At 31.8% G+C, this 72,089-nt stretch overlaps 1 protein-coding gene and 1 long non-coding RNA gene across 4 annotated transcripts in view; both read right to left on the reverse strand.

Moving 5' to 3' along the window:
• Positions 1 to 991: 991 nt before the first annotated feature.
• Positions 992 to 17,355, reverse strand: LOC111696111 (uncharacterized). Its single transcript, XR_002764006.1, has 3 exons — positions 17,288 to 17,355; positions 16,896 to 17,026; positions 992 to 1,109 (listed from the first exon to the last, which is right to left on the reverse strand). It is a non-coding gene; the product is annotated as an uncharacterized LOC111696111 (long non-coding RNA).
• A 28,222-nt stretch (positions 17,356 to 45,577) lies between these two features.
• LOC111696122 (band 7 protein AGAP004871) overlaps positions 45,578 to 72,089 on the reverse strand; it is a 43,091-nt gene continuing 16,579 nt past the window's right edge. Inside the window, exons 3-12 of one of the 3 annotated variants that reach the window (XM_023465669.1) lie at positions 67,189 to 67,291; positions 60,022 to 60,131; positions 57,574 to 57,720; positions 56,228 to 56,266; positions 52,320 to 52,373; positions 51,874 to 51,929; positions 50,869 to 50,962; positions 47,565 to 47,786; positions 46,064 to 46,165; positions 45,578 to 45,849 (exon numbers count right to left, since the gene is read on the reverse strand). In XM_023465669.1, the coding sequence (XP_023321437.1) occupies positions 45,775 to 45,849; positions 46,064 to 46,165; positions 47,565 to 47,786; positions 50,869 to 50,962; positions 51,874 to 51,929; positions 52,320 to 52,373; positions 56,228 to 56,266; positions 57,574 to 57,720; positions 60,022 to 60,131; positions 67,189 to 67,291 (1,002 nt within the window). In that variant the 3' untranslated portion in view covers positions 45,578 to 45,774. Of the gene's footprint in view, positions 45,850 to 46,063; positions 46,166 to 46,210; positions 46,326 to 47,564; positions 47,787 to 50,868; positions 50,963 to 51,873; positions 51,930 to 52,319; positions 52,374 to 56,227; positions 56,267 to 57,573; positions 57,721 to 60,021; positions 60,132 to 67,188; positions 67,292 to 72,089 lie in introns of those variants that run through there. The other 2 variants (XM_023465670.1, XM_023465671.1) reach the window with 2 other exon arrangements.

The following is a 72,089-nucleotide window of genomic DNA, read 5'->3' on the forward strand; positions in this document are numbered from 1 at the left end:
AATACATATTAGGTTTGTTTATATGGACGTTAAAAAATTATATTAAAAGTTGATACTCCGCCAATAAAGTCTACAATTTAGTTGAATTTATTTTAACATTTTTGGCAAGTTTTGAGATTTTGAGTTGAAAAGAATAAAAACTGTCACCATAAACTGCTGCAGGCTCCAATGCGGATATTATTTAAGTTCTGAAATCATGAACTCTTGCAAAAGTTTAATTGTTTTTATTCTAGTAAAGATAACCAGACAGATTGGAATTTTTTCAAGGAGTATCCTCGCTTAATCATGAATCTTGATCTCAATATTCAATATGTCAACTTTTGAAACTTAGACCAAAATGTTTCTCATTAATTTTAGTTGCGGTTCAAATATGGTTGGTTCCACTTTAAATTGTATTTAATGTTTCGAAATTTCGGTGCTTAATTGAAACCGGTTTTTGGCGGATTTGACACTCGGCTCAAAATCATTAATTTCGGACTCTGGTTAGTGCATATTCAAGTATTGTAGTTTTTGTATAGAGTTGTTTTCTCTCAGGTTTTCTAGAATTGAATTATACAAGAATTTCATTTAATTTAAAGAGAGAGAAGAGATTTATAGAACAGGTTTGATTTTATTTACCAAACATTTACAACATTTTTACAGCTAGACCTTTCGTTTTTATTGAAATTCCTCTACACCCCCCCCCCACCCCCCCTACATTGGTTGGAGTAAAAAGATTGTCAAAACAGGAATACAACCACCAAATGACATTAAATATACTCTATGTTATTTAAGTTGTCTTTCTATTTTTATAGTTCTTGGGATAGCTAAAAGTGTTTACGTGTTCCTACAAAGACGATATTCATCTAAGCTGAATCTTGGAAATCATATCAACTTTATAGTTTGACAATATGTCGTTTTTCTTTTTACATTTGACTCTTGTGACATAGTGCATAAAACTGGTTGATTTATCTGTTGCCATCTATTGTACTTGATTGGAGTAAAACTTTTCCTCTGTCATTTTTGATTGACTGTACAGTACGTTTAGTAAACTGTACAGTTCTCCTGTGAGACATGTTCACTCTATAGTAGTTTCATCTCACCAGGAGCCTTCAATTCATCATACCATCCTATATATCAAGGTTATAATGCAAGGAAAGTTAATTGCAGTTGAGTATACTCTGCGTATATATCGAATACAGTTCTCTCCGGGCGGAATTTGTAAACAAGAATAGATAGGTGCGTGTCCAAGGAGGTTAAAAGCATTAAATTTTGATAATTTTGATAATTCACCTAATAGCTTCCTATCACCAGATTATTTCATTGATTTTTTTATGTGAAAGATGGATCCCATATCAGGTTTTGACCTCCGACTTGTGTTTAAATTACCGCCCAGAGATAGTACACTGCAGTACAAAAGATGCGTACACCTCTAAAATAACTTTCCTTGCATTTTATAACCTTGCTATAATATTATATAATATATAAATAGTGGTGTTAATCGTATTGGATCGTAAATTCTAAACTGTATTACATTATTTTTTCCCAGAACGAAAACGATCGTTACATCACCTTCATTTTTGCTTCGTTTTTTATTCGTTTTGGATCTTTTCTGGCACGTTTTTTGCATATATAGTTTGTCGGGGTCAAATGTTCTTATACTGTGCCAAATTTTGAGTGTGGCAGAATATATTGGGAAAAAATTACCCCAAAATAAAGCAAGTAAAGGCACATAACAATATATATATATATATGTAAATATATAATAATATAATGTATCCTCAACTGTGCATTGTTATTTCTAGCCATGTTACAAGGAATTAGGAAAGTATAGAGCTAGAGAGAGTCAACTTTTCTAAAGTTAAAGGGAGTGTTCGCGAAAAATAAAAGGGGGTATAGGTTTAATGCGATAAAAAAGCGCTTTTGATCGCTACTAATCTTACTTCTATCTGTTGCGTCTATAAGGAGAAAATTGATAAAGACGTCTCATACCGAAGAGCGTAGCGCCCATACAAATTGAGGAAGTTTGAACATACGACTTAGACCGTAACAAAATCAAATTAATATCAAACAAATCATACAGATATTACAACCTATAGTCATCGATTATCTTTCGCCACATTTGTATATATTTAATATTTTATGCTAGTTTTGATTTTGTTTTTTAAAATAATATTTAGCTTACAACTTGTTTTCGAACATTCCTGGAAAATATGAAAATGTCGTCTTCATTACCAAAAATCCTCGAAACAGGAATAAACGTTTTTATAAGTAACTCTCAGATCATAACAATTAAAAACATATTATGAAAAATCAACTATATATAAATGTGGCGAAAGATAATCGATGACTATAGGTTGTAATATCTGAATGATTTGTTTGAAATTAAATTGATTTTTTTACGGTCTAAGTCGTATGTTGAAATTTTCTCAATTTGTATGGACGCCATGTTATTCGGTATGAGAAGTCTTTAACAATTTTCTCCTTATAGACGCAACAGATAGAAGTAAGATTAGTGGCGATCAAAAGCGCTTTTTTATCGCATTTAGCCTATACCCCCTTTCATTTTTCGCGAACACTCCCTTTAAGTAAAAAAAACCACTTCATTTAGCTCACAATATTTTACCCATAAATCTGATGGACTCCTGAAAATTTAAAAACAAATCTATCTTCAAAGCCTGTAAATATGACGCCCTTTTAATCTTTGTATGATTGACATTTTTTAGAAAACAACTAAGGCTTCGTGTTGTAGGCTGCTCTATATGGGTCATATTTTATATTGGTAAGAAGGTACAAAAGAAACAAAAATGTGAAAGTTCTTAAGTTTCATTGAACTAAAATGAAAGGAAATTCAAAATAAATTGTTTTACAGAAAGTCAGACACAGGAGAAGAATTCTTTTCAGAAAATAAAAGTCTTGGAATTCGAAAGAAGAATATTTTATAAACTATGTTTCTACCATAAAGATATATTTAGTGGATAAAACAACTAATACAATAGACATATGCATGTTGGGGCCTCAAAATGTGGAATAAGAAGACGACTGTTAAGCACGGGATACAATTTATGTATTATCAAACGAATTATGCGTGGGAATAGGAATTAGAGTGTAATATTATGTGGGGGAAATGGAGTAGGGAGTAGTATATATGTGTGGGAGTGGAAAGTAGGTAGTTTTGTATATATATGGGTGGAGTAGTGAGTAGGGTGTAGTATATATGTGTGGGAGTAGGAAGTGGTATTATGTATATGTGTGATAGTGGGGAGTAGCATATTTGCATGGGAGTAGGGAGTATGGAGAGTCCAAGTTGCAGTTTATTCTCCTTTTATTAATGCACCATTTTGTGTCAGAGGTGATACATCTACATTCAAAACCAATCTCTGGATTTGATTAAGTATTCGCAGCTTATACCATTCATTTTAATACCTGCAGCTCAAGTACTTTCTTAACACAAATATTAGTTTATTCAAAACAATTAACATTAAAAGCTGTGTCTGATCGAGCATGCATGTTTTTATGTTTCAAAGTGACTTGCGCAATTTTTGCTTAAGAAACAATGGAGGAATTGTCAAGTCAGAAAATTACGTTCACTTTCACATTTTCGTTCAGAGTCAGATTTTAAGGGTACCGTTGTGAATCGGACATGGCACTCTTCATGTGGTTTTTTACCACGACATTCTCTTTATATAGATTTTTAAAATTGCTCGTTTTTTTGGCGTATTTTTTCAAACTGAATACGAATACCTCCATTGTGCAAAACTGAATACGAATACCTCCATTGTACAAAACTAAATACGAATACCTCCATTGTACAAAACTGAATACGAATACCTCTATTGTATAAAACTAAATACGAATACCTCTATTATATAAAATTAAATACGAATACCTCCATTGTATAAAACGGAATACAAATACCTCCATTGTATAAAACTGAATACGAATACTTCCATTGTACAAAACTGAATACGAATACCTCTATTGTATAAAACTGAATACGAATACCTCAATTGTATAAAACTAAATACGAATACCTACATTGTATAAAACTAAATACGAATATCTCCGAATACGAATACCTCCATTGTATAAAACTGAACACTAATACCTCCATTGTACAGAACTGAATACGAATACCTCCATTGTACAAAACTGAATACGAATACCTCCATTGTATAAAACTCAACACGAATGCCTCCATTGTACAAAACGGAATACGAATACCTCCACTGTATAAAACTGAATACGAATACCTCCATTGTACAAAACTGAATACGAATACCTCCATTGTACAAAACGGAATACTAACACCTCCATTGTATGAAACTGAATACGAATACCTCTATTTTACAAAACGGAATACGAATACCTCCATTGTACAAAACGGAATATGAACACCTCCAGTGTACAAAACTGAATACGAATACCTCCATTGTATAGAACTGAATACGAATACCTCCATTGTATAAAACTGAATACGAATACCTCCATTGTATAAACTTTCTAACTTTAGTAACCAACATTTTAGAAATGTTTCTCAGTGTCAGGAGAAAAATAAAATCTCTAAAGTTAGATCTGTAGTTGTAGACTGCAGGATCTAGAATGGGATAAATCTTTATAAAATAGTAATGAGAACGTGAGAACATGTTGGATACTGGTTGCAATGCTAAAAATCTGGAGAAAGGAGATTTAATACCTTTCACCGCGAAGTTAAAGGTTCATTAAAGGGACTGTACGCGTAATTTTTAGAGAAATTCATTAAAACAGTAACATCCTCGATTGACAACGGTACCCTTTAAACCTTTGTCTCTTTAAAAATAAGACTATTTATTATTTCCAGTAATTGTTGAACAATTTGTTTTCAAGATGTTTTATATTTAGGGAAAATTAATATCGATGTTAACCAAAGGGCAACTTCCCCAGGGTATTTTCCCAAATGGATACTTCCCAACTGTGTAATTTCCCAAGCATAACTTACCAAGTATGTCCTAGCCGCAGCATTCGGCACCCTAGCCTGTTCCAGCATAGTTGTTTAGAGTAGGTAACAATTTATTCAGTTCTAGAGTAGGTTACATTTTATCTAGTATTCTTGTCTAACACCCCCCCCTCCCCCCTCCCACATTTAAAATTTCTTGAACTGTTCGTAATATAGAACTTATCTAAAATAAAGAACTTTGAATTGTTAACTATTAATAGTTAATCTTTCCTAATTTTGTCTTCTAAAGCAAAATATGAATTGTATTGTAAATGTTAATAAATAGTAATTGTAAGAAGAACACATTATTTTGTATTTATGTTTATATTACCTTGATCATATTTTCAAATTATTAAAGTTTTTATCTCTTATCATTCTTTAATCATCTTCTGAAAAAAAAACTATTTGCTTTTGGATACATCATCTGAGAAAAATTGAATAAATGTAGTTTTGTATGTAATGCCAAATAGCCTGGGTTAGTTACAATTACATGATCCACAGAAGTCTTTTTAAGAATAGTTTCTATACATAAATGTTGTTTTGGATTTTTTAAATAGATTTTATCTTTAAATTTGGTTTGGAATATATGTCGCAGAATATCGAAGAATGTCGAAGAATGTCGTAGAATGTTGAAGAATGTTGAAAAATGTGGAAGAATGTGGACGAATGTCGAAGAATGTCGAAGAATGTCGAAGAATGTCAAAGAATGTCAAATAATGTCAAAGAATGTCAAAGAATGTAGAAGAATGTAGAAGAATGTCGAAGAATGTCAAAGAATGTCGAAGAATGTAGAAGAATGTCGAAGACAGATTTATGTAGCATAAAATAAAAGAAGTGTATTTAAAGTTTGCTAACATGGGTGTGTACAAAGATCTTGTTATTGCAGAGGTTTTTATAAAAATAAAACAAGACTTGAATCTATAATAAGGAAGATTTATACTTCTCACGATACATGTACCTCGGCTAGTGCATATATTATACCGTATAAGTATAGTCCAGAATTGTCGCCTTCCCAGCTTATTAATGTACAGGTTATTGCCGAGGACATTTCGTATTTTAAGGAATCAAGAGAACTTATGAACAAATCAGTTCCAAGTGATGAAGCTGTTTGATGAGCGGGGGAAGGCAGGCGGCCATAAGCCACAACATTTTCCCCTTCCATGCATGCAACACATTATCTTATTTGTCTTCCGGCAGCCATGAGCCACAACCGTACGGTCTTCCACGCCACAGTATTTGAGTCTTAAGGCAGTTTTTAAATGATAAATTTAGGGCATTGAAATTGCAAATTTAAAAATCCAACTGCATTACGAGAGAAAGATCAGAGCTCTACGAAATTTTAGAAGTTTATTAGAGATCAATGAAATGTGTATTCAGTTTATAATCTTCTTTACATTATACAAAGAAAATTTTACATCATTTTACGCATTGTGGGCATCGAGACAAATTGTTTGGGAAAGTCTAAAGAATAAGAAAAGATGAGAAAAATCACAATATTAAAAGTTATCTATTACCTATGCGTTACAGATTTCCTTAAAAAAAATTCTATTTTGCATTTTTTTCGTTAAACAGTGCAAATTTTCGGTTATGTGCGTCCTTTGAACTTTGAGAGTATGAATTATGGTGCATTATTTTTATTGTTCATAATGTTTTCATAAATAAGCCATTTTAGAGGAAAGATTAAATTCAATTTTGGGTATAAATAAGTTTAGCAGTTTACATTAAAAAGGGATCGTCATTATTTCAATTTTAAACTTAAATATAAAGTCCTTTATTTATATCTTTTGCATGACGTCGCTGGATTTTTTAAAAATCAAAATTTCAATGCACTAAATTTGTTATTTAAAAACGTTATAAGTGCCGGAAGACTAAATTGCTGTGACATGGAAGACCGTACGGTTGTGGCTTATGGCTGCTAGAAGACAAAAAAGATGATATATGGCATGGAAGGGAAAAATGCTGAGTCTTATGACCGCCTGCCTTCCCGCGCTCGTTTGATTATGTTTAATTGTGTTTGATTATATTTGATTATGTATGACCGTGTTTGATTATATTTGATTATGTTTGATAGTGTTTGATTACGTTTGATTATGTTTGATTATGTTTGATTATATTTGATTATGTTTGACCGTTTTTGATTACGTTTGATTATGTTTTATTATGTTTGATTATGTTTGATTATGTTTGATTATGTTTGATTATGTTTGATTATGTTTGATTTTATTTGATTATGTTTGATAATGTTGGCTATGTTGGATTATGTTTGATTATGTTTGATTATGTTTGATTATTTGTAACAGTTTTGAATCGACGACCAATGGCGACAGTTCCTTGTTTTGATTAATTCACTACAATTGAACAGGAAATAAATACGTAAAATGCATTCTTCGAAGTGTAGATGAATATCATATCATTAAATATATTTCTTACTGAAGCCTAAAAATGTTGAAAAGATTTTGTAAGCTGTGATTATTCAAAAAAGTTTTAGAAAAGTTTATTAAGTTATTCATCTGGTGCTCTAAAATCGGAGTATATTCCTCTAGAGTAAAGAATAGAGATGGGAATTTAAGTTTTTGGTTCGTTTTATTCAACTTTAGTACTAAGCAATTTTAATCTACAGGGTTTCGTAAAAAACACTTTTTTCCAAATTGTCAGAAGGGAGAGTAAACAAAAGGAAATTATGGAGAATGAAGAAGGAAAAATAAATGACAAGAACGATCTGTACCCGATAATTTTTTTAAATTAAAATTTAAAAAGAAATAAAAGTCATTTAATCCTTTAAAGGTCTGGGGGGCCTGAATCTATGCATAGACAGCGAAGTTAAGTTGGGTCTGGTTCTAGGGAGATTTTGAAAAATAATAAATTAAATGTTTTTAACAAACAAAAAGATGTGACTAATGTTTTTACATTCATTTTAAAAGGGCTATATAAAAAAATATGGGTTAGAGGTTTGTAGCTTTAATAACAAATATTCTATTTGTGGACCGGCAGATATTTTTCAATAAAAAAGTGATAATATCAAAAATAAGAAGTCAAAAAAAAATAGAGGTAGGGCAAAAAAAGCCCCCCCTCCCAGCCAGTTTGTGGTTACGAGGCTCCACAAGAGTCTGACATGTTCATTGGATTTCAAAATTGTATAATCTTCAAGTTGTCTTTCATCACATTGTTGTGCAAAATCTTTTTAAATAATTATAAAATAGATTGTTTTGGTTTGATGTTAAACATGTATGAAAGCAAATTTATTGAGAAGTTAATTCTAAAATATTATAAACATCTCGGATACTTTAATCTTGAAAAGTCTCTTAAAAATAAAAACCTTAATTTAAAAATACATCATCCCTCCTCTCTAGCTGAGAGAAGATGAAAGGGTAAAGTTTCCCTCGTGGAAATCTTGATTTTACTTCTCATAAATATATATTTATTTACATAAACCACTGCAACCAATATACTACAACCAGTACACTACAACCAGTACACTGCAACCAGTATACTGCAAACAGTACACTACAACCAGTACACTACAACCAGTACACTGCAACCAGTACACTGCAACCAGTACACTACAACCAGTACAGTGCAATCAGTACACTACAACCAGTATACTGCAACTAGTATACTGCAACCAGTACACTACAACCAGTATACTACACCCAGTACACTGCAACCAGTACACTGCAACCAGTACACTGCAACCAGTATACTGCAACCAGTATATTACAACCAGTACACTGCAACCAGTACACTACAACTAGTTCACTACAACCAGTTTACTGTAACCAGTATACTGCAACCACTAAACTACAACCAGTACACTGCAACCAGTACACTACAACAAGTATACTACAACCAGTACACTGCAAATAGTACACTACAACCAGTATACTACAACCAGTACACTGAAAACAGTACACTGCAGCCAGTACACTGCAACCAGTACACTACAACCAGTTCACTAAAACCAGTACACTGCAACTAGTACACTACAACCAGTACACTGCAAACAGTACACTGCAACCATACACTGCAACCAGTATACTGCAACCAGTATACTACAACCAGTACACTGCAACCAGTACACTACAACCAGTACACTGCAGCCAGTATACTGCAACCAGTATACTACCAGTACACTACAACCAGTACACTGCAACCAGTACACTGACACTGTAACCATACTGCAACCAGTATACTACAACCAGTACACTGCAACCAGTACACTACAACCAGTACACTGCAGCCAGTATACTGCAACCAGTATACTACAACCAGTACACTGCAACCAGTACACTACAACCAGTACACTGCAACCAGTAAACTACAACCAGTTCACTAAAACCAGTACACTGCAACTAGTACCCTACAACCAGTACACTGCAAACAGTACACTGCAACCAGTACACTGCAACCAGTATACTGCAACCAGTATACTACAACCAGTACACTGCAACCAGTACACTGCAACCAGTACACTGCAACCAGTACACTAAAACCAGTACACTGCAACTAGTACACTACAACCAGTATACTACAATCAGTACACTACAACCAGTACACTGTAACCAGTACACTGCAACCAGTACACTGCAACCAGTACACTACGACCAGTATACTACAAACAGTACACTACAACCAGTATACTGCAACCAGGCAACCAGTATACTGCAACCAGTACACCACAACCAGTACACTACAACCAGTACACTGCAACCAGTATTCTACAACCAGTATACTGCAACCAGTACACTGCAACCTGTACAATACAACCAGTATACTACAACCAGTACACTAGAACCAGTATACTACAACCAGTATACTGCAACCAGTACACGGCAACCTGTACACCACAGCCAGTATACTACAACCAGTACACTAGAACCAGCACACTACAACCAGTATACTACAACCAGTACACTAGAACCAGTACACTGCAACCAGTACACTGCAACCAGTATAATACAATCAGTACACTACAACCAGTACACTGCAACCAGTATACTGCAACCGGTATACTACAACCAGTACACTACAACCAGTACACTGCAACCAGTATACTGTAACCAGTATACTACAACCAGTAAACTACAACCATTACACTGTAACCAGTACACTACAACCAGTACACTACAACCATTACACTGCAAACAGTATATTGCAACCAGTATACTACAACCAGTACACTGTAACCAGTACACTACAACCAGTACACTGCAACCAGTAAACTGCAAGCAGTATACTACAACCAGTACACTATAACTAGTACACTACAACCAGTACACTGCAACCAATACACTACAACCAGTATACTACAAACAGTACACTACAACCAGTATACTACAACCAGTATACTGCAACCAGTACACTACAACCAGTAAACTGCAACCAGTACACTGCAACCTGTACACTACAACCAGTATACTACAACCAGTACACTAGAACCAGTATAATACAACCAGTACACTAGAACCAGCACACTAGAACCAGTATACTACAATCAGTATCTTACAACCAGTACATTGCAACCAGTACACTGCAACCAGTACATTACAATCAGTGCACTGCAATCAGAACACCGCAACCATTACACTGCAACCAGTACACGGCAACCAGTACACTGCAACCAGTACATTACAATCAGTACACTGAAACCAAAACACTGCAACCATTACACTATAACCAGTACACTACAACCAGTACACTGCAACCATTACATTACAACAGTAAAATACAACCAGTACACTGCAACCATTTTACTGCAGCCAGTAAAATACAACCAGTACCTTGAAACTTTAACAAGCTTAAATTGAAACACTCTGAATTAATTAAAGACAATTAATCGCCTAACATTGAGAACATCTTTAAAGGTTTAAAGTACTTCGAGCTTTAATTAGACTTGTCAAATAGATCTAACCATGCTGTAATATAGGGAGGTGTTTCTTTATAAGTGCATTGTGCAGTATATGAGTAAAAGAAGAACTACTAATCTATCAAAACAAAGTTGTGATTAAATCGATTGCTATTTTTCAGTTTTCCAACTTTGTAAGGTCAAATTCACTTCTAGGAAAACAGATCTAAAAGTATATTCAGAGGTTGATAAAGTTTGAATTATACTTGAACAGTGCTTACCAGAAAACAGTGGAATATTTTCCTCAACCTTTTTTCAATGCCCTGATGGATTTTGTGCTTTGCTTGTCTTGTAAAAACGGCTGATCCAATTGAGCCCCACAAATTTTGAGGCAACGCACATGACCTCAGGTAAGCTTTATTTGACTAAAATGGCGATTTACAAAGATTAAAGCTAAACCTGGGCGCAAACAGGAGCGCAAAGAGCCCTATAGCCTTGTTTGTAAATATTTTATGTTATTTTTATAAAAACGTTGAAGATATATTTTGAGATGTGAATAAATGTGTACATAATCCTTTAGCAACATTTCATTGTAAACGAAAGAAAAAGAGTACAATTGCATTTTTATTTACATTTTTTCAGCAAAAGAAGAATTTGTAAAGTTATAAAACCCTACTTCTCTTTCAGCTCCGTTCAGTTAGACTAAAACTGTCAACTTTGTTTAATGATTAGATGGAAAAATATGACAAGCATGGATGATCATTATTCTGATCAACTTGAATCACAAAAAATGTTAATTTCCAATGTTAAGCTGACACTACTATGCATGATATATGCATAAATAAAGTATTCCTTTGCTCAGAAAACTATCTGCAGTGAGCTGGATGGGTGAAACTTTATTATATTTAGATTTTTAGATTCTTTTGTCTAGCATCAATTTTTGTTTTTTAATGTTAATTTTAAAGCTGACATATTTTCTTTGTTGATTGTTAGAAAAAAAATCTCATGGATTTTTTGTTAAGTCGCATGGATTCCACAAAATATTTAATTTCACATTTTTCTAGGTTCAATTTTTCTTGTTTTTGGCGCAATTGGTAAAGCCTTTTCGATGTTTATTATATAAAAAACCATCAAAGACAAACCAATTTTAAAAATATTAATATAGTTATAAAATTTTACAGTGAGCCAAGTTCAATTTACTTTTACTGTACTAACTCGCTGAGAACTATGATAGAGAAAATTAATATGTTTGCTGTTTATCTCTGAACATATATTGTAATGTTTTAAATAAAATTAACATGTTTCATGTTTATCTACTGTACTAACTCGCTGAGAACTATGATAGAGAAAATTAATATGTTTGCTGTTTATCTCTGAACATATATTGTAATGTTTTAAATAAAATTAACATGTTTCATGTTTATCTCTGAACATATATGGTAATGTTTTAAATAAAATTAATATGTTTGCTGTTTATCTCTGAACATATATGGTAATGTTTTAAATAAAATTAACATGTTTCATGTTTATCTCTGAACATATATGGTAATGTTTTAAATAAAATTAACATGTTTCCTGTTTATCTCTGAACATATATTGTAATGTTTTAAATAAAATTAACATGTTTCATGTTTATCTCTGAACATATATGGTAATGTTTTAAATAAAATTAACATGTTTCATGTTTATCTCTGAACATATATGGTAATGTTTTAAATAAAATTAACATGTTTCATGTTTATCTCTGAACATATATTGTAATGTTTTAAATAAAATGAGAAATGCTGACTTTAACCGTATTGTTATTTTCCGCTAAAATATAAAATGGATTAAAGGAACAATAAAATAGAAAATGCGCCAACTGAATCTTTAAAAAGTGTCCAATAGAACTAGAATACAATAAAACCCTGTATAAGATCTGATGAGACTGTGCGTGTGTGTATATGGAGAGTTGTGTTTCAACTGAAAGTATCGGAAGAAAATGGTGAGGGAGAGGATGGGGAGGATAGAGAGGATGAGAGGATGTGAGGATGTGAGGATGTGAGGATGAAAAGAAGAGGCTGTATGACACACAACACCGGCTTTACACCAATATACATCGTAAACAAATTTAATTTCAAACCCCTCAGGATAAAACGCCAAGTTCGATCCAAGGTGAGTGCAACATACAACTTTAATAATACAAAAAACTTTGTCATTTTATGACAACAGAAACTATGCAATATTATTTATATATTTAATTTCAGAAATTGAGATAAAAAATGTCAATATATGGGGGGGGGGGAAGGCTGATTTTCCCCCCTCCCTTCCTAGGATTTTGAGTTATAAGATAGAGGGAGGGATACATTCCGACTATTGAATAATTTACTTTTTACCCAATGCGATTAAATAAAAATTTTCGCAGTTCTTAATTACTCTAGTTTTGCAAAGTGAAAGTTGAGTGCTTTGTTCAAGCTGTTGTATGCTTTGGGGAAACACCCCCCCCCCCACCCCACCCCAGAATAGGATTAAAAAAAAAGAACTACATTTGATTTAATCTTCTTGAAATAAAATAATAATCACTTTTTTGAGTTGTAGATAATTCTTAAATTATGGATTTTTACAAAGGTTGGTGGATGTTTTTCATAAGTTTTGAATTTAGAAAAATAATTAAAATTGCTTCTCGTCATCTTGGAAATATTTTTAAAAAAATAATTTGCCCTGGAACAGACAGATTTTCCAAATCATTGATTATAACATGCACCATTTGTTCCGAAACCTGACACTCATTGTCAGGTTTGGGACATAAGCACGGTTTGGAACTTGAGTTCCCTGTATTTAATCCTTCCCTTTTAACGAAGCAAAGTTATAAATATATCATCGTACATCATTGAACTTATCAGATTACTCCAAATATAATTTATGCACTGCAGTTGGAGAAGATCAAAACAAGGAAACCCGGGTTAAAGTCACAGAACAGAGAATATGAATAGAAGGGAATTGAAACAGATTTCTCGGTATGAATTTTGTCTGTTCCTTTGAGTCTGAAAGGGATGTAAAAGTGTTGATTTCATGTAAATGTTCACAAATTATATTTTAAAGCTGTTAAATAAAATTTATGAAGTGAATTATAACGAAAAATCATCGTTTGTAAAGTGGAAGGAATATGTGATATAAGGACAATGAAAAGAAAGTAAAATATAGTGAACAAAATATGAAACCAGCATATTTATAATTTGGTTTTTAACTAACATCAATTAAAATTCTATTTTCAAAACAGTTAGAAAATGGCAATTTTTGAATTGAAGATTCTGATTTCCAAAAACTTTTCCTTTTTCAAAATTTGTCATTTTCAAACATTCAGCTTGGTGAAAAAAATTTCAGAAAAATGGTACGATATTGTTCGGTAATCATGGTTGTAAATCAAACAACAGTTTCAAAAACCTAACATTTCATAGGTAAAAATTAATTGCATTATAATATATAACCCTTAAATTAGGACTAGGCTAAAAAGGAGACATATAATTTACATATTCATCTATAACATTTAAAAAAATCTAAGTACTTAAGTTTGAAATCTGCCGTAACTATTATGCTTTTTAAATATTACAAAACTTGAATAAAAATTCCCAAAACACACTATTAATATACAGTTGTAGGCGATTATATCAATACAATGAAGACGGGCTTTTTATTAAAGAGTTTATTGTTAAATTGATATATTCTACGACGACGGTGATATTTATGATAATTTAAAATGTTTCTTATCAAAATTGGTAAATAAATAAATTTGATAAAAACATGTCATTTTCTATATACAAGAAGTGGGATTAATGAGCATCCTCGAGTTTGGTGTATTCTAATATCTTGAGTATTCCTAAAATATTGGCTTACCCTCTTTGATTATTTACAATTATGGAACATGTTTTAAATGAAAAAAAAACACGTATTAGATTGATTTTTATCGACGTTTCCGTGAAAGGTTGTCAGAGAAAAGGATTTAGAAAAAATAAATAATTCTTTCTTCTTTGAAAATAAGTTCCAGGGCTCAAGAGCACAAATATGTAAAATACACCTGCAGTATGGAAACGGTGCAACAAAATGGCCGTTTTACACCTTTTTTGAGTTAATTCCTCTCTACACTAATGTATTCTCTATGGTTCAAGTGCAAATATAGAATGTTAAATGATGTATCAAAATCCTAGAAGATTGGTAGAGTAAGGACCGGAGTCAAAATTTGGAAAACAGGTTTTATGATTTTTGTAAACTATAATTATCAAAAAGCTCTTTTTTCCTTTTAAAATAAATCTACAAAAACGTTGAGATCCCAAAAAACTGTGGGGTTCTGTTAAACAATTCTGTTTAAAATCTCTTTAAAGTCTTATGTTTTGTAAATAACCCTGAATATGAAGAGTAACCAGTATTTAATGACCACTACACTGATTAGACAATATATATTTACCTATAGTTTACCCAGCACACTAAATACACACTAACATCAATGGATACACAAAACCCTACATCCCCTACACTAGTACACAGTTTAAACACAGCTATACGGACTAATATACTTATATTCATTGCTCCTGTATCAGAAACACCCTATTATACTTATATTCCTTGCTCCTGTATCAGATACACCCTAATATACTTACATTCCTTGCTCCTGTATCAGATACGCCCTATTATACTTATATTCCTTGCTCCTGGATCATATACACCCTATTATCCTTGTATTCCTTGCCCTGTATCATATACACCCTAATATCATACTCCTTGCTCCTGTATCAGATACACCCTATTATACTTATATTCCTTGCCCTGTATCAGATACACCCTAATATACTTATATTCCTTGCTCCTGTATCATATACACCCTAATCTATATATAAATTTGGCGTGTCTGTTTGTCTGTCTGTCTGTTTGTTTGTTTGTTTGTTTGTTTGTATCCAATAAACGTCAAAACGGCTGAACCGATCGGGCCCAATTTTTTGTGGGACATCTAGGGACTCCAGGGAAGGTTTATGAATCATCAAAATTTCAAATATTTGTCTCCATCAAAATTCGATCGTCATCAAATTTTTTAAAATTTTGAAAATCCGCGAAATTTTTTGTGAAAATCCGCGAATTATTTTTGTTTTGTTTTACGATGTACACAAAGAGAACATGTTCACAATAAATTTAGGAGATGGGCGCGAAGCGCCCTCTAAGGCTAGAAAGAAGGGCGCGAAGCGCCTTGAATTTCTAGTATACTTATATTCCTTGCCCTGTATCATATCCACCCTATTTTACTTATATTCTTTGCTCCTGTATCATATACACCCTAATCTACTTATATTCCTTGCCCCTGTATCATATACACCCTATTATACTTATATTCCTTGCTCCTGTATCAGATACACCCTAATATACTTTTATTCTTTGCTTTTGTATCAGATACACAATATTATACTTATATTCCTTGCTCCTGTATCATATACACCCTTATATTCCTTGCTCCTGTATCAGATACACCCTAATATACTTACATTCCTTGCTCCTGTATCAGATACACCCTATTATACTTATATACCATGCCCCTGTATCAGATACACTCTGATCTACTTATATTCATTGCCCCTGTATCAGATACACTCTGATCTACTTATATTCCTTGCCCCTGTATCAGATACACTCTAATCTACTTATATTCCTTGCCCCTGTATTATACACAGCCTATTATACTTGAGAGGAAGCTGAATAGACAAGCCTTGAAGGGTTCTTCAGAGTTTCTATTTTCTATGATTCTAAAATCAGAAGGATTATACTTTTAGTTCTTTTATCTTGAACGTTTGTGATTATGTTTCTTTTACAATGTTGGTTGTTGGACAACAATCCAAATATTAATTAATTAGTAGCACTTTCTAGGATTTTTGACCCAATCTGATCCAGTTCTTTTTAAACACCTTTACCCAAAGTTTTAACAGAAAAACTGTTGATAGGAATCCAGACTTCAATCTAATGGCAAATTGCAGGAAACAAGAAAAGGAAAAAAAGGCAAATACCTCCATAAAATCCGAAAAAATTGCCCTGTTTCGCGAGCTAATCTACTCGCTCAAAACTATCCTATGTGTATCGAACCTTGTCATGATCTGCTATTGGGTGATCGCAACCATCATTAAGCCTCAGACTCTCTTGGATACAACTCTACTTCTTTTAGAATCTCTCCTCGATAGTAACAGTGCTCTTGATAATGAAGATACAGGTTCAATCTGTAAAAGATTGCCCAAGTTAGTTTTATTTATAAACAAAAGTAATATAATGATATACAAGATCGAATAAATGGAAGAATATACAAAATAGTTAATACGAGGATAAAAACCTTTTAAAGCTCATGATATAAAAAGAGATGCGATAATCTTCAATAACTCAAAACTCAGTTTAATTTGAATAATTCAATGATACAATGTGTAGATAACTAATACAAGCTCATTTATCAGGAAAAATATTTATATATATAGCCTAATTAGTACCTTAATGTGTCGTAAGCAATTCACAACAGTCTATATCAAAATATCTAATCTAACTGACTAGAAACAGAGAATATTGTGTAAATCTAACACATAGTTTACAAATCAAAACTGGTTTTGCTTCTGCACTACAGACTCGTACGTCCCTCCCTTCGACTTCAGGGGCTTCACATCTTTCGCGTGAAGAACTCAGGGCTGAGGGAATTCAGAATGTGACGAAACACAGTTTGTGCCCAAACTATGTAAAAAAATTGTTTAAAAAAACGAAACCAAGGCAAAAAAAATCTAGATCTTTTTCTGGTTTTTCCATTTTGAAAAAAAAATCCTCTAGAGTTAATTGCTGGGCTTGGCCTTTATGCACAACCTCAAGAATAGCTCCAAAAATGAAGGCGTGACCGAAAATGAAATTTCGTAAAACTGTTTGGCATTTCTCAATTTCTATCATTTAATAAGAAAAGTTAAAACTTTTTTTTAATTATTCGTTTTCATAAAGATGGTTTGGTTAGTTTGAATGGTGCTAATTTTTTTCTAACTGATTTGTTTACTCACATTTTTAACCTATTAAATTGATATCATGCCATAATATGACTTCTTTATAAATTTTTTTAATTTAACCTTAGAATTGGAAAATTTTAAAATTTTGAGAACGATCACGGGCAGCCGTAGTACATTTGAATTTCCGATCCAGGTCAACCTTTCCAGTCCCAGTTTGTACTGTACCGCACGGACATTCGGTAAGAAAACAATCAACAGGACTAGCCTGATGTGCAACCTTGTTGACCCGTTCAGACTTTATGCTTCATATAGGTTGAATTTACTTTCACTAAAGGGGCAGAGGTGCTCAGCTAGGTGCGTACGGTTATCAAAAAGATATTTCTTTCTTTAAATACAAAAATATTTATTATTTATTTCTCTGTCAGAACTTTCCACTTCAGTTTAGAGTTTTGTGGCATTTAATATCAAACCTAAATTTGGTTTGATCTGAAGAAACTTTAAATTTGACTAGTCACGTCATGTTGATCTTCAATTCAAACTTTTACAATTTTTCCAAAGTAGAAACATATTCACTAGATTTCGTACTTTTACGATTTTTGCAAAGTAGAAACATATTTACTAGATTTTTTACTTTTACAATTATTGCAAAGTATAAACATATTCACTAGGTTTTGTACTTTTACAATTTTTACAAAGTAGAAACATATTCACTAGATTTTGTACTTTTACAATTTTGCAAAGTAGAAACATATTTACTAGATTTCGTACTTTTACAATTTTTGCAATGTAGAAACATATTTATTAGAATTTAAATTATGTGGCAAAAGATGATGTCATGAGTTTGATTTTGTTAAACTTATTAAAATGTAATTTTTTTGAAAAGCATACCCTGCTTATCAAACATAAGATCATTAATTGCCTTTTTTTTAATAAATTCAGTCAAAAAATTATTTTAATAAGTTAGTTTAATTGTAAATATTTTTATTTCTGACATTCTTTTTTGGCAGCCGTAGAGTCTTTCGTCCAATGTTCACGAAAACTTTTGGTCGTTCTCAAAAATATATTTAGTTCACACGATGCCCATATCCGTTGGTAGGAGCCACAAAAATCCTTATAGCATTTAGGTAAAATACGGAAGTTTGCAGCATTTATTGCAAAGTTTAATCTTTTCAAAGTTTTAGAGTTTTCATGTCAGTTCATCTTCTTCTTCGGCTCAAACTTTAAGAATAAATATTAAACATTTGCAAAATAAAGAATTCTTTTTTGTATAATCCTATTTTCTTGCTTTCTGCCATAAGCAAAATAAGATTTAAGGAACAACAGAAACGTTTTATTTTGAATTTTGGTTATAATTAATTATAAAATATGTAATGAAGGAACTGCTTGGAGCACATCTATATTTATAAAGTTCCAATCTCTGTCTGTCTGTTTGTTTTTCCGATCATAACTCAGTTATATCCCTGGACCGAATTGCCTCAAATTATTTTGAAACAGTTTCTAGGCGCTTAAGTTTTATGTGGAAATAAAGTTAAAATTGCAATTTACGACAAAGCGTGGGTGAACGGCGGAAGTAACTATGAGTAAACTAACCAACGCTGGTTTACCAAGCTAATCATGAATAAGATAAAAACTCAGGAAAGGAAAGTTCTTAGAAGATTCTCAGAAGTCTCATTTAGTAGCACTACTTAACTCTTGCACACTCTATTAGAAGTAATTGAAATATACTTTTGTTTATTAAACTATTATAAATATGTCAAATTTTCATGTAACAAAAATACAAATTTCTTAGAGTGTTATTTTTTTTCATTAGTTTTATGTTACTATAACAGCTGAAGAACCAGACGTAGCCCAGGTTTATATTTTTAATCATTACCTATACTTACTCAACCGCTGCTTTTCATTAGTTTTATGTTACTACAGCTGAAGAATCAGACGTAGCCCAGGTTTATATTATTATTCATGAGCTATACTTACTCAACCGCAGCTTTTGGTATTAAAACATGGTTTTAGCTAAAGTGTCCTGTGTTGCCCGTAGAAAACTTGAAAATTTCAAAAGGCATTGTCAATATCACTCTCATCTATATATGGGTTCCCTAAAAAAAGTCAGCCTATTTGGCCCAGCCGTTTAGCAAGGTATTAATTCTGTCTTAAGTAAAAACAGAATTTTAAAAAAAATTCTAAATGAACAGAAAGATTCGTCAAGTTAATCGTTAAAAAGGAAAAAATTAAAAATTCAATAAAGCTATTACAATTAATTTAATATTTTTAAAAATACTTTATCTGTTTAATTTATTTACCATTTTTTAACACAAACTAAAAACTGGAATAAAAAAAATATTAAAAATAAATGTTGTAAACCCTGGGTATAGAAAATAAATAAAAAAGTATTGTTTGTATTTGAGCCTGAAAGGTCCATTGATCTAGGCATACAATATGAATACTAATATATATATATATATACACTGTATACCAGGATACAATAGGATGTATATTGGAACAATAAATATAAAGAGAATAATAGATAGAGACAAGGATATATTGATTGATTGATGGATTTTTGGCATTTAGGGGAATGCCTTCACATATAGACAGCTTTGACGAGCAATGCTAGTCAAAAATATCCTACAAAATACATACATATTTGAGATTTATTGTTACGGAGACTGTACATATTTGGGATTTAGCGTTAAAGAGACTGTACTATTTATGTTAAAGAGACTGTACATATTTGTACTTTAGCGTTAAAGAGACTGTACATATTTGTGCTTTAGTATTAAAGATACTCTACATATTTGTACTTCAGCGTTAAAGAGACTGTACATATTTGTGCTTTAGCGTTAAAGGGACTGTACATATTTGTACTTTAGTGTTAAAGAGACTGTACATATGTGTGCTTTAGTATTAAAGATACTCTACATATTTATACTTCAGCGTTAAAGAGACTGTACATATTTGTACTTCGGCGTTAAAGGGACTGTACATATTTGTGCTTAAGCGTTACAGAGACTGTACATATTTGTGCTTTAGCGTTAAAGAGACTGCACATATATGTGCTTTAGCGTTAAAGGGACTGTACATATTTGTGCTTTAGCGTTAAAGGGACTGTACATATTTGTGTTTTAGCGTTAAAGAGACTGTACATATTTGTGCTTTAGCATTAAAGAGACTGTACATATTTGTACTTTAGCGTTAAAGAGACTGTACATATTTGTACTTTAGCGTTAAAGAGACTGTACATATTTTTACTTTAGCGTTAAAGAGACTGTACATATTTGGGCTTAGCGTTAAAGAGACTGTACATATTTGTACTTTAGCGTTAAAAAGACTGTACATATTTGTACTTCAGCGTTAAAGGGACTGTACATATTTGTGCTTTAGCGTTAAAGAGACTGTACATATATGTGCTTTAGCATTAAAGGGACTGTACATATTTGTGCTTTAGCGTTAAAGAGACTGTACATATTTATGCTTTAGCGTTACAGAGACTGTACATATTTGTGCTTTAGCATTAAGGGGACTGTACATATTTGTGCTTTAGCGTTTAAGGGACTGTACATATTTGTCCTTTAGCATTAAAGAGACTGTACATATTTGTGCATTAGCATTAACAGGATTGTAAACGAAATTTCAAGTGAACCTGCATTCTTAAAATATTTTTTTCTGATTTATAACAGTATATATACTTTAAACCTTTGTCTGATATCTTTTGCTAACTAAACATTGATTGTTTTTTAATTGTGGCTTCCTTACGAAAGGAACTTGCTGAAATATGTATTAAGTATGCAAATACACTATGGGAAATCATATAATTCATCTTTTCAATTGTTACATAGATAAAGGCTTCAAGAGTACTGTTGTGAATAGGATCGATATACCAGTCCATAAATAACTTTAAACTTGAATTCAACTTGAGGGGAAAAAAATAAAGATTAATTTGGTACACACGAGCTTCGTTCAGAATGAAAATAAAAAATATTGTTGAATCCAAAAACAATAAATAATTAAACCATGATTTCATAACTTAAAAGAAAATAGGTGGAAGAATTTTATTCATCTGCTGCAGAACCATTCTTAATTTTAGAATTCTGAAAATTTTGTGAATTTTAAGAAAAATTATTCAACGGATTTTTGTATTTTTTTTTTGACGCCAAACTTATATATAAGTTTGTTAAATGATCGTACTGTTGATTATAATTCCTAAATATATTTTGGGTCTAAAGAAATGTTTAGAAACTTTAGAACAGATTATTTAGTTAGTTTGACAGTTGGAGAATAGATGGACTGGGAGAACTACGAACTCACCATGATTTATATTTTTGACGCTCAAAAATAAGATTTATTTCGATATAAATGGTTTTTTTTGAAAAAATGTCGTATTTAGATGGTTGGTCCAATATCTCTCATTCTAACAAACTTTTCGTTTTACCTTATTTAGGTCTCAGCTCTCTGGCAACTAATGTTAAACTTTGATCCCCACACCCTGTACCCTTCACCTAAACATACAAAGAAACGCCCCTGTGTTACAGGGACTGTTAACCCTATCCCTGCTGGGGTACTTGAAAACCAGGAAAACCAGGGGGGGGGTCAATTTGACCCCCCCCCCTCTAAATCCCATGTTTTATGTCCAAATATGACAAATGATACATCATTAGAAAGCTCTTGTGCTCTACTTTTAGAATCTGCAAAAAAATTTGCAAATTTGCAAAAATTGAATTTTTTATCGCAAAATCCAGTTTTATAGTAAAAATGTTTGCAAAAAAAAATTTGTCCAAAAAATGAAAAATTATACATTTTTGAAAAGCCCTTGACCATGCCATTTCAAATATGCAAAAATTTTTGCAAAATTTTAAATAACCTGATTTTTTATCAAGAAAAACTAAAAATGTGCAAATTTCCTTTGACAGGTTGTTTGCAAACAATTTGCAATTTTTTTTTCGCAAAACTTGTCCAAACCGTTTCCTTATGTCATAGGCTTTCCAAAAAGCTAAATTTTATCAAAATCTGACAAGTGAAAGTGGGTCAAAACAAAGATTTAGTTTGTTACAGGCAAAAGCAATCATTCAGGCAGTATGCCTGAGGACTCAGGCAGTTAGTATTAAAGCCCGGTTTTAGGCCTAGAGGGAGGGCTTTGGGTATGTAAGAAAAGTCAGAAAATTTCAACAGCCTCAGACCAATACTTTTTGAGTTATGTAAAAAAAACTACAGGGGGGGGGGCAAATTGACCCCCCCCCCCAGCAGGAATAGGGTTAAGGTTGAATGAAAAGGATATAGGCTGAAGCCTAAACCTTTTGGGAGTTGATCAAGAACAATATTATTTCTGTCTGATGTCCCGAGCTCCAGTAATTGATATAAAACTGTGTCAAAGTTATACAAAAACTTATATAAACGTACATGGCCAATAGAGCCACGTGACCAGATACTAAACAGCCACTGGTGGAAATTTTGGTCATGTGATGCATTTGGTGTCACGTGACCAGATACTGCACTAACATATTGGTGATACAGACTAAGTGGAACCAACAAAATTTGAGTCGCGGCTTAAGTTTAAACTTTGGCTCAACAAATTCTTAAAATTCGACCTAGAATCATATAATTTGAGTTTTGGTATAACTTCGACACAGTTTTATATCAAGTTCTTAAAAACAGAGATATGAGATAGAACTAATATTGGTGGCCATCAACTCCTAAAATGTTTAGGCTTCAGTCTATACTCCCTTTCATTTTACCTTTCAATTTAGCTTTCATTTTAGCTTTCGTTTTAGCTTTCATTTTAGCTTTCATTTTAGCTTTCATTTTAGCTTTCATTTTAGCTTTTATTTTACCTTTCATTTTACCTTTCATTTTAGCTTTCATTTTAGCTTTCATTTTACCTTTCATTTTAGCTTTCATTTTAGCTTTCATTTTAGCTTTCATTTTAGCTTTCATTTTACCTTTCATTTTAGCTTTCATTTTAGCTTTAATTTTTTTTGTCAACTAAAATCAATGATTTAGTTTTCCTGGTAAATGTTAAATTCGAACCTAGTAGAGTAGTTTGCAGGGCTTATATTTACAGTAAGAACCAGAAAACCTGGTAATAAGAAGTCGATATTAAAGCAATAGTTAAATGTATTTGATCGTTTTAACAATTAAAGTTAGTTTAACTATAGTAACTATTATTTGTCTGTTAACACTGCATAATTGCTGTGTCCCATTCTTTTAAAATGTCGTTATTTTGCGATAACTCAAAAAGTATTGGTTTGAGGAGTTTTTTGACTATTCTAACTAATATAGCTTTGATACCTACTGCCTGAGTCCTCAGACATACTGCCTGATCGCCTAAATTTACCTTTACCAGACTAAATCTAAATTTAGACCTACTTTTAGTCATTGGATTTCAACATTTTATAGCCCATTTGAAAGCCTATAACTTTAGGTTGTAGATTAAACAATTTCTGCAAAGAAAATTTGCTTTGATTTTTGGGCAGACGCCTTAAAAGGGAATTTACACAATTTTAGTCATTCTTGAATACACATTTAGGTTAAAAAGTAAAAATAAATTGGCATATTTGAAATCGCTGGGTCAAGGCTTTTCAAAAATGTATAATTTATCATAATTCGCGCACTTCCTTTTCACATTTTTTGCTGAAAAACTTGATTCTGTAATAAATATTTGAAATTTGCAATTTTTTTATATGTTATTAAAAATGAGCCCAAATACTTTCCAAACATGTATCATAATGTTATAGATTATTATCCCCCCCCTCTCGTCTATTTTGGGTATTCCAGACGTGAGTCGGATATAGGGTTAAAACAAGAACTGGACTAGTATAACAGGCATACTTTGTATTGGATTCATTTCGGGGCTGTCAATGGCGGATATACAGTGAGAGCCAGAAAACTCTGGAATAGGAAAACTAATTAAATCCCATATTTATACGTATATGTCATGTTGAAACAAAGCAAATAGTTTTACTATTAACTTTTAAATCACTCATTAAGTGAAATGGGTTGTATGCACTGAGCAATTTCCGTGTCTCAGATTGGATGGACTTTTTAAAGTGATAACTTGAGTTTAACAATCGCCTTCATATTCCATAGTTTTCTGGTTGTCACTGTAAGAGAATCCCCGGTCGATTAAACCTATTCCTGCTGGGGGGGGGGGGGGGGTGATCAACTTGCCAGCCCCCCCTGTAGATTTTTTTTGAAATTTTCTAACTTTTCCTAAATACCCATAGGTCTAAAACCAGGCTTTTATACTAACTGCTTGAAGTCTCAGGAACACTGCCTGAATGACATTCGATCGAAATTGTGTGGAGGATTTTAAATTTTTTTTGATTGCAATGTTTTTTTAGGTCTAAATGAACTGGTTGGCTCAGCTCCAATATTGATGATGCCTACTCGACAACTGACAATGAATTAGATAAACCATTAACTAATTAAAGAATTAGTTAATCAATTAATCCTCAGCTATTCAATTATTCTTGTAAACTCAGCCCTATCTACTGTAATTAATTAATCATGTGTAAGGGAATTTAGACATATCTACAGATACTTTATATTTATACAGTAGGATTCTCAATAGTCTAGTAGAATGAGTATTATACAGTTCAATTCTCAATAGTCTAGTAGAATGAGTATTATACAGTTCAATTCTCAATAGTCTAGTAGAATGAGTATTATATCTATACAGTAGGATTCTTAATAGTCTAGTAGAATGAGTATTTTACAGTCGGATTCTCAATAGTCTAGTAGAATGAGTATTATACAGTCGAATCTCAATAGTCTAGTGGAATGAGTATTATACAGTCGGATTCTCAATAGTCTAGTAGAATGAGTATTATATCTATACAGTCGGATTCTCAATAGTCTAGTAGAATGAGTATTATATCTATACAGTAGGATTCTCAATAGTATAGTAGAACGTTTATTATATCTATTCAGTAGGATTCTCAATAGTCTAGTATATTGAGTATTATATCTATACAGTAGGATTCTCAATAGTCTAGTAGAATGAGTATTATATCTATACAGTAGGATTTTCAATAGTCTAGTAGAATGAGTATTATACAGTCGGAATCTTAATAGTCTGGTAGATTTGGTATTATACAGTCGAATCTCAATAGCCTAGTAGAATGAGTATTATACAGTCGGATTCTCAATAGTCTAGTAGATTAAGTATTATACAGTCGGATCCTCAATAGTCTAGTAGAAAGAGTATTATGCAGTCGGATTCTCAATAGTCTAGTAGAATGAGTATTATACAGTCCAATTCTCAATAGTCCAGTAGAATGAGTATTATACATTCGGAATCTCAATAGTCTAGTAGAATGAGTATTATACAGTCGAATTCTCAATAGTCTACAAGAAAGAGTATTATACAGTCGGATTTTCAATAGTCTAGTAGAATGAGTATTTTACAGTCGAATTTCCAATAGTCTGGTAGAATTGGTATTATACAGTCGGATTCTCAATAGTCTAGTAGAATGAGTATTATAAGGTCGAATTCTCAATAGTCTAGTAGAATGAGTATTATACAGTCGGAATCTCAATAGTCTGGTAGAATTGGTATTATACAGTCCAATTCTCAATAGTCTAGTAGAATGAGTATTATACAGTCGGATTCTCAATAGTCTAGCAGAATGAGTATTATACAGTCGGATTCTCAATAGTCTAGCAGAATGAGTATTATACAGTCGGATTCTCAATAGTCTAGCAGAATGAGTATTATACAGTCGGATTCTCAATAGTCTAGCAGAATGAGTATTATACAGTCGGATTCTCAATAGTCTAGCAGAATGAGTATTATACAGTCGGATTCTCAATAGTCTAGTAGAATGAGTATTATACAGTCGGATTCTCAATAGTCTAGTAGAATGAGTATTATACAGTCAGATTCTCAAAAGTCTAGTAGAACGACCCCGATGGGACCGGAGAGCGTTCTTTTCTTCTTGGAGATCCAAAGACAATGTACAACACAATTTATATAGATATGTTCAAACTGCATTTATTACATGAATAATATGTAATCTAAATTATGATGAAAATCCTAAAGTTCATTATGTTCAATTTAGATTATCATATTCAATTTAACTTTAAATCTTAAGTTCTATGTTCATCTTAAAAAATATTTTACTTTAATAGTTTGTTTTTAATCTTTGTGAAGAAACAATCTCAAGAACTGACGAGGGTCAACCCAGACCGAAATATATTTTCAATAAATGTGGAACTAACATCTACTTTTTTACTCTACAGAGGTTTGGTCCATCACCATCACCGAATTTTAAATTTAATATGAAAATATTTCTATTTGGGAAAAAATATTGAAAATAATTTGAATGTCGTCTTAGAAATTATTAATTTTCTATCCCACAAAAGAAAAGAAAAATAATATTAATAATAATAATGATAATAATAATGTATATTTAGTTTTTAAAATTATAAACAATTATCTAATAAATTCATACTTGATCAGACAAAGCTTTTGTAAGTATCGTTGTGAATTTTTGTATTTCGCTTTAAATTAATCTTAATATGACAAATATAGGAAATAATAGGTTGAATGGATTGACTGCAAATAGGGTAAGTATATCGTTCCCAAGCTTTTTATGTATTTTCGATATTGCTTTAAAAGTATCTTTAAACGTCGTAGCTATCATTTTCATGTGCATCTCATCTTAATTTTTAATTTCTTTGTGTTTTTCTTATCAATATTTTTAATAGGCATATCAGAGTTTAGTTGAAAAGGTTTTAGATATTATTAGAGATATGGGCATCACGAATTCGTTTTTTCTTCATAATATTGGATGTAACCGACGACATTAGAAATAGTTTTAACTTGAAACTAACAATGTTCCTTTGCCATTGTAAATTGTTATTTAAAGTAAATTGTATATTACTGATTGTAAATGTAGATGTAAATGAATTAAAAATATACATGTCTATATATGATTTAAGTAAATTCTAGATTGGAAGTTGTAAATATAGACGTATAAATTGTATATTATATATAATTAATTGTAAGGGTAGACATATATGAATTAAAAATATAAATGGAAAGATTTTTAAATTGCAAATTGTAAATTTCAATGTTTAAGTGTAAAATGGCAATATTTTTATATTGACTAAACTAATTTGTAAATTGTAAATTTTAAATGCAAAACTGCATTTATGTAACTGTACAAAAGAAGGAAAGATATAACCCGAGTATTGCAAGAAAGTACAATTGGGAAACCAGGTTGGATGAAAGGGGAAAAATGGGAGATAATGGATGGAGGAATCAAGAAAATAAAAGTGAAGGATAAAGAAGTAGACAGAAAGAAAGAAAGGAAAGTTGAGAATTAAAAAGAAGAAAGAAAGGAAGAAAAGTGAAGGATACAGAAGTAGTTTAAAAAAAGAAAGAAAGGAAAGTGGAGGATTAAGAAAAAGAAAGAAAGGAAGAAAAGTGAAAAATCAAGAAGTAGATAGAAAGAAAGGAAGGAAAGTGAAGAATCAAGAAGTAGAAAGAAAGAAAGGAAAAAATATGGAGAATTAAGAAATAGAAAGAAAGAAAGGAAGAAATGTAAAGGATCAAGAAGAAGAAAGAAAGAAAGGCAGAAAAGTGAATGATCAAGAAGCAGAAAGAAAGAAAGGAAGGAAAGTTGAGAATTAAGAAATAGAAAGAAAGAAAGGAAGTAAAGTGAAGTATCAAGAAGTAGAAAGAAAGAAAGGAAGGAAATTTAAGGATTTAGAAGCTGAAAGAAAGAAAGGAAAGAGAGTGGGGGATCAAGAAGTAGAAAGGAAGGAAAGTGGAAGATCAAGAAGTAGAAAAAAAGAAAGGAAGAAAATGGATTATTAAGAAGAAGAAAGAATGAAAGGGAGTAAAGTGGAGGATCAAGAGGTAGAAAGAAAGAAAGGAATGAAAGTGGAAGATCAAGAAGTAGAAAGTTAGAAAGGAAAGTGGAGGATCAAGAAGTAGAAAGTTAGAAAGGAAAGTGGAGGATCAAGAAGTAGAAAGTTAGAAAGGAAAGTGGAGGATCAAGAGGTAGAAAGTTAGAAAGGAAAGTGGAGGATCAAGAAGTAGAAAGTTAGAAAGGAAAGTGGAGGATCATGAAGTAGAAAGTTAGAAAGGAAAGTGGAGGATCATGAAGTAGAAAGCTAGAAAGGAAAGTGAAGGATCAAGAAGTAAATCGGGTAGTATTCTCTTTGAAAGAAATGTCATTTACAAGTTACAACTACAACGAAAGTCGTTTTTAGTAATTGGAAATAAGAAGAGGATAAATTCCAGAGAGAAAATCTAGAAAATCTCAACTGTTATCTGGCAGACGAAGGATTTAAAGAGTATTTATTTAAATATCTGAAATCCAAAAATGTTTGATTATAAAAAAAAAATTATAAAAAATGTTTGATTATAATCACAAAAAAATAAAAAAAATACAAAATATAAAATGTTTGATTAGAAAATATTTTTAAGAATAATAATTTAACTAAATTAATGTTTGATAGTAAAAAATATTCGATTGTAAAAGATGTTTGATTATAAAAAAATGTTTGATTATAAAAAAATGTTTGATTATAAAAAATAATTTAAAAATGTTTCATTACAAAAAATGTTTCATTATAAAAAAGTTTGATTACAAAAAATGTTTGATTGCAAAAAATGTTTGATTATAAAAAATGTTTGATTATAAAAAATGTTTGATTAGAAAAAATGTTTGATTGTAAAAAATGTTTGATTGTAAAAAATGTTTGATTGTAAAAATGTTTAATGTAAGGGAAGCTACCTGGGAAAATATAAAAGTAATATTTGAGGATTTGATATTAACCTAGTTCAAGCATTTATCCCATTATAATTCTTGTAGCAGCAAACCACTAACATTAGTACTAGACACAGAACAGATAGGATACAGTTTTATAGAGATAGCACTAACACTTGATATTGTTATCAAATAGTATACAGTATTATAGAGTTAGCACTAACACTTGATAATGTTATCAAATAGTATACAGTATTATAGAGTTAGCACTAACACTTGATAATGTTATCAAATAGTATACAGTATTATAGAGTTAGCACTAACACTTTATAATGTTAACAATAGGATACAGTCTCGCACAACCGGTGTACATTTATTATCCTTCTGTAAACTGTACTGCCAATTTGCAATTACTAAAGCGGCAGAAGAGTGTGCACCATGGCCGAAAACACAGCCTCCTGGTCGGAAACAGCACAAGAATTGGACAAGGATGACAATCTCAAGCATTAACTTCTTAATCACAAATTCACTATTCGTTCATCCTACAATTAGCTACTCCTGGAGCAAATAAGCTAATCTTTAGCTACGCCTGGATTTAATAAGCTAAACCTTAGCTACACCTGGAGCTTATTAGCTAAACCTCAGCTACTCCTGGAGCTAATAAGCTAACCCTCAGATACTCCTTGAGCTAATAAACTAAACCTCAGATACTCATGGAGCTAATTAGCCAAATTTCAACCCTTCAGAAGCTGATATGCTAAACTTCAGCTTCTTCAGAAGCTAATCAACTGCACAGCTAGTTATTTTTGGAGCTACTTAGCTACGCAGCTACTCCCGGAGCTAATCAACTAAACAGCTACTTCTGGAGCTATAAAGTAACTCAGCTACCATCTTTAACCTACTCGTAGATATTGTAGATGCCAGTTCTCTACAGGTTGAATAATTAATAGATAGTGTGAACCCAACCAAGGGTTCATCCTTATGTACATAGTATCATATAATTGAAGCCAAACTATCCAGATTCAGTCCAAAAGGGTATTGAACCCCGAGTATGTTTGTAGCATTAAATACTTAACAGTGTAGGCGGACAATGATATTGAACCCCCTTTCTCATCTAGAGACAACATAGTTCATCCTGTTTAAAGTGCGAATTAAAGGGCAGCTCGGGTAAGATTGATGTTGGAGAAAGGAGTGAAACAGCATTTTTCTTGCCGGCAAAGAAGGCAGATTGTTGGCCATCCTATCCCCAGGGTTCCCTAGGACTCGGCAGTTAGTTCTGAAGGAAAACAGTTTTCAAAAGTAAAATTTGATATTACAACAACATTAATAAACTTAATTTTGGTGAGTTCCTATTCTACAATATATTTAACATGAAAGATTGTATAAATACAACCTTGAAATAATTTCTCAAGTTTCCAGAAACCCATTACAAGGGCTTATAGAGGCCCTGCTGCAGAATATACTTCCAAGTTCATCCATGAGCTTGGTGTCCCAAAAATCATCAATTGTAGTTAGTGTGTCAAAATAAACCTCACAATTTTTACATCATCATTAATTGATTTATTTTTATCATTAAAGAGAAAGTTGACGATATTTCAAGCGATCCTCCCTACTCAGTAATGAGAATGTTGACGATATTTCAAGTGATCCTTCCTAAACTTTCATCATTAAAGAGAATGTTGACGATATTTCAAGCGATCCACCCTAATCATTAAAAAATATGTTGACGATATTTCAAGCGATCCTCCCTAATCATTAAAGAGAATGTTGACGATATTTCAAGCGATCCTCCCTACTCAGTAATGAGAATGTTGACGATATTTCAAGTGATCCTCCCTAAAATTTTATCATGAAAGAGAATGTTGACGATATTTCTCGTGATCCTTCCTAAACTTTCATCATTAAAGAGAATGTTGAAGATATTTCAAGCGATCCTCCCTAATCATTAAAGAGAATGTTGACGATATTTCAAGTGATCCTCCCTAAAACTTTATCATTGAAGAGAATGTTGACGATATTTCAAATGATCCTCTCTAAAATTTTATCATTAAAGAGAATGTTGACGATATTTCTCGTGATCCTTCCTAAACTTTCATCATTAAAGAGAATGTTGACGATATTTCAAGAGATCCTCCCTAATAATTAAAAAGAATGTTGACGATATTTCAAGTGATCCTCACAAAAACTTTATCATTAAAGAGAATGTTGACGATATTTGACATGATCCTCCCTAAACACTTTGCTTGAACCACAATGGTAATATTTTCTATCTGAAAATTTATCTTTCAATTGGTGGTTGAGACAATGAAATTATGAATTGTCATAATCTAATACTTTTCCAGAAAGAAGAACGAAGATATTTTCTTTATCACGGGGGCTGCGATAAAAGTTGCAATGGTTCCGCTGTGAATTGGAATCAATTGAAATATGGTCGACAGCTATTTTGATATGTTCTTGTAAAAAAATCCCTTTTCTCATAATCAAAAAAGGTTTTTAAGTGATGAGTTTTAATTCAACGAATTTAATATTAAAACTTGCATTTTTTTGCTGAAAAAAATGTTAAATGTCTAATATTAGAAATTGGTCTGGTATCTGGATATTGGAACTCCTTGGAGATCACTAATTGTAATAAATATTCAGGGTTATATATTTGTATAATATCAGGGAATAAGAATAAAGGGAAGGGAAATGGCTCTGGTCCGGCATGAGAAAGCCAGTCGCACTGCTTTGCAGACGAGTTCGTTATCACACAAGCACATTATTTTGGCACAGACACACACCATGACTTGCAGTCAAGGAAATTGCAGAACAATGTCGTCAATTATAATTAAGCTTGAATAACGATTAGTTTATTGTAAACTTTAATCAAATTATATTCTTTGCATGAAAATTTGGCTTACAGTGTTGATTTGAATATATAAATAATATATATTACATGTATATTAAACTTATTTTTAAGTAAACAATTAACAATAAACAAATGTAGCCTCCTTGACTGTACAAATACCGAGATTCTTATGTACTCTATATACCTACAGTACACGCCTTCGGTTCGTTATCACTTACTTAATTAAAAAACATTGCTGGCTAGTTATAGATCAAGTTTTACTGTATAACAAAATGATATTGAATGAATGCGAGGAGGGTAGGTGTAATTAATGAATGGGGGGTAGGGGTGTAAAGAAGGAGGAGGAGGAGGGATGTAAAGAAGGAGGGGGGGAGGGGTGTAAAGCAGGAGGGGGGTAATTTGATTACTTGATTTCTTGCCAAATTTAGAAGTTAAACAACTCCAGCAATAGTTCAAAGGTAAGTTAACAAGACACATTAGAAGTTAAATTGAATAAATTATTTCAAGTATTTCATTTTTAAACGTTCAAGCCCAACGTACTAGAATTTCCCTAGAAGGGACTTGTTCAGTTGGTGTACTGTACCGTATAATCTGTATTTGTACTGTACAGCTCTAGCTGGTTAAATGTCGGCCCGGTTCATGAAATGAACAGAACTTAACAGTGAATGGCATACGGTGTTGAATTCTTCAAGACCAGGGCTCCAGAAAATTATTCAGAGAAGGCAAAAGTCCGGATTCAAGACCTGCCGGGTCTGTGACCGGTTTTTAATACAGGATAAATATATTTAAAAGGATATATTTAAAGTGTAATTTGGAAGTATAAAAAAGGGAAACTATTAGTCAAATCCTGGCACATAAAAGAGTGCAGATAACAAGGAAATGCTTCAATGATTTAAAGGGACTGTAAAGGAAAAATGAAAGGGGGTATAGGCTGAAAGGTAAATCACTTTAGCTCTTGATTGCGACCCATGAAAGTTATTCCTGTCTCGAGAAATTGATATAAAACTGTGTTAAAATTATACGAAAGTTCATATATGTAAAATTTAGAAAATCTTAAACTTAAACCAGAACTATCACCAATGGCAGAGCAGTATACTGGTCACGTGTCTCCGCCTGTATCACGTGACCACTTTACTGCACTGCCTTTGGTGGAATTTCTGGTCAAGCAATACGGACGTATAAATAATATCATTAATTAAATCTATAAAAAATAGAAATAACAAATATAAAATTAGAATTGGAGTAAACCTAAGTTACAATTAGCTTTCTCTGGGATATCATCGTTTTCAGATTGGTTGCTTATTTGCTGAATTTGATCTATTTAAACCCACTACTTTTATACAAAATTGTATATATATTAATTTTCGTATAAATTTGACAAAGTTGTAAATCAATTTTTCGAGATAGGAACATCAGATATAACTTTCATGGGTCGCGATCGAGAGCTAAAGTGATTAGCTTTCAGCCTATACCCCCTTTCGTTTTTACTTTGCAGTCCCTTTAACCCTATCTCTGCTGGGGTACTTAAAAACCAGGATATGCTGGGGGGGGGTCAATTTGAACCCCCCCCCCTCTAAATCCCATGTTTGATGTCCAAATATGACAAATGATACATCATTGGAAAGCTCTTGTGCTCTACTTTTAGAATCTGCAAAAAAATTTGCAAATTTGCAAAAATTGAATTTTTTATCGCAAAATCCAGTTATATAGTAAAAATGTTTGCAAAAAAAATTTGTCAAAAAAATGATAAATTATACATTTTTGAAAAGCCCTTGACCATGCCATTTCAAATATGCAAAATTTTGTGCAAAATTTTAAATAACCTGATTTTTAATCAAGAAAAACTAAAAATGTGCAAATTTCCTTTGACAGGTTGTTTGCAAAATATTTGCAATTTTTTTTCTCGCAAAACTTGTGCAATCCGTTTCCTTATGTCATAGGCTTTCCAAAAAGCTAAATTTTATCAAAATCTGACAAGTGGAAGTGGGTCAAAACAAAGATTTAGTTTGTTACAGGAAAAAGCAGTCATTCAGGCAGTGTGCCTGAGGACTCAGGCAGTTAGTATTAAAGCCCGGTTTTAGGCCTAAAGGGAGGGTTTTGGGTATTTAGGAAAAGTCAGAAAATTTCAACAGCCTCAGACCAATACTTTTTGAGTTATGTAAAAAAAACTACAGGGGGGGTCAAATTGACCCCCCCCCCCCCCCGCAGGAATAGGGTTAAGAAATATAGAAATTTCAGCTTCAGGTGGAAACGTTTGTATTGTGGATAATATATTTACATATTTCAGTTTTTAAACTTCACATTTTATTAAAAAAGAATTATACTAAACATAATGTTTTACGCCTCATAATGATCCTCAGTAGTCAAAATTATTTAAACAACTAAATATATATATATATATCTTCATTGAATAGCATTTTCAAATGATTTTACTATCTATTGCCTATACATATATACAAATAGATTGTCAAGTACAATATATGGCAACAAAAAAATCGACCAACTGCGCACAACGTGTCCAATTAAAAAGAAAGACGACATGTCCAACTAGTTAATATGATTTCCAAGATTTAACTTAGATAAATATCGTCTTTGTAGGAATACGCAAAAAATGTCAGATCTATCCCAAACAATTTTCCTTAAAAATGGCGTGGAGTATTTTTATGTTTAATTACTAAGGCCAGCTAATTTTTTGAAAATTTAGACCTCTAACTTTTTGAGACACAGACCGCCATCTACTCTACCCTATATATTCATAAAAAAAAAACATTTTTACAAAAAAATCTTAAAACTAACAACGTTTTTGAGGGTTTAACAATGACTACAGACTACAGAGCTGAAAACTTTAGAATGGTGGATATCGAGATCAATGCTTGATCCTCTCTTTTTTCTAATATCTAGACTAATTTAGTCTTTAGATTAATTTCTATAGATTAGAGATGCGCTCTTTAACTTTTGAAAAACAGGTTTAATCGTTGAACAGTGTATTAACTTGATAACTTTGTAATTATGAAATGTTGACATCACACTTGTACATATTATTCTTTAAAGTATTACCCCTCTAACCCCCCCCCAAGCAAAAAAAAAAACAATTAACTTGATTAATTTCTCAATAAACTCGATGAATTTCAAATAAATAAAACATTAATTTTTAAACATTTCTTAAGTGTTCCCAAAAATTGGGTTAGATGACATTTGAGAAAAAATTAAAATCCCTTTAAAGACGACATTACTTCGAAAACTACCTTTTCTTTTTGGCTGCATTTCCCCCGGACCTTGTGGTTAAATCTCGGTTAAACATTTCCAGAGGACTTCCCAGAATATGTCATTAAACATTTCTGAAATATGTCTTAACATTCTATATCCAGATTAAAATGTTAAATGGTTATTTACAATTTCAGTTTCAACCCTTTATTTAGTCTAGGGGACTTTAAATGAAAAAGTGTAAGAACAGAAAATAAAGAACACATAAAACTGCACTTATTTCACTAATTCATATATCCATAGACACAGTGTTTCCTAAAGGACTCATGAGTATGGCTCTATTCATCAGATTTTGATTTTGCAGTTGACGGGGCTTGAACCGTGAATCCTTATATTATGAATCAAACACGCTAACCACTGCTCCATCAAATCCTGATGATTGGGTAATGAAATAGGGACCAGAGAGCTCAACCAACTTATTATAAGTTGAGGGCCTTGAAAAACGCTAAATACATCTATAAAAGTCTAGAAAAATTTGTATTGTTTATTTTGATTGGTTATTGCTAAACATATACATATAAAAGTCAAAACGGCTTAACAAATCGGGCCGATATTGGGTGCATATATATATATATATTTATGGAAGGTAAAGGACATATGCTATTATATATATAGAGAGAGAGAGATACATATCTATATATAAAAAGAAGGTAAAGGATATATAAAGGTGGTGTTTAAGGTAATCTAGGTCATGGGTTTTAGTTCCGCAGTATAGCAGTATACCACAGTCTAGGAGTAGAGATATGATTCCAAGATATAATCATGAGTATAAACATGATTCACACTAAACTAAGCTGTTTAGGTAGGTCAAATAGGCTATTATTGGCCAGGTACTGTAAAAAGTCTGGCTGCGCCAACAAAGTTGAAACTGTGCCCGCATAGGATAGGATAGGATAGGGTCAGACCGGTACTTGATCTGAGCCCGCATAGGATAGGATTGGGTCAGACTGGTACTTGACCTGAGCCCGCATGGGATAGGATAGGGTCAGACCGGTACTTGACCTGAGCCCGCATAGGATAGGATAGGGTCAGACCGGTACTTGACCTGAGCCCGCATAAGATAGGATTGGGTCAGACCGGTACTTGACCTGAGCCCGCATAGGATAGAATTGGGTCAGACCGGTACTTGACCTGAGCCCGCATAGGATAGGATTGGGTCAGACCGATATTTGACCTGAGCCCGCATAGGATAGGATATGGTCAGACCGGTACATGCCACGCGTCCTGTAGAGCCAGGTCGCAATATTTTATGTTAAATGGACAGTTGAAGTAATTTTTTTATGAAACTAGTGGTACTTTATCATTCTTCCTCACTTCATCGGGAATTTCATAATAAACGTGCTATAAGTAATCATTGTGATATAAAGTTATATTAGCTGTACATTATAGCATGTGTGCTATAATGTAATCATCGTGCTATAAAGTTAAATTAGCTGTACATCTAAACACGTGTGCTATAAAGTTAACTTAGCTGTACATCTAAACACGTGTGCTATAAAATTAACTTAGCTGTACATTATAGCACGTTTTGATTGGTTCCCAGTTTTCTCCAAAAATTTAGGCTATTTCCAAAATATTTGTTTTCCATTGAAATGAAAATAAAATTTAAATCAACTTTACATGTTGACTTCTGCTTTGTTTCAAAGCTTATCTGATCTAGAAATAGCCATTGAAATAAGACAAGTTCTCGATAAAAAGAAAATTTCTGTCCAAACACTTTATAACACTGCGAACCAAAATAACAGTGTTATAAATGATTAAAGTGATTTTCTGTTTATAGAGCACGAAAAGCGAATTCTGGTCGTCTTCACGTTTAGTAGTAAAACTACGTTTACTTGCACAGTGTCCCAATAAACATGGGATTAAAAGACAAATTTGAAATCGTCTTTGTAAAGAGTTAGCGTTGTGTTACCGAACTTCAATTGTCAAAATAGAGTTACGTCTGCTAGAGTTTACTTCTATATATAAATTTGGCTTGTCTGTCTGTTTGTCTGTTTGTTTGTTTGTATCCAATAAACGTCAAAACGGCTAAACCCAAATTTTTTGTGGGACCTCACGTGACCCCAGGGAAGGTTTATGAATGATCAAAATTTTAAAAATTTGTGTTTAAAAGTTTTTCATTTTTGAAAATTTTGAAAATGCGCAAAAAAATATTATGAAATCCCCAAACTTTTTTGTTTTTGTTTTATACTGTACAAAGAGAAGATGTTCAGAGATAAAGCCACAATTAAAAGTTGAAATAGAAGATGAGCGCGAAGCGCCCTAAAAGCCTAGTAATGTAAACGGAACAAGATTGTTTTGTTATTCTGCAAACCGTTAAATAATGTTCTGTGAGGAGAAAAAACTGTTCTGTGTTTGTATACACGAATTTCTGATATTGTTAATACAACACAGTATGCAATAAAAACATAAACAAACTTTAAAATTCTGAACTCTAGCATACGGTTTATAGTTTTCCGAGCAGGCATCACCATAGTTAATAAAAAATTATTCATAAAAACGATATCAAAATCTTCACTGAAGTCCCATATTTATTAGTAGTTCCTGTAGTTGAACCCTTTCTGTTGTGCGCTGGTGCAAGTTAAAGAAAAGTGGTTCCACTTAGTCTACATAGTTCAACCGCTTCTTAATATATTATTAAATAAATCTTATCTCTGGTTTTATCATTATACCAGCTATTATGAAAAGAAAGCAAAATGAACAATTTTTGCAAAGAAATTTTGTACAGATTTTTGCGCGAATTAAAGGGAATTAACACATTTTCAGTTTTCCTTAAACATAAAGGAATTGATTTTTTGCCACAAACTAAAATTTTCTTATCCCTTTATCTCTGCGACCGGAAGGTGTAACCCTTTGATATTTCAAACTTGGATGACATTGGATTAAAAAGATATAAGGATTAGAAAATCAGAGTTTGTGGCAAAGACTCAAATCCATTAGTGTATGAAATATTTGCAAATATTTTTGCATATTTGAATTTGCCGAGTCAAGGGCTTTTTAAAAATGTATAATTTACGCGTTGATCGCGCAATTTTCGTTTTCGCACATTTTGTGCTGATATAAAAACTTGATATTGCAAATTTTTGAAATTTTTTAAAGTTGCATTCTTTCGCAGATTCTTAATTAAAGCACAAGGGCTTTCCAAGAATGTATCNCCCCCCCCCCCCCCCGACTATTTTGGGTAAACCAGACGTCAGCCTAAATAGGATTAAAGAATATTTTGGGCTTTTGCTTTAAAAATTGTTTTTAAAGAGTTTTTCTCATAAGTTATTTATCGAAAAAAAGTGTAAGGTTCAAGAAGCCAATAATCTAAGAAAAAAAATACATGCATGCATTCGTTTTTAAGTTTCATCCTTTTTGGATAACTCCATGTGCAAATTGCAATGCAGAAATAGAAAAAACTGTCGTGAATTTGGCTAAATATTTAATTTTCAGTTTTATCAATTTTAGAAACTTTTAATTCTTTAAATTTTAAAATTAAGTGAGTCACGGAAGTTCGTAGTAAGATTTTGATTCCACTGGAGACCATCGGAGGGAACTGGAGTATTTGAGAATTGGAAACTGTCGTACAATAATGTGTAAGCTACGATTTCTGGGAGAAATGTAAACAAAGGTTAGTCCGGGCGCCAAGGCGCGTATTCACATTTCCTTTAAAAAAACTGCAGTGAATTTTATTTATGGGAGTTCCTGTTTCTTGGGTAAAATAAGCTATATTGTGTTCCAAAAATCTATCCAAGCTAAATTTAATGCGAAAAAGTTTTTACTGCACAGATCATCTCCCTCTGAATACAAGATGTAGAACAGTAGAATAGAAGAACACATTGTTATAATTATAGAACAGTAGAATAGAAGAACACACTGTTATAATTATAGAATAGTAGAATAGAAGAACACATTGTTATAACCATAGAACAGTAGAATAGAAGAACACACTGTTAGAATTATAGAATAGTAGAATAGAAGAACACATTGTTATAACCATAGAACAGTAGAATAGAAGAACACACTGTTATAATTATAGAACAGTAGAATAGAAGAACACATTGTTATAATTATAAAATAGTAGAATAGAATAACACACTGTTAGAATTATAGAACAGTAGAATAAAAGAACACACTGTTAGAATCATAGAACAGTAGAATAGAATAACATACTGTTAGAATTATAAAACAGTAGAATAGAAAACCGCATTGTTAGAATTATAAAACAGTAGAATAGAATAACACACTGTTAGAATTATAAAACAGTAGAATAGAATAACACACTGTTAGAATTATAAATCAGTAGAATAGAATAACACATTGTTAGAATTATAAAACGATAAAATAGAATATAACACAGTTATAATGATAGAACAATAGAATAAAAGGACACTTTGTAAGACTTATAAAAATGTAGAATTAGTAAATAAATAAGAATAAGTAAATGACTCAGAATTAGTTAATGAATAAGTATGTGTAAATGGGTTACAATGAGTAAAGAATAAGAATGAAGAATGGGTTACAATAAGTAAAGAATAAGAATAAGTAAAATAATAAGAATTAGTAAATGAACAAGAATAAGTAAAAGAATAAGAATTAGTAAAAGAATAAGAATAAATAAATAAATGAATTAGAATCTGTGAAATAATCAGAGTTAGTAAAGGAAAGGAAATAAAATTAAGATTTACAATTTTCTACATTTTTCTACATTGTAAATAATATTTTAGCAAATATTTTGTTTTGCAGCTAGTGCATGAGATGAGCCAGATCTTCGTGTTTTTGTTCCGATTAAGCTTTTTAGTTTCTGCTCTTGATCCAAAACAACAAAATTATTTTCAATAATAGAATAGATCTTTCATGTTTTTCTTTCATTCTTTCTTTCTTTATTTTTTATGTTTTTTTTTTATTTTGAATAATGGATATATATACAGATTCTCACAAATAGAACATTACTTATTTTTTTAGGACTTTTCAAAACATAGATATTAAAAGAATACGAGCTGTGGTTTAATAAAAACATTATCAGTAAATGTCGCAATAATGTTATGTTATTTAAGATTTAAATATAAAAATTTAAATGCAGAGATTTATATATAAAAATTTAGATATACAGATTTAAACATAGCGATTTAAATATAGAGATTTAAATTTAGAGATATTTAAATATAGAAATCCTTACATAGAGATCCTAATATAGTGATCCTAATATAGAGATCCTGTAGTAAATCCCCTACTCCCTTCTCGAACACGCAATCCATGATTTACGTATCTACTAATGAGCACATTTATATAGATTTACTATGGGCCTCTTCATTTATTACAATCCTAATATAGAGATCCTAACAAAAAGATCCTAACAAAAAGATCCTAACAAAAGGATCCTAACAAAGAGATCCTATTAAAGAGATCCTATTAAAGAGATCCTATTAAAGAGATCCTATTAAAGTTATCCTTTTAAAGAGGTCCTAACATATAGGTCCTAACAAAGAGATCCTAACAAAAAGATCCTAACAAAAGGATCCTAAAAAAGAGATCCTATTGAAGAGATCCTAAAATATATAGGTCCTAACAAAGAGATCTAAATTTACAGATCAAAATGTTTTGATAATTCTTTTTATTATTTCATAAGAAAAATCAAATAGAGTCAATGAACGTAAAGGTTTTAACTTCAGTTCCCTAAACAGTTGTATTCTTCCTTCATGTTTAACAAGTTTTAGAATTTTATTAACAATAAACTTTCTCTAGTCTTAATTTTTAGAAAAGGAAAAACCTTTGAAAAATAACTATTAGATTATCTTTGAATTTTTGTAAAAAATGTCCAATATCCTATACAATTAGTAAACTTAAAAATGATAAATTAGTATATGTGTCAAAAATCAATATATACCAACTAATATTTCGTTGAACGTTTTTCACAAAGTTTACATCTCTACTTTATTCATATTAAATGTAATTATTATATTAAAACAAGTTCTTAATTGTTCATTAGATTTCTACTAAAAGTGATGAATCTTTGCCACAAGCTCAAATCAGAAACACGACTTTGACAAATGAAAAGAAAACTTTTTGAGAGAGAGTTGAATCTTTGCATTTGAAAAAGCAGAGAAAATAGATTTTGTTCGGATTTTTTTATTAAGTGTCAGCGGTGCTCAGAAACATGGAAAATTCGGTAAGGAATTGAGTTTTAGCCACAAACTCTGATTTTCTAATTCCTATAACTTTGCAACCCGTTTTCCTAGACCTTTGATATTTCAAACTATTAATTCTAAGTTCACTGTGTAACCTGGCCATGTAAATTGTCGACTTTGCAGGTTCAAATCATCAACCGTGAACAGTCAAAGTCTTGTTGGCCCTGGGACAAGATTTTCAAAGACTTTAAAGAGACTGTTAAGGTAAAATGAAAGGGGGTATAGACTGAAGCCTTAGGAGCTGATTGCGACCAATATTAGTTTTATCTGTCTCTCTGTCTAATTTATACAAAAATTCATATAAACGTAATAAGGACGTAACATGTCTAGATACTGAACGGCCATTGATGAAAGTTCTGGTCAATTGATACAGACGGAGCCAGGTGACATGTAAACACATGTAAAAAAAAATATAACTTTCCACATTAGGAATACATAACAAATTGTTGACTTGTACGTACAATGCACAGGCCTACTGTATATTTTATAGTGCTGGTAAAAGAACAAAAATGAAGTTTTCACCATATTTATCAGCTGGACATTTACCTGCAAAAACAAGATGGCGGTCATTTGATTACAAAAACTAGTAGTTGGGAGTAAAGCATTGTTTGGGAACATTAATCTTCCTTTCAAAGCATCTCTACTTTCTTCTTCTAGGATGGCAGTTTAAATATTGATTATAAGGTGTAAATTGAGGACTAGAATTTTAAATTTACACAAGAATAATCTGTGCCAAATCCAAACCATTACAACTTACAAGAATTTACGAGTCTCTGTTGGTTTAGTTTATTTATGCCAAGATTGTTTAGTAAGGTTGCAATGAGTAGTGAAATCTGAAAACGGCGTCGCTGATTATACAGGAACCTCCAAGAACCTCCAGGAACCTCCAAGGACTTCCAGGAATCTTAAGGAACCTCCAAGAACCTACAGAATCCTCCAGAAAACTCCAGGAACCTTCAGGAACCTCCAGGAACCCTCAGGAACCTCCAGGACCCTCCAGAAACATCCAAGAACAATAAGAACCAGAATCTCCAGGGACTTCCAGGAACATCCAGGAACCTCCAGGAAAATCCAAGAACATCCAGGAACCTTCGATAACCTCCAGGAACCTCCAGGGACTTCCAGAAACATCCAGAAGCATCCAGGAACCTCCAGGAACCTTCAAAAAGGATGAAACATTTCTCTACAAAGTTATAAATGGTCCTCAAAAATGGGTTTTAAGTCATTAAAAACGGTTTAAACTAGAGCGCTCAAACTTCTTCACTTCATAATTTCACACATAGCTTGCCAACAAATAATGCTATTTATGGAGTACGGTAAAGAACAGCCAAACGACTGGTCAGTGTTTCAAAAAATAGTCCAAAACTTTTTTTTCAAACTCTATTTGTAACTTGTGTCTTACGTTATTATTTGTCAAAAATTTTTAAAAAAGCAATTTTTACGACGTATTTTTTTTACCCCCCTTTCACCCTTTCTTTCAGAGATAAAGGTTGGACTAGGGACGTGTTTCATTGTAAAGTAAATTGAAAAAATCACTTTTAAAAGTGAAAATCAAAATTTTGAATGGAGTCTAACCGACTTTAATACCCAAATTCAAATCAATTTGCAGCGTGAAAGATGAAAATTAATCAAGTTACTTCATCGATTTTCAACATTTTTCAATTTTGTAAACTTCTTATGATTTTAGATGTTTATTAACAAATATTAACATTCAAACATTTTTCCTATTTTCAACATCACTATACAGTAGATATTTTCATTTATAAAATATTTCACCGAAATATTCTCAAGATAATTTAATGGTCAATGTGTCGAATTCAATTTCTTTCAAGGAAGCAATTTTACTTTTGGGAAAATGTCAACAGAAAATTTCCTAGAAAAACTTTTAAAATATATTTCATTCTATCAAGCAGAGAATATATCCAAATATAAACATGGTTTGGGTGAAACAGCAAAATTCCCTCTATTTGAATATGTTTTTTCAGTGTTCTATAAGAGTACATCACACCTTGTTTATTTTTGGGAATTTCTATGCAAAGAAATTGTTTTCATGGACTTATTTTTGTTAATATGTTTCTTCTTAGAATTGTTTTCCTTTCCCTTCAATAGCAGTTTCAGACTCTTTACAATATCCGGGAAAAAGTTTTTGATAAAGAAATAGAATGTTTTTTATGCGACCTTTTTGAAAAAATATTATTGATTTCGACCTTTTACCCATGTTCTTATTTTTTCAAATACTTCTTTTCCCATTACTTTTATAGAGGGATTTATTTTATGCATAATGTATAATGTATACAGCATACAGCATACAGTATACAGTATACAGTATACAGCATAAAGTATACAGTATACAGTATAAACTATACAGTATACATTATACAATATACACTACAAATTATACAGCATAAACTATACAGTATACATTATACAGTATATAGTATACATTATACAGCATAAACTATACAGTATACATTATACAGTATATAGTATACAGCATACAGTATACAGTATACAGCATAAATTATACAGTATACATTATACAGTATACAGTATACACTATACAGTATATAGTATACAGCATAAACTATACAGTATACATTATACAGTATACAGTATACAGCATACAGTATATAGTATACAGCATACAGCATAAACTATACAGTGTACATTATACGATATACAGTATACACTATACAGCATACAGTATATAGTATACAATAATACCTATACAGTAAACATTATACAGTATACAGTATACAGTATACAGTATACATTATACAGGATACAGTATACTGTATATCAATGATGAAAGGTTGAACAAGCAGTGATATATTTCATGTCATGGTTTTACTTTCAAGTCTGAAACAGAAAAGAGGTTTGTGAACTAACGCACACGGAGTTTAAGTTCTGTCAAAATTATTTCTTTCCCAATATTTTGAACAAATGATAGGTTTCCTTCAGAATATAATTTCTGGCTTTTAATAAAGCTAATGATTCTTAGCTTGGATAAGAAAATGCAAGGGTAAACATATAATATATCGAATGAATTCCACATTTCTGAAAGTTCTTTATCATTTTCTGGAGAGGTTTTTATCCATCATTATAGTGCACAAATTACTAATTCATATTTTATGTTTTCAATCTTCTAAGTAATGCATAGAGCATGCAGAGTACGGTGCTTCGGAATTCTATAGACGATACCCCCCCCCCCCAGGTCTTCTAGGGTTAAAAAATTGCCAAAAAATATTCTAGTAATTATAGGTTTACAACTGCAAAAAAGATTTGAGTAATTTTTTGACTAAATTAATAATAATACATAATATAGAAAATTCTTCAATCAAAGTTTTTTTGTTATTCTTGTTTTATTTTCATTTTTAGTATTTGATACAAATAATCTTGCAGACCATTACACTAATTATCTTTAAACAGGATTTGAGTCGTTGTCACAAACTCAAATATTCTAACCCGTATATCTTTTCAACCTAATGCTGTAAACCGGTGATATTTCAAACTTGGATTATTTTTAACAGAATTCATAGTTTGAAATATCAAGATCCACAACATTGGGTTGAAAATGCAAAGATAAAATCAAAGTTTGTGGCAAAGACTCCTTTCATGTTAACTATTTGGTGCTTTCGTAACAAATGTATTGCTAATTTCTTCAACTTGGTTCAAACTTTAAAAAGTCATATTCTTTTTTGTTGAAAATATTTAAATTCAAATTTTGTTAAGCCATTTGACATCTGATTTTTGCTTTTTATTCAAATACTTGGGTCAATTTTTTGTTTTCACGAATAATTCTTGAGGATTTTAATATTTTATTGATATTTTAAAAAAATTGATGATAGTTCAATTTACACATTATTATTTTGATCGGATAAATTCTGATTTCCCTTCACAATAAATGCCACAACATTTTAGCCCTCAGTAATTAAAGACGACAAATACTACATGAGTTTGCGGCATTTTTAGAAATTGCGCGCAAAGATTCATTTCTTATATCTAGACTGGGCCGTGAATAGGAACCGTTGGAACTGGAACAGGGGTCGGGATTTGAGCAGCTGGGGCAGTAGGGGCCTGAAATACAAGAGATTGAACGGATGCAATTAATTGATTTAAAAAATCACACTAAATGTACGACAACAACAGCTTTTGTTAATTTTATTATTGAATTGTATGAAAGTCATGAACAAATAATGTTTTATGTGTAATAAGTACATATTGATAATTAAATATTGTGTTTTATTAAATATTATAATTTTATTAATATTAAGAATTATATTGTACTAACCCTGGGATACATGAGGTGAGACAAGATATCTATTGGAACAGGGAATATGATTGTACTGTTGTTTTCAGCGGATATACTGTTCAAGGTCTGCAGGTATCTCAACTAAACAAGATATACTGTTCAAGGTCTGCTGGTTTCTCAACTAAATAAGATATACTGTTCAAGGTCTGCAGGTATCTCAACTAAACAAGATATACTGTTCAAGGTCTGCAGGTATCTTAACTAAACAAGATATACTGTTCAAGGTCTGCAGGTATCTCAACTAAACAAGATATACTGTTTTAGAATCAGCAAGCAAATAGTATCTTGTCTAAACCAATCAGAGATCTCAAAAATAGAATTGATTAAACTTTTCACTTTTGATATTGAGGTTTTACATTGTAGAGATTTGGTGTTAGGGAATTTTCCCAACTCAAGTGCGACATTCTATGTGACAATTTCTCAATTGGGAAATTTCCCAAACGGCAACCATCGTAAGGTTAGGTCAGGCGTTCTGAGGCCCGCATGTTGGTATGGGGGCCGAGGATTGCGGATATGAGGGGCTAAGCAGGCCAAGCGCTTTGGCTAGGACGGACTTGGGAAGTTGCGCTTAGGAAATTGCACAGTAAGGGAGTTTCTACTTTGGAAAATATAATTTTTAAAATCTGATTTGAAATCAATTTTTTGTAAAAACTTTAATTTTGATTCATGGAATTTTAATAAATTTGATTAAAAATTTGGAAATTCTTTATAAAAGTTTATTCTGTTAACATGAATATAATAATTATTTATAACGCTTTAGTTTTTGTTTGCAATTTAATCAATTTTTTGACAGAAATTTTTGCTTTTTATAGTAGGTTCAAATTTGTTTTAAATTAGATACATGGACCATTTATTTCTTATATCTTTTTGACCAAAAAACAGTTATATACATTTCTATTTTTATTCAAAAAGAAAAAAATATTTTAGAAATATCCTAATTTGTTAGGAAAATTATTTAAATAGTTCAACTTGAATTGACTAGGAATTAGCATAAGTGATAAAGGGCACAAAAGTTTCATTTCTATCCGAGTTTTAAGAACTCATTATAACCAATGATAAGTTAATGTTGTGAAGCATGTATTATTTCGAGTGGTAGACTGGTGGAGCTCACAAAATTATGATTTCTTCTAACAGTGTGGAGTTTGACAGAGAGAACTTTTGCTTTTAGCAGTTTTCACCGGAATAGAAGAAATCAAAAATAAAAGACCACTAATTGACAGACAGGACTGAAGTTAGCAGGAAACTCTGATTTGGAAATTCCAAGAATTTTCAGAGCCAGAGTTTTTCAAGTTTAAAATCTTTTCGTGGTTTGAGTTTGTTAAAATTCTAATAAAAAGTTTTGTTAATTTTTACGTCTTACATTCTTCATTCTACATTTACAATTTTGCATGGCTCCACGCCAACTCAGCTCTGCCACTTGGCGATGACTGTACCTATAATGCAGCTGTATTGTACTGTACTGTACTGTACTTTACTGTACCTGTAATGCAGCTGGACTGTCTACAATAACTTCTGCTGCATGCCGCAGAGCTCTGCTAGCTTTATGTTCTCCTTCTGCAGCTATGACCTTTGCACGAGCTTCTCTTGCTGCTTCAGCTTCTGCTGCCATGGCCCGTTGAAGCTGCTCTGGAACACGAACATCCTTTACTTCTACCCTCTCTACCTGAACTCCCCAAGGATCTGTAGCTTCATCAAGGGTGGACTAAACAAACAAAAATATGTGAAGCATATCTCCGCTTTTTGAGAAAAGGAAATATAAATTTAAACAAAGATTGACACATTTTAGCATGATAACTCAGTAAACCCGAGAAGGGAAATTATAGATCAAATACCAAATTAATAACAGCTTTCAAATTAAAAGGAGGGACTGCCGTCTAAAAAACGAGAGGGGGGTGTAATATAAAGTACAGCCTTTATATGATAATAACTAAGGATACATATATGGTTTTCAATCAGAGTTCCGTTGCGCGCAATTGTTCTCATACTGCTCGGAATTGCGTGGAAATTACAGAGCCCGCATTTGCGTGCAAGCCAGATCCTCTTGCATTTGAAACCCTAACATATTATCATATCAGAGCACAGTCTGAATACACAAAAGTTCTGTCCTCTGGTTTTCTTAAGAATATTTAGTTCTTAAACGGATAAAATAGTGTGAAATGTATTGAATTTATTGATCCCTATAGTGTTCTGTTTTAGAATATTAGAATTCTGGCCGGGATGTTAAATTGCTCTTTTATTCTGGGTTGTGATCTTATTCTCTACATTTTATGGTCATTCCTTTTAATACTGTTGTATTTATTCGAACAGAAGTCCTATTAGATATCTACTGCATCAGTTCTTTACATTTAAATACGTTATTACACCTTGTCAAGCTTTAAAACTGTTTAATGCAAACTATTATTACTATTTTGATGCATTGCAGTATTATTATTAGCATGATTAACGTTTCCACAATTTACTTGTTATTATACTGTTATGGTTGGGTCAGTTATAGTATTTAAATGCAAATATAAAAAAGACAATTATTTTGGGTAATGTAAAGGAGTTTTTTAGCGTTATTTCACAATTCACAACAGTACTCCTTGAACCTGTAACCCTACGATGATGGGGGGGGGGGTATTCAATCCCCCCCATAGTTTTTATAATCCCCTAAACTGTTCACAGTTTTCCAAGATTCAATAATATAGCGTAAAAAAAGAAAATAAAGAACACATAAAATTGCACTTATTTTACTGTAAGATAAGCACTTTATTCTAAAACTATTATTATTAATTTTGTCGGACACAAAAACTGAGTTGACACTTGTGACGTAAGAATACAACTGTACTGAGAGTTAACAATCTCTACGTTGCAATCTTTTGTACTAGAATCTATTTGGTTGACATGATTAATGTTACCATAGTTAACAATTATATGAACAATGTTACCCTATTAAACAATAATGTGAACAGTGTTACCATGGTTAAAAATGACATGAACAATGTTACAATATTGAACAATAATGTGAACAATGTTCAACAATAATTGACAATTTCACCTTGTCTAAAAATTATATGAACAATGTTAACATGTTCAACAATTACATGAACAATGTTACCTAGAACAAATATACCATTTCAATAAAAGAATAACAATGCTATATACCATGTTTTACATGAATAATAGTACCATGTTGAACAAAAACATATACAATTTATTACAATAATAGTAAACAATAGAACACAGAATTTGAAATGTTAAAGGTTCAGTTTCATAGAAAAAATAATAATTTTACATTTCAACATCTAGCACTCCATTTAACCCCTATGGTTTATCTAATGAATCTAATAGCTCCCGCGACTATAAATATAAGTGTTATGTTCGGATTTTGGCAGTGCGGGAATATTAAAACCAGTTTAATCTGTATTTACTGTGTAGAGTGTGTACACTAGATTTCATAGCATTAATCCTCTCAACCCTTCTTTTTATTGCAGTAACTTTTAACCCTTTCCTGGGGGGGGGATTAGAGGAAAACTAGCTGTATGGGAATGGGACGATGTATGTGAGGGGGTAGAGGAAAACTAGCTGTATGGGAATGGGAAGATATATGTGTGGGGGGTAGAGGTAAACTAGCTGTCTGGGAATGGGAAAATATGTAGCATTTTCTGTTGTAATGCTTATCACGATCTTTATTATCTATGTTATCAATATATGTCTTATCTTTTTCAATGTTGCTCTGACCGGCCGATCCGGTCAGCCTGATTTACCTGTATATAAATAAATTTAGTACTACATGAACCTTTGTATTATACGGACGAATATAGAGCCTTGAGTTTTGGCTAGAGTGGAGAGCCTTGAGTTTTGGCTAGAGCGGAGAGCCTTGAGTTTTGGCTAGAGATAGAGTCAGTAAGACTATAATTAGACTTTGAGTAGCGTAATCTCAGGACCTAGATTTATTACAGATATATGTGTTGGGGGTAGAGGTAAACTAGCTGTATGGAAATGGGAAGATATATGTGAGGGGGAGAGGTAAACTAGGTGTATGGGAATGGACAGATATATGTGATGGGGGTAAAGGTAAACTAGGTGTATGGAAATGGGAAGATATATGTGTGGGGGGTAGAGGTAAACTAGCTGTATGAGAATGGGAAGATATATGTGAGGTAGAGGTAGAGGTAAACTAGGTGTATGGGAATGGGAAGATATATGTGAGGGGGGTAGAGGTAAACTAGCTGTATGAGAATGGGAAGATATATGTGAGGTAGAGGTAGAGGTAAACTAGGTGTATGGGAATGGGAAGATATATGTGAGGGGGGTAGAGGTAAACTTGCTGTATGGAAAAGGGAAGATATATATGAGGGGGGTAGAGGTAAACTAGCTGTATGGGAATGGGAAGATATATGTGTGGGGGGTAGAGGTAAACTAGCTGTATGGAAATGGGAAGATATATGTGAGGGGTGGATATGGAAAGTAAAAGTTAATGCATGTAAAAAGATTATATCTCCCAGATTACAGTAATGGGCATCCCTCCCACTACTCCTAAACTAGTACCCAGACTCTACATTTATCAAGATAGATCGGTATATATACATATATATTATATACTATTTATTTATATTACATGGATATATATAGATAGATTCTTTATTAGGCTACTCTAAAAAAACTGAGAAACAACTCTCATTTCAATAAGTTTGAAAACAAACCTAAATTTCCTGAAGAGTAAGTTGAAAACAAACCTACATTTCCTGGAGATTAAATTTTTAAAAAACCTAAATTTCCTGAAGATAAAGTGGAAAACAAACCTGCATTTCCTGAGCTATCGATTCTCGTTCTGAAAGAATATCTCCCAGGTTCTTGGTTCCCAGAACGTTACGTAGAGTTGTTGCAGCAAGTAACCTTTATAATAAAAAAATAATTTTTTAACAAATTTTTGGGGTTTTATTTTTAAGAATCAGATATAAATTGAGACTTTAAGTAGCCTCAGTTTATAATATTTATGATATTCTTACTCTTGCAGTCAAATAATACAATTTTTATAACAATGTATAAAAAAATAATAACATCTTAGAGTGTTTTAATAAAGTCTTTCATTAAATGCAATTTTTTGCAAATATCATAAGAGATGTTTTCTAAAACTTTTACGATTATATATATACTTTCATATATAATTATATAAATTTTTAAATCTTGAACAAAACAAATTAGCCGTATTTGAAGAAAAAAATTAACCGTTATAAGCGTTAACTTAAAAGCTAAAAACGATAAATTTCGTTATTTTTTGATTAAAATTACATGACATTAAAAAAAAAAATTTATTTTATGCGTTTTGATGTTTTTAAATGTGTTTATAAACCTTAAACGAAATTTTTTTCGCCGTTAACACCGTTAATACTGTAATAAACCCTTAACGGCTGTGCTGTTAATGATTTTTTTAATGTGATGTAAGACCAAGGTCCATGTAGGACCAATGTCCATGTAGGACCAGGGTCCATGTAGGACCAGGGTCCATGTAGGACCAGGGTCCATGTAGGACCGGGTCCATGTAGGACCAGGGTCCATGTAGGACCAAGGTCCATGTAGGACCAGGGTCCATGTAGGACCAGGGTCCATGTAGGACCGGGTCCATGTAGGACCGGGTCCATGTAGGACCAGGGTCCATGTAGGACCAGGGTACATGTAGGACCAGGGTACATGGGGTCAAATTGAATTCGAACATGAACTGACTCCTATTACCGTCCTAACAGATTAACGACATGCATTGGCCCACCCCATTTTTTTTTTCTTTTTATTATGTCTGAAAAAATGACCTGGCAGATCCACTGTAGTCGTCTACATTGGTAACAGCTGATGTTGCATCTTTCACCTAAATACAAACCAAATAATTTTACAAACCAGACAAAGCAAAGTTGGCGCATTTTAACTATTTTTTTTAGAAATTTAATTTCAATAATTTGAAGGGCTTAAACTATAAGAATATAATTATTTTTATCATTATTGGCATAATTATTTTAGTTTTTAACATTATTAAATAATTTGAACGGCTTTAAATTTGATAACATAATTGTTTTATCAGTATTGGTATTATTGTTATTATTTTTACCATCATTCATTTATTAATTAATTACATATTATTAATTTATATTTAACCTTGTAGTACATGATTGCGTTGACAAACACCGTAATTGTTTTATCAGTATTGGTATTATTGTTATTTATTTATTAATTAATTACATATTATTAATTTATATTCAACCTTGTAGTACATGATTGCGTTGACAAACACCGTAACACTGTCCTTGGTCAGAATCTAAACAAAAAGAAAACATCAATCTAAATTTAGAAAAAATAAAAGAGTTTACTCTCTTATGCAGGTTATTCAGGTGAAAAGCTGAAAATTATTAATGATATAAAAGTATGTTGCGCAATGCGCAGAATATTTGAAGTTCCCTCATTATTATTTATTACTTTCAAGAGCGACTGAAGAATTAACTAAAGCTTCAGGGAGGGAGAGGGTTGACTCAATTTATTTAATTGGCTCTATGTGATCGAATTTAAAATGTCCCTAGTCGATTTCTGAAAGTGTTATTTTTCTTTATTGTGCCTAGACGAGATAAAAGAGTTGGGTCCCATTATGGTCTCTAGACTGAATGAAAGAGGTGGATCCCTTCATGGTTCCTAGACTTGATAACAGTGTTATTTCTCTTTATGGTCCCTGGGCTGCAAGCGGGTTTATTTCGGAAGAAATTTATTCCATGAGCGTTTAACTTTAAATATTTTCAATTCTATACACAAGCAAACATGATCTTTCTTTTTACATGAAATGTTTTTTTAACTTTCATTTAAATATAAAGCTTTTCTCGTATGACATCTTAATTAAATCTTAATCTAAATGATTCAAGCTTAAAAAAAAGAACCGAAAACTAGCAAACGGGTTTCAAACTTCCAACACAGTTCTTAAAAGTATTCCTAACTCCGTGAATATCTAGTTTATGTATTCCTAACTCCATGAATATCTAGCTTATTTACTCCTAACTCCGTGAATATCTAGGTTATTTATTCCTAACTCCATGAATATCTAGCTTATTTATTCCTAACTCCGTGAATATCTAGGTTATTTATTCCTAACTCCGTGAATATCTATTTTATGTATTCCTAACTCCGTGAATATCTATTTTATGTATTCCTAACTCCGTGAATATCTAGGTTATGTATTCCTATCTCCGCGCATATCTAGTTTATGTATTCCTGACTCAATGAATATCTATTTTATGTATTCCTAACTCCATGAATATCTAGCTTATTTATTCCTAACTCCGTACATATCTAGTTTATGAATTCCTAACTCCATGAATATCTAGCTTATATATTCCTTACTCCCTGAATACATATTTTATGTATTCGAAACTCCATAAATATCTATTTTATGTAGTCCTGACTCCTTTGAATATATATTTTATGTATTCGAAACTCCATGAATATCTAGTTTATGTATTCCTAACTCCATGAATATCTAGTTTATGTATTCCTAACTCCATGAATATCTAGTTTATGTATTCCTAAAACTTCCCTCTTAATCTTATTTCTAGTCCTTCTATTTATGCAGCTAGAGCTGAAAACTTTAACCCCTTTCGCTTGATCTGTGTATCTGATGTACACACTTTTTATTTTATTCATAATCCTCTGTGTTAAGGTTACGTTTGATAACAAATACATATACGACGCTATATCAATTGGACTAATATCAGATTTAACAATCACGTTCAATTGAACAAAAAAATGCATTACGGTAAAATAAATGTATTAGTTTTTTATGAGAAATTCCTGTTTTTGACAGTGGAAATACAGTTTAAAATCTAATTTTAAAAAAAAACAGTCCTAATTTATTGCAATTTTTCATCCCACACTTAAGCTCATTGTAGTATAGTTGACATTATTTAGTTTACTTGACATATAATGTAGTAATCGTGCTCTTTCGTAACATTACATTGAATATAACCTTAAAGGGACTGTAAGTGTTATTTCAAGTGACCTTTCATTTATAAAGAGGCATGTCTGAGTCACAACGGTAACCTTTAAACCTTTGTCCGGACAATGATGAGGTAGACACCCTCATTTGTAAAGATGAAGATAGAGTGCAGGGAGACTAGTGTACACTAGCACAGAGGTTACAGTGTACACTGTTTACTCTGTGCTAGTGTACACTTGCGCGGTTTCTTGGCATTTAATTTCCCGCCATATATAAATAAGAATATCTTCTGAAATCCTTGATCAAAACAAGGTTTAAAGGATACTGTTGTAGATCGGACATATCACTCTATAAATGGAAGGTCACTTGAAATTGCACTTACACTCCCTTTAAGGTTAAAATGACCTAGATTTGAAGTGCATGCAATTTCTAATTACTTGGATAGGCATTAACTTCAAAAGACATGAAATTGTGTATTTTTGATTGAAACGTTTTCATCATGCTCAAAACTTCAGTTATATTCAGATAAGGTCTAATTTCTAACGAACCTGTTAAATCTTTGTCTAAAAAAGGATTAAAACTTTTTTTCTATCTGAAAAGTGATTAATTTTAGTTGTGATTTCTCTGTAGAAATTACTAGTTGTTTTACGCAGCAAAGACTAGAGAGAAATTGTAAAAATTAAACAATTTTCTAGAGAGAAAAACGACGATTGTTATTCAAATACAGGGTTATCCACAAAGGATGAGACTGTAAAGACGACCTAAGCCTCTAAAAATGTGAAGATTTTAAGCTTTATTTTTTATTTCTGAATTCATTAAAGTGTTTTGGTGGTTAGCTTATTGTCCAAGCCAAGAAATAAGCCAATTTTGGCTTACTAGGAACCCTGACAACAAGAAACGGATTAAACAAAGTCAGTAGAATCGTCTCTGAAGTCTCATCCTCTGAGGGTAACCCTGTAGATGCGTAAAGGATGTTATCAAAGTTATTATCTCTGGCTTATGAGTAACAAAAATGGCTTATTTTGAGTTTGGACTTCAAAAAGGCATTTGATTCTTTCAATGAAATTGGAAAAAAATTGTGTATTTTTTATAGTTATGATATATTTTGGTTTTAATTTGCAAAATTATGATTTAAAAAGTTGTATCGTAAACATTATATCTTACACAAACATGAATCTCATAATTGCAATATGTAAAGGTTCTGCAATATAAATTGAGACTTTTTTAGACAGCAGATAAAATAGCAAATCGCTAATATGGAAATGAAAGATCAGACTTCTAAGAAGATGAAGGACAAGAAAGAGGATAATGCTTTTTGGCAGGTCTTCATGCTGGTATTAATTTTCGGTTTAACACTTTCTTGCCATAAGGGCTTCAAAAACGACCTCTACCTTGAGATGTGTATCGTGTTTTTGAACGAAACAAATGGAACATTCAGAGAAATGAAAAAATTATCTTTTTTTCAATAACGAACTATTAAGAAAACTAAAACGAACGATTTAATATCGTTTGAACGATCTTGAAAAAACTAGTTTTTTTACTGAATAAAAGAATTTTCCAAAAGATTTAAAGACTTGGAAAAAAATATGGATTTTTTACTGAATGAACGATTTTTGGGAACAAACTTTTTAAAAACTTATAGCTTTTTACTGAGCGTTCGATTTTTCCGATAAAATTTTTGAAAAACCTATAGTTTTTCTTGTTGAACGAACGTTTGTATAGAACGATCGTCCAGTGAGAAAACAAACAAAATACATGGAATATGAACGATAATTTTGACAACGAACGAAATCAATATTTTTTGAATGATTGAAAAAAACGAACGAAATGGGTCGTTCACGAACAATGAACGAACGAAATGAAAAAAATTTGAACTTGTCCATCTCTACCAACTGATATAAAATAAATGTTATTTCAAAACTCTCGTATGTATTTCAATAAATGCTTTAACCCCCCCCCCCCCTCACCCCCACGAGAATGATATGTTCTAATACAAACATACACATACAATTCTAAAAGGGAATAGAATAAAAATTAACTACGGAACAATTAAATTAGCAAATAGCACACACAATTTCTTATAATTTCATAATCTATTTAAACATTGAGATTGGGATTGCATCGTCAAAAACATCTGATATATTCTGTTTTGACGATGTGTTGATTGATTTAAAGAGGAAGGATGTAGCGCTTACCGTCAAGAATGGTGATTGAGCCCCAGGCTTCGCATTCGCCTATGAGTAGCTTTTTTGTTTTAAAAAAAATAAGCCGAATAGTGCTGAATGCATTTTATTCACGAAGATATGTAACTTTGTCTAGGTCAAAATCCTCAAACTTGACGGGTCGTTAAAGAAAAATGCTAATTTAAAAAAATTATTTATTATAAATTATTTTTATAATTCTTTTTAATAAAAACATAAGTAATGAAACTTTAGGATTTCTGAAATATTTTATAAATTGGTGCATTACACAACTTGTAATAGGAAAAATTGAATTGAATGAAGGGTAAAGTTAACTATTTATAACACTATTATATTGGCTCGAAACGTTTTAAAGTTTTTGGACAACATTTTTCTCTTTATCGAGAAGGTTCCAGCCTTTTTAGATTTTATTTTGTCCCGAGCTTTAGCAAGGGAAATAATAAAATCTAAAAAGGCGAGAACCTTCGAGATACGGAGAAATTTAAGTCCGAATACTTTATAGCACGTCGTGCCAAAATAATAGTGTTAAAGGTAAATTTATGAAACGTTTGTGTACTTATTGCAATGGCTATTTCTAGGTAAAATAAGCTTTTAAGAAAGCAGAAATGAAATATAAGGTTAATTTTAATTTTATTTTCATTTATATTAAAAAAATATTTTGGAAATATCCCATATTTTTTGGAGAAAATCCGGGAATCAATCAAAAAATTATTGTTAAGATGTACGGCTAATTTTATGCCACGATGATTACTTTATGGCACGTTCATAATAAAATTCACCATGAAGTGAGTGAGAATGATAAAGTACACAATAGTTTCATAAAAGAGATAATAATCTGGATTCAAAGACAACTTAAAACAGATTAAAGGGACTGTGCACGTACTTTAAAATGTCCTTTAATTTAGATATTGACAGGTCTAATTCACAGATATCGTTGTTAACGTTCAAGAAGTGTCTCTTTTTACCCTGTATAGTCACTAGCAAGCAGGTTGGCAACAAGCGAGAAATCTCATTTTCTTTTCATTTATTTAATTCAAGAAATACTGACATAGAATAACAAAAATATTTGGATCGCAGAATATGCATAAGGTATAAATAGATTAATCTAATTTTACGATTTGAAAAATATTTTGAACTATTCTTCTAAAGGTTGTTTCTGTATTTTCAAAATTATTTTTGATATTTAAGTTAAACCAAATCAAGGAATCTATTTATTTGACTATTTAAAAAACCAAGAGAAAAAAAAATATTTTTAAATTTTTTATTGAATGAAGATTCTGAAGATCTAAAAAGAATGTCTTCGGCAAAAATCTGTTTTGTCAAGAATATGTAATTCTAACCTCTTGTGGGGGGACGTCAAATGTTTGAGTTCTCATATCAATCTTCTCGTAGATATCAACGCAGGGTATTATAAAGAATACACCAGGACCTCTAGCCCCGCCGGCCAGCAGACGTCCTAGACGGAAGATAACGGCTCTCTCGTATTCCTAAATCATTAATGGGCTTCAGATGTTAACGAAACATTATTTTAATAACAAAATTAAAAAAGGAAAACAGAGCTTATTCTTACTGTTCCTGCTTCTCAGAAGCACAAGCTAATAAATTTGGCTTTAATACCTACTGTCTGCATTCTCAGGCAATTAGCCTAAATGCATTCTTTTACTTTTACCATTATGAAATTATCTACATTGGAAATCAAAAAGCGTAGTATCCATACAAATTAACATTTCAGATTATTTAGCCGCTAGGTGTCTCTGATCTCAATATTTCAGATGATTTCAGGGATTAGATAGTTGAAAGCTAAAATTGTTAATAAAGAAGTGGGCGCGAAGCGCCCTAAACGCCTAGTATTATATATAGTCTTATTCAAAACTACGTTAATCTCACTATATCGTGGAGCTCTGTATCATGTTAGTAGTTTATCAAGCTAAGATTGTTTACTGAATATCATATATTATTATATATTGTTGTCTATTCTTGAAATCTGTGCAGTGCAATAAATAGTAAGAGACTGTATTGTCTTGTTATGTAAATGCAGGGTGGGAGAAGGGAATAAACAATACCCAAGGGACCCCCCACGAACAATAATGCAAAGGAACAACAGGTTCTTTATAGACACAAGCATTCTTTTAATTAATAGTAATGAAAACAAAACAAGATCAACAAAACTATTTAATATATTATGAAATTGAAATCATTGGATATCTATTATAATTTTGACAAATTGGAAAAACGCATTTGAAGTTTTAAAAAAATAGTTTTAGCACATTTAAATCCATAGTATTGATAGTGATACACCAAATAAAGTATTAAGTTAAATCACTTTTTCTATATTCAATATTTCGCGCTCTTCCTTTCCTTACAATTGAAATTGTTTAAAGTTTGATTGTTAACAAAACCAGCTCATATTGTGTTAAGACCAAGAATTGATTAGATTAAACACTTTAGATTAAAGTAATTAGTTCAATTAGTTGTAATTACTGTATAATCATTTTTCTAAAAAAAACATGAGTATATATTCTAAAGAAAAACTACGGAATTCTTGATATTAGAAAACTAGGTGCACCAAGGAATATTTATCTTTTCAACAAAGCTTTCCTCACAAGCTGTATGCCTTAAAAAAGCCTTTCAAAAAATGTTTCAGGCTAAAGTTGCATGATACGAACCAGTACAATGATGCTGGTCTAGTACCGGCCCGTCTAGTGTACCTAGCATGTGGTTGTAGTGAAGTGAAGGAGTTCAATTCTGCTTATTCAGAAGTTGTTTTTATGCACTCCTCCCTATACCTGGTTCACCCACTTCACATTATTTATAAAGTAAATGGTGTGTGGCACATTTATCGCCTCTAAATCAAAAGGAGCCAAGAACTCAAATACATTGATCTTCGAGTTTAGTTGAAAAACTTCGATTTCGGTTTTTAACAGAGGAACATTTTAAAAAATCAAATCAAATTTACCAATATATTTTTTGCGGTCATACTTTGTAAACATTGTGATAATAACTTTAGATATTGTTATATACCCCCTAGCCCCCCCCCCTCCCCCCGGCTATACAGTATTGGTTGAGATAACATGATGTATATGTAACATGAAGATGATAAATGTATGATCAATCTAAATCCTTCTTAATATATGTATTACTTATTTATACTTTTATTAGGCATTCCTCCTTCTTCTACATATATTTATGTATATATTTAAGCATATACTTATGAATATATTTAAGCATATATTTATAAATATATTTAAGCATATATTTATGTATAAACCAAAGAGCTAATATAGCATTAATTTCGGCTAATCCTTTAATAATTTTCAAGGTCATAAATCACACTCTGAGCGTACTTCATCTTATTATTATAATATAAAATGTGAGTCCCTTTCGTTGGAAAAAAAAATAGTTCGTTTTCCCTGAAACCTGATTTATTCAAAAAATCTCTATATATAAATAGCCAGTGTCCGAATTTAATGAATTTAAGCCTTGTCTCAAATCCCCAAAAAAACCTGTTTCAAATGAGCGCCGGCTTAAATCTTGAAAAATTGAATTTAATTTTAAGTAGAACCAACCATATTTGAGCCTCGGCTTAACTTTAACCGCGGCTCAAATTCTTTAAATTCGGCCTCTATAATTATTGAACAAAGAGCTGTATACTGCAGTTCAGTTTTTCCACACATTTAATTATTTTATTTCCTTTCAGGGGTAGTTCAACAATATTTAATCTGTATTAACAGGGTTTGATAAAAAAAATTCAAATTATGGCAAGAAATAATAATATCTAGAATATATACCTGTACAACTTTAACTACAAAGCAGAGAGAGATTGGAAGAGAAAGGAAAATAAGAAGCATCGAGAAGAGAGTTAGAAGATGAGCACAGATTCCTGGTCCCTCTTCACATGCTAAATAAACACAGATTTTATACTTGAGATTCCTGGTCCCTCCTTACATGCTAAATAAACACAGATTTTATACTTGTGATTCCTGGTCCCTCCTCACATGCTAAATAAACACAGATTTTATACTTGAGATTCCTGGTCCCACCTCACATGCTAAATAAACACAGATTTAATACTTGTGATTCCTGGTCCCTCCTCACATGCTAAATAAACACAGATTTTATACTTGAGATTCCTGGTCCCACCTCACATGCTAAATAAACACAGATTTAATACTTATGATTCCTGGTCCCTCCTCACATGCTAAATAAACACAGATTTTAAACTTGAGATTCATGGTCCCTCCTCACATGGTAAATAAACACAGATTTTATACTTGTGATTCCTGGTCCCCTCTCACATGCTAAATAAACACAGATTTTATACTTAAGATTCCTGGTCCCTCCTCACATGCTAGATAAACTAAATAAACAAAGATTTCATACTTGTGATTTCTGGTCCCTCCTCACATGCTAAATAAACTAAATAAACACAGATTTTAAACTTGTGATTCCCGGTCCCTTCTCACATGCGAAATAAACACAGATTTCAAGCTTGTGATTCCTGGTCCCTCCTCACATGCTAAATAAACACAGATTTTATACTTGAGATTCCTGGTCCCTCCTCACATGCTAAATAAACACAAATTTTATACTTGTGATTCCTGGTCCCTCCTCACATGCTAAAAACTAAGATCTTCAAGATTAAACAGACTAAACTTGTTGTTTATAGAATGGCATTTACAAGTCACAACGGCACCCTTAAAAAGATGGATGAAAAATTCAATATCTTGTCTTTGAATTCCAAGGACAGCGGTAATTATGCGCAATAAAATCTAAAAGTTTTGTTAGACAATTTAAGTATCAGAGAGTTTGAATTTCATGAATGAGATTCAATTTGAACTTTATTCAAAAACTGCAGTCCAAGATGAAAATTGGTGTGCGAAGATAAGGATTTTTTTCAAAAACAAATTGGAGGGCAGGAAATTAAACAAGTTTCGATTCAACTACAAACTAATCCTATTTAGTCTGAACACTGGTTTATTGACTGGCTGCATGCCTGGGGGAGTCAAATTGACCCCTCCTCCTCTATTTTCTTATTGTGTTACAAATCTGTAACATTTGATAAGTTTTTTGGCTCTACTTTAATAATCTGAAAAAAGGCAAATTTGCAAAAATCTAAATATGTATTGCGAAATCTAGTTATTAAGCAAAAAAGTGCAAAAAAATTGCGTAAATTGCATCAAATTTTACATTTTTGCAAAGCCCTTAACCCAGCGAATTCAAAAGTGAAAAAAAATTCTCTTTAAAGGAGTCTGTGCAAAACTTGTTCAATATTTCTTTGGAAAAATTGTGCAATCTGCTTGCTTTTGTTATAGGCTTTCCAAAGAGCTATAAAATGTTCAAATTTAATGACTGGAAGTAGGTCTCAATAAAGATAGGTAAAATAAGGCATTTAGGCAGTATGCCTGAGGACTCAGGCTGTAGGTATATAAGCCCAGCGTTTAGCCTTAATTGAGGGGCATGTATTAGATAGAAAAACTAGAAAATTTGAGCTTCCTAGCTCAAATTCTTTTAGAGTTATCGCATAAAAAATTACAGGGGGGTCAAATTTACATCCCCCCCCCCCCACCAGGCCAAATAGTGTTAATAGCTGAACTACGTTGCTGGCTAAGTATTTAAGCCATCGATCTCTATTTGTCTATCCAATATGAATGAATTAATGAAAAAGGTTGGAAATGGGGTCAAAATTTAATTGTGTTAAAAATCTCACATTAAGCATTAATCTGTATGTTTTTTCATCCTAAGGTTTGAATTTAGTCTTAATTTAATTGATACAATTTAGCGGATTTTTGGTAATGACAATATCGCAATGAATTTTAACGCCAACTTTGTTTAGAAATCAACAATTTACAGATACTGCTTGATCCAGGCTTAGCGGTTTCAGGGGGGGGGGTTGCAGTCCATTACCCCCTCCCCCCCTAATAAAATTAGGGGGTGTACCCCCCCCCTGATATTTTACAAAGTCATTTCTCAAAATTTGCCTACCCTGTGCTTAAAGGTAAAATAAACTGTAATTTCAGTAGGATTCGGGGTGTAAATAGAACTTTAAAGCATTAGAGGGGGGTAAATATTTTTAAAAGAGTACAAAGGGGGGTTAAAATTAATATTGGGGGGAGGTAAGAAAATATTTACCCCCCCCCCCTGAAACTGTCCTTGGATCCAGAGTTCACAGCTAAAAAGTTTTGACTTTTTAAGATCATGATCAGCGGATAAAATCTAGCCTGAGCTGGAACTTCAGAATGGTGGATATCAGGACTAATGCTTAATCCTCTCTTTTTACTAATCTCGAGACTAACTTAATCTCCAGATTAATTATTTAGATCAACAACAAACAAACGCCAGATTTGTTAGTTTTCTTGACTGGAAAGGCCTTCACTTAATTTACAACCCATTTATTTATTAAAACATTAGTTAAAAATAGTTTAAAAAGAATCTAACGTATTATTACATATTTTTCTTTACCGATTAATTTACAAAAAGGCCAACAACAAATTCTTAGAAATTGCGGAGATCTCTCATTGGATAGAATTTATTTTCAAGGCTGTCATTGGCCAATACAATTTACGGATATCTAAAGCGAGAGAAAAAGAGTGGATTACAGACTAGAATTAAAAGTTTCCACAGTGGATATTCGGATTAAGCATTCGAGATTAAAGGTTATCCATTCTAAAGTTCCCAGCTCTGGTAACATGAACCAGAAGAAATGTTTAACCAGATCAAATAATTAATCCTTCTCCAGTTTAGAAAGTTTAACCAAGAATCCTATCTGAGTTAGGAATTTATGAAGAAGAGTATTTTATTTATTTTTAACTATAAGAAGTTCAATTACCTCTCTTTGCTCTCAAGAGCAACTTAACGTTTAACGTTTTAGCATGATGATTTTTTTATAATCAAGTATTATTACATAAATTTTATAGAACGTCTGTATATTACAGAAAGCCGATATATACCCTCCAGCTAGCTATACAATTATAAAAGAAGAGAAAACTCGATAAAAAAAATGTTTGAATGATTTTGCTCTTTTTATATCTACATGTTATTAGTTTTATAATTTATATGTGTTCACATTTCCGTGTTCATTTGGATATATTCTTGGTCCCTCCTCACATGCTAAATAAACACAGATTTTAAACTTGAGATTCCTGGTCCCTCCTCACATGCTAAATAAACACAGATTTTAAACTTGAGATTCCTGGTCCCTCCTCACATGGTAAATAAACACAGATTTTATACTTGAAACATGATGTATATGTAACATGAAGATGATAAATGTATGATCAATCTAAATCCTTCTTAATATATGTATTACTTATTTATACTTTTATTAGGCATTCCTCCTTCTTCTACATATATTTATGTATATATTTAAGCATATATTTATGAATATATTTAAGAATATATTTATAAATATATTTAAGCATATATTTATGTATAAACCAAAGAGCTAATATAGCATTAATTTCGGCTAATCCTTTAATAATTTTCAAGGTCATAAATCACACTCTGAGCGTACTTCATCTTATTATTATAATATAAAATGTGAGTCCCTTTCGTTGGAAAAAAAAATAGTTCGTTTTCCCTGAAACCTGATTTATAAAGAGGCATGTCTGAGTCACAACGGTAACTTACAGTCCCTGTAAAGGGTATAGTTGGGAACCTTACAGTCCCTTTAAAGGGTATAGATGGGAACCTTACAGTCCCTGTAAAGGGTATAGTTGGGAACCTTACAGTCCCTGTAAAGGGTATAGTTGGGAACCTTACAGTCCCTGTAAAGGGTATAGTTGGGAACCTTACAGTCCCTTTAAAGGGTATAGATGGGAACCTTACAGTCCCTTTAAAGGGTATAGATGGGAACCTACAAAAGGTAACTTGTGTTAATCTCTAACCTTCAGTGCCTTTAATAAGAAGAAATTAGTTTATATAAATACAGGATTCTACTTTTACATTTAATTACAAGCAACTGAAATTTCAGGCCTAATAAATATCAAAACTAAGCAATTTTAAAAATTTTCAAGTGTAATGTAGATTTTGACCGTAATATTTCATCCATTATTCCAAATTATAAAAAAAAAACATTTTTTTAATTGTTTTTTAAAAGTTAAAATTAATCATAACAAAATCAAATATTTTAAGGTTAGGAGAAACGACCCGTTTAATTTTCATAATCACTCCCTAAGAATAAGAATGTTTACACAGTGCAGCCGGCCCCAGATAAGAAAATTCCAAACCCAGTTTTGCTTGATATAATATTTTCTAAAGTTTCCCGCCCAGGTTAGTCTTGTTAGCCAGGATATCCTGAATAAGAGAGAGACTGGAAAGAAAAGAAGAAAAACGTTCTAAACATATATTCCAGATTCCTGTATAGTGTAAGGCCAATGCCCATTGTCAACGCTAATTCTACTATACACAGAACAGGAAGGAAGGGCATCCCACGCCGCCATGAGCATCCCTGATATGTCACTGTGCCTCTACTGAAATGATTTTAAACTAAAACTTTAAAAATTTTCCTACGCAAAATTACAACATTAAGAGAATAAATTCCGTAGTGACTTTCTTTGATCTGGATAATCTTATAGATTTAAATATGAGGTTTTAGATAAATCTTTTTATGAAAAATTTTTGTTGCATAGAATAATATACATTTCAACAATTTCCCAAAAAAAGTTATCGCTTAAATCGAAGATTAAAAAAACTGTTTCAGATATGAATTATTTCTTTAATTATTTATTTTTTACTGTGAAAGAACCATTAAAAGTTTTAGTAAAAAAATGATCCTGTATAGCAATTAGCAAGGGCTTGTAACTGTATGGCAAATCTGAGAGGCTCGTGGCGGCTGGGTGGTCCCTTCCTCATAGGACAGGGAGGAAGTACATTCAGAGGATATAATAGGGATAGTTACTAACCGGCAATTCTAGGAGAAATAAAAAATAATTGGGAAGAAAAACAGGACGTTTATTCAGAGTTTATTATATTAAAGGATTTATTCGGAATTTATAATTTCTCCCTTTACAGAGTGGAATATCCGATTCTCTGATAATGGATATTTGAATGAGTTATCCTAGTTTTAATTGCTAAAAATGGACTATTTACAATTACGGTTTCTCTTGCGGAGACAAGGATATTGTCAAAAATTCACCTCGATAAAATTGTTCAAAAATATTCAAAATTGTTTAAAACAGTTCAAAATTGTTTAAAACTGCTCCAAATTGTCCAAAAATGTTCAAATTTGTTCACAATTATTAAAATTTGTCCAAAAAATGGTCAAAGTTTTTCAAAACTGCTCTAAATTTGCTTTTTATAAAGTTAACATCAAAAGTTTGCGTAAGAATATTGTTGATGAAAATAGCAGTAAAATATTGAAAACATTAATCAGGGTTTGGCTGCAATGTTGTCAATATCAGATCAAGAAGAAGATCATCAATAGTTAAACCAATATTTGGTGTGAGGGCAGAATAATAAACTTATCCATCTTAGCGAACCTACTTTCATACAAAATGTCAAACTTAAGTGTAAAATGAAAAAAAAATGTCTAAAATAATCATTGTTTGTTTTTTACATTCGTCCTTTTTTATTTAAATCATTTGTTTGTTTGTTTGTCTGGATCCTAAAAACCGTCAAAACAAAGGATCCGATTGGTTCATTTTTTGTGATACCTCAAATACCCCCTGCGGTTCTTGTGAAGTAGGATAAATCTATATCTGCTTACATTTAGATTAAATTATATTGTTCTGTGAAAGTATTATAAAACTTTATAAATGTAATACATTATTGATTATGATTCGAATAAGATTTGCAATTAATTTATAATTTAATTATTAATATTTATTTATTGAGATTAATTACAATTTGTAAACAAACAAACCTTAATGGGACTGTACGCGTAATGTTTATTGACCCTCTATGCAAAGATGTCAACGCCCAATTTGCAACGGTACCCTTTAAGTTTGGTCTACTAAATTATGAAATATATATCAATGTTTATAATTTTGAACCAATGGTTTGCGAATTTCTACTGCAGGAAAACGTGTAGCAAAAATCAGAATTAAACACTTTAAAACCTAGAAAAACGAAAATATCTTCCATTTTTACTGAACAAGGGTTGGGAGGGTATCGCTGTGAATCAGGCATAGTTATAATTTCCACTTGAAGTTACGCTTACATTCGATCCCTTTAAGCAATCATATTTCATCCTGCTTTTAAGTTTACATTACTGAAATAGACTTTTAATTTTTTATTTTTTATAAGGGTGTTTTCTGCTGTCTTCTTTACATAACTCAAGCAGTTCAGATTTCTTTGATTTTCCTAAAACTTTTCCTATCAATTTAAGACAACCTCTGCCTCAGTCCTGACTCCTGAGACATACTGCCTGACTAGTTTTTATGATATTTACATAATATAATATTTGATCTAGGGTATTCTGAAAATGATAACTTATTTTGTTTTCACAAATAATACTAAATAACTGGATTTTGCAATAATAATATTCAAAATTTTGTAAATTGTTAAATTATACAGATTCTGAAAATATAGCCTAAATAATGATAATTTAAAAAAAAGTTTTTTACATACCTACCTTTGAACTTTAGAATAATGTTTATACATATAAATATATATATTTCAGTTTTTAAACTTCACATTGTATTAAAAAAGAATTATACTATCCAATATATATGTGTCTATAAATACAGTGAGAACCAGAAAACTCCGGAATAAATAGGCGACTTTTAGACTAAGTTATGACTTTAAATAGCCCCCGGCCAATGAACATTAAGCACAGCAATTGATCAGTATAAACCTAGGCTCATTTCACCTATATAGTGCAGATTTGATAAGTATTTAGTAAAACTGTTTGCTCTGCAACAACTAAAACCATCAAATACACTAAAGTATTGCTATAATGTCGTCTTTCTATTCCATTATTTTTTGGTTATCACTGTAAATGTGCAAAACTTCCTTACCTAGATGATCTTGACTGTTCTTCTTTCCATTGCTGTTCATCTTCGGAGTGTGTTCGTAGATTTCTCCTTTAGGATATCCCTTCTTCATAGGAGTTGGGGTATCCTAAATAGTAGGAGTTGGGGTATCCTAAATAATAGGAGTTGGGGTATCCTAAATAATAGGAGTTGGGGTTTCCTAAATAATAGGAGTTGGGGTATCCTAAATAATAGGAGTTGAGGTATCCTAAATAATAGAAAATGGGGTTTCCTAAATAATAGGAGTTGGGGTATCCTAAATAAAAGGAGTTGGGATATCCTAAATAATAGAAGTTGGGCTTTCCTAAATAACAGTTTGATCCCAAAAAATAGGAGATGTGGTTACACTTACATGAGAGTTGATTCAAATTAGAGCTAAGTGTGATAAGATTTAAATTAGCTGATTTTTTTTCAAAATCCATACAAAAATTAAAGTAAAATACTGACATTTAAAGCGTATGGGTAAAAAAGTAATTTACATTTTTGGGTGAAAATGGGTATATACGTAACTGACTGATTAGTCTGAAGGGAAGACCACATAGTCTAAATTAGCTAGGGGCAAATGCAAAATTTTTAAAGTTTCGACACTCAGGGGCGTAGTGGGTGGGGGGCCGGTACCCCTGTGCAGCCCCTGGACATGCTCTAATATATTAATCTTACATATATATATTCAGATTTTTTTCTTTCCTTATCAATTGACATTTGACAATGTCACAATTTGTCCATTTTATGATAATTTCTCAAATTCTTTCTTGTACCTTAATCTTATTTACAATATTTTTTTCACGGCGTTTCATTTAAAATCCATTTCAGTCTCTCAGAGCAAAATTTTTGACGCAGAGTGTTAATAATCTTTAAATAAAACTGTCTCCGGAGTAATCTAGTGATAATATGATTGATATTAATATGATTTATGATATATGATATACTCAAAAAAATAAAATATATTTTTAAAAAGTTTTTTGCTCTTTTACTATGCTAGATTTTATAATTTTTATAATGGTATGATTGGTAATTATGGTCAGATGCCTAATAGTAAAGTAGATTAATATAGATTTTAAGCTTTAATTTTTTTTTCTTAATACGGTTTTTTTAGGGGAATGCACAAAAAAAGTCAACCCCGTAGGCTAAACCTCCACTATGCCCCTGGCCACACTTTTATTTATACCTACGGTCATCCAATAGTTAAATCAATTAAACATTTTTTTTTTATTTGGTATATACAACTAATTCATTTTAAAGGTTTAAGAATGACCAAGATAATATTGTGAAATCTTAAATGCTTTTTATGTCACATATGGATTCGGTGTAAACATGAATAGATGTCATCGTTAACGGATAGTAGCCCGCTGGAGTCCGAATTTAATAAGTTAAAGCCGCGTCTTAAATCCGCATAAAACCTGTTTCAATTGAGTGCCGGGTTAAATCTCAAAACATTCAATACAATTTTAAGTGTAACCAACTACATATTTGCGTCGCGTTTTAAGTTTAAGTCGCGGCTCAAATTCTTTAATTTCGGCTCCAGGCCTCACTGAAAACTAAACTGAAGGTGTAAGTCAACTTCAATTGATATTACTGTTGAGACTTTGTGACTCCGTTACTCCTTTAGTTCTGATTTTAAGAATAAGTGTAGCAAAAACAAATTTATTTGGTTACATAATATGAATTCAAAATATTTTGAAAAGAGGAGTTCTGATAAAAAATACAAAATATTTTAATTTCACTTTAGTTTGACGTGGCCCAGTATCAACTGAGTTTGATAATATTAATAAAAACCATGTCCTTGACCAGTTTGAACTTCATTCTTTATATTCGTCTCTAGAGAATTCATAGTTTATTTTGCCAAAACTGGAGAACCAGAAAACCGTCCTGATTATCATTTTTCATCTCTATAAAATTATGGAGTTAGAAATGTAAAATTATGCAGCTAGGAATATAGAATTATGCAGCTAGGAATATAAAAATATGCAGCTAGGAATATAAAATTATGCAGATGCAGCTAGGAATATAAAATTATGCAGCTAGGATTATAAAATTATGCTGCTAGGAATATAATATTATGCAGCTAGAACTATAAAAATATGCAGCTAGGAATATAGAATTATGCAGCTAGAAATATAGAATTATACAGCTAGGAATATAAAATTATGGAGCTAGGAATATAGAATTATACAGCTAGGAATATAAAATTATGGAGCTAGGAATATAGAATTATGCAGCTAGGAATATAGAATTATGCAGCTAGGACTATAAAATTATGCTGCTAGGAATATAAAATTATGCAGCTAGGAATATAGAATTATGCAGCTAAAAATATAAAAATATACAGCTAGAAATATAAAATTATGCAGCTAGGAATATAGAACTATGCAGCTAGGAATATAGAACTATGCAGCTAGGAATACAGAATTATGCAGCTAGGAATATAGAATTATGCAGCTAGGAATATAAAATTATGCAGCAAGGAATATAGAATTATGCAGCTAGAAATATAAAATTATGCAGCTAGGACTATAGAACTATGCAGCTAGGAATACAGAATTATGCAGCTAGGAATATAGAATTATGCAGCAAGGAATATAAAAATATGCAGCTAGGAATATAGAATTATGCAGCTAGGACCATAAAAATATGCAGCTAGAACTATAAAAATATGCAGCTAGAACTATAAAAATATGCAGCTAGAACTAAAAAATTATGCAGCTAGGAATAAAAATATGCAGCTAGGACTAGAACTTCAATCGATTAATCATCCGCAATCAAACCTGTCATGAATGTGTTTGTTTTTATCAGTTTTCATTATCTGTAAGCCCAAAATGATATTAAACAGCCCATATGCCATTATTTTAGAAGTACTTAAAACTACTCGAAATTTTTAATAATTCTCCCCCAGCTAGCTTGTGTTTGAACTAACCTTGTATTAGTATTGAATAGACCATGAGTTAAATCTTGAAAATGTAAACATGCCAAAATATTTGAAAATATCTCACGGTTCAATGGGTTACTATCTATGTGAATATATATATATATATACGCATATATATTCAGCCCCAGTCCCAAAAGGGTGTCCAGAGAAAAGTATTATTTAAACAATCAGATCTTACGACATGATTGTAAACATTTTTATTAATTAAGCTTCAAAATCAGATATTTTAATTTTTTGTAACTTTTTTCTGAGGTCTAACTTGTTGGATTTACTGTCCCTTGAAGTAAAAGCTATGGACTAGTAGAAGAATATATTGGAGGGATATATTCTGCTTAAAGGATATTCATATATGTATGTATATACAGGTATAATATCCTTCAGGGACACAAAGATAGAACATGTAAGGGGATAAACTCTATACATAGGACACGGGGGATTATAGGAATTTGTGGATCTTTAGAATACGTTTTCACGCTTTTTCTTTTATAAACTCACCTTGATCTTTTGAAAAGCTGCATTAATTTTAAAGACTGGATTCACCATGAAGTGTCGTATCGTCTTGGCCTTATGTACATATATACCTCACTATCTCAATACTTTATAGATCTGTAGAGCTCAAAAAGCACATGTTCTTGGTTTTAGTTTTTAGAATAAATTGTCAAAATTCTCATCAATTTTGCTTTAAAAGTTTGGTTCGGTTATATATGTGTATGCTTAAAAATTACGTCTTATTATTTTTTGCTAAATGCATTTTGAATGAGTTTGTTCCGAAACAACCAGGACGTGCTAGTTTTTCGTGAGGGATACAATCAGGATATGCTAGTTTTGCGTGAGGGAAACAACCAGTTTATGCTAGTTTTACATGAGGGATAGAACCAGTATATGCTAGTTTTGCGTGAGGGAAACAACCAGTTTATGTTAGTTTTACGTGAGGGATACAACCAGGATTTGATAGTTTTACGTGAGGGATACAACCAGTATATGCTAGTTTTACGTGAGGGATACAACCAGTTTATGTTAGTTTTACGTGAGGGATACAACCAGGATTTGATAGTTTTACGTGAGGGATACAACCAGTATATAGTTTTACGTGAGGGATACACCCAGGATATGATAGTTTTGCGTGAGGGGTACAACAAGGATATGCTAGTTTTTCGTGAGGGATCAATAAAAAATGTTTATATGGTGAAATTTGATTTTCGCTCTAAAGGGATTTTATCTTTTAAAAAAGTATCGAAACTTCATATCTTCTACGAGAGGTTTATTGTAATATTTTGAACTTTATTAAATTTAATAAATATATGAAATATGTTGATTTTATTGTATATTTTGGTCTGAATATATCAATATTCTAATACACAATTTTCTCCATATATCAAGCATATTAATATTAAATATCAAAGGAGAAGTATATTCAGCTGTCACGTTAGTATAAAACGAAAAATTCTACCTTATTAAATATACATATTTTGTTTGCCTGTCTGTTTGTTTGTGTCCAATAAACGTGAAACCGGCTAAACCTATCAGGACCAAGTTGTGTGTGTGACCTCACATGTGAGTGACATGACCCCAGGAAAGTTTATGGATGATCAAAATTTCAAAAATTAGCCTCCAACAAAATCCGATTTACAGTAAATTTTGAAAATCCGCGAACTTTTTTATTATCATTTTATAATGTTTACAAAGAGAAAATGCTCAGAATTGAAATATAAGGTGTGGCTTGAAACGCCCTGAAAGCCTAGTTTAGCTATATTTATATAAATGTCTGATCTTATTCATAACTCATATGAGACCCCCTTAACAGATTTGATTGGTGAACTTGGAAGAATCACAGAAATGTTGATTTAAAATCAGTTGGTTGACTTTCATAGAGAAAACTTGGATTCCAGACAAAGCTGGGTTTCCGATTTAGGGAAAATAAAATAAAACATAAACATTTTGTTTTTTCTATTAAAGTTTA

Source organism: Eurytemora carolleeae, unplaced genomic scaffold, assembly GCF_000591075.1.
Source record: "Eurytemora carolleeae unplaced genomic scaffold, Eaff_2.0 scaffold203, whole genome shotgun sequence".
NCBI classification, from domain to species: Eukaryota; Metazoa; Arthropoda; class Copepoda; order Calanoida; family Temoridae; genus Eurytemora; species Eurytemora carolleeae.